This window comes from Podarcis pityusensis (genome assembly GCF_964106645.2).
Source record: "Podarcis pityusensis genome assembly, chromosome: W".
NCBI classification, from domain to species: Eukaryota; Metazoa; Chordata; class Lepidosauria; order Squamata; family Lacertidae; genus Podarcis; species Podarcis pityusensis.
Genome location: NC_138045.1, coordinates 13252544 through 13323516, shown reverse-complemented (window position 1 = coordinate 13323516; position 70973 = coordinate 13252544). Strand labels below are relative to the sequence as shown.

Below are 70973 nucleotides of genomic sequence, written 5' to 3'. Positions count from 1 at the left end.
TCTAGGTGTGAGGCTGCTCAGTCACCCAGCTCATCGGGCAGAGCCCACGGGTCCCTGCAGAATAAAGGAAGGATTCCAGCCAACTGGAGCAAAAAGCTGTAGACCAAAGTTTATTGCGCAACAGGTTCAAAGAGGAATTTTGAACCCCCAAGGATGGAGTGACAAAGACTTTTAAAACTTTCCCACCATATCCCAGAATACAGTTTGTGCAACGTCATTGCTACATCATTGCTACATCACTGACATGTCACAAAAGGGGAGGGGTAGACAGGGGTTCCACTAGTTTAACCTTGGCAAACATGTCCAGACAAGTCCTTGGTACAAGATTAGCATAAGCAGACATGGCAGGGCAAGACTCAGATCATAGAGAAAAATGTCTTAAGTGCCGTATTTTTCGCTCCATTGGACGCACCGGACCATAGGACGCACCGGACCATAGGAGGGGGAGAACAGGAAATTATTATTTTTTCTTGTTCTCCCCCTCTAAAACAAGGTGCGTTCAAGGTACATTCACCAGAGCTTGTGGGGCTGGCGGTGGGGGGAAGCGCTGCTTTCCCCCACCGCCAGCCTCAAAGATCCCTGAAGCCTTTGGAGCGCAGCGCCCCGCTGCCCTGCAGAGGTTTGCGCGCAGCCGTCCCCAAGCTAGAGCAGCGAGATGGAGCGCTCCGCAGTGCTCTGTCTTCCTGTTCTGGCTTTGGGCTTAGCGGCGCAGCCTGCATTCACTCTATAGGACACACACACATTTCCCCTTAATTTTTGGAGGGGAAAATGTGCGTCCTATAGAACGAAAAATACGGTACCCACCACCCAAAAGTACAATAGAACTTCCTTTGCATGTCTGGACCCCTTGGCAAGTCTGGTGATGGGATTAGGCTTTCCTTGGCCAACAATCAGCTCAGCAATTGTCACCTCTGGGAACTTCCTGGGGTCCTTTTTCAAGGGGAAAATAGCTTTGGAATGGAGGAAACTGGCAAAGGAGTTGATTTTATATTATTTTTAAAGCTAGGTAACTTCCCTGAGCTGTCAAGTTGAAAGGATACATTCAGGCATGATATTTGTAACATTTAACAACTTTAAAGATGTGCCCCCCCCCCGTAATTTCCGTAACAGGGGATAATTTACATATGTGTGTCTGAGCTGTGGACTATCTGCTGTCTGCTTATGGGATGGATCAGAGCACCAGAAATAGTAGCTGTATCTCACTACAATCTGGAGAGCATTCCTAACAAGCATTGTCTGCTCATGTGGAATTGCTGCAAGATGGGAACATCCCAGGGTGGCAAACCATTTGTTATCTGCCTCATTGAACAGCTGCTTTTTTTCCAAACCTGGGATCTGGTGGGGAGGGAAAAGGTTATGTGTGTGTTGAACAACCTGATCACAATGGAAACCCGAGAAGTGTGATGTTTAACTCTTGTTCTTCTTGGAAGACCTAAGGGCAGTGATTAAAGGGGCAGAGGGATATGTGAGTGTTGAATTTCAAAAAATATTGTATTCTGCATTTGTAAGTGCTCTGCATCTGTAAGTGTTGGGTGAGAAGGAAAGTCATTTTGATTTGTGCTTCCTTGAACAGGTACATGTTGGAGGAGGGAAGCTTCCTAGTGCTATAATCTCCTTAGCAGTGTAGTGTTTTGATTTAAGAGATTTTGCTGTTAACCATTGGATGTGTGCTGCAGTAAAGCTTGTTAGCCACTCGATTATTATTTTTTATCTTAAGGGTTTTGGTTCAAATCTATTTTTTACAGCTGCACATTGTCAGCTGAAATCCAAAGCCCTACTTAGACTTGCCCAACTGTTTCCTTAGACCCAGTAGGACTTTTCCCTTTTGAACAGCTGATGGGCTATGCCGCAAAACTGGTTTTGTAACTCCCCTGCAGTTTTGCTATTGAAGGGGGGGGTGCTTTAGGTGGTTTACACGTCCTGTATAAGATAAGCAAAATTTATGATGTTTATATGTGTGGGGCTTTTTTTAATTAAAAAAAACTTGTTCTGATTCTGCTGGTCCTGAGGAAGGAGTGAGATCTGGGCAGGACACTTTGTCCACTGAATATTTGATTTGGTTTTGGCCTGGTGCCAACATTGTCAGCTTTGGGGCGCTGAGCCTGTTTGCTCAGGCTTTTGGTTTTAATTTAGATCACACTTAGATCAATTTATAATCTGGGTTTTTTGTGTTCATCTGCTAGTGGGGTGGGGTAGGATTTGTTGTTTTTATTTTTGTTGGATGGAGACCTATAGGAAATTTTTGTTTACTGTATTCTTATTCTATGTATATAAGGTTGTATCCAATGTTTGTTTGGTCTATTGGAAAAAAGCAAATACATTTAATTCTTCTGAGGTTCTAGGTCCTTTGTTACACAAGGGCACTGTTTGTCCAGCAATCTAGCCAGCACTTGCTTGTATCCTCTGTGTCTATGTTAATTCTGCCCCCTATAACCTGAGCCATTTTGTTTTCTCTCTCCCAACTTGTTGAGGCAAGATATTTGCTATTCTCTCTCTCACACACACTCTCTGCCTTCTCTACTGGTCCTGTAAATCGTTCCTGCCAAGATAAACCTGCTTTTGCATTAATAAAACCTTTGAACGCCAGACATTGTGATTATTTCAATCCAATTCACTCAAGCTACAAGTCTCCAAGACCTACCAAGAGTTGTTTTTGGTATCTGTCTGTCTCGAGAGACAATTGAGTTCATCTCTGGGGGTAAAGTCAAACCGCTGTGTTAGCAGCACCAAAGTGACCTCCCCACGGTGTAAGCCCAGGTAGTGTATATGGAGATCCTGGGCTGCCTAGACAACAAGAATCACCTCTCAACCTTGCTGATGTTGTCCAAAGGAACGCAGAGTAATACGTTTGGCACCAGCTTGGCTGCAGGAGTTACCAGAAGGAGGCGTGCAGGGCACCATCTAGAGTAGACCAATTGAAATTAATGGAGATGCCTAACTTAGGTTTATTAATCTCAATGGGTATACCCAAATTAGTTGAGTGCAACCCATTGTTTTAAATGATTTATGAGCTGTTGGATATTTTTATATTTTTGTAAGTTCTTCCTGAGACATTTTTTTGTAGAAAGTAATGAATAAATGCAATTAATAAAATTTACCCCACACTCCCCCCCCCTTTGTTTGTGCACATGCAAAAATCATCCTACAAAATGGGGGGGGGGGGAGAGATATTAAGGCTGCAATCTTGTGCTTCCTAGGGCTTACTTTCCTGGGATTTGTGTTGTAGGCATTTACAAGTAGGCATAACAGTTTGAAGTTTCAAGCAGCAAGCTAGCTAGGGATCAATGTCCTTGAAATGTCTAATCATCACAAGAAAGTTAGTTTCCCTCCTAGGAACACTACTGGTTTTCCCTGAAGTAACACTATCCCAGAAGAAAGTGCAGGTTGTGAATCCCAGTATGTTCTAGATCTAGCCCCAAAATAATAGTGCACGTCTCAGGATGCTGAAAAAATATATATTTTTATTTTCAAAGCAACCCTGTGACTTTTGCCTTTCTTGCACTTCTTTTCTATTGTAGGTTAAAGCATAACCTAATTTATTTGAGAAAGATGGTGAAGACCACCTGAGTATTGTTTTCTGGAAAAGTGATACCTTACAATATTAGCACAGGGCTATCCAAAATGAGATTTTATAATTGTGAACTGCTTTGTATACCCAAAAATCCCAGTAGAAATACCATAACCCCGTCCCAAAAAGTCCACTATGTCATAGAATTGTAGAGTTGTCCCCCTTGTGTTTTGATCAATCCTGGAGCAAACAAAGAATTCAGCAACCAATGGAGCTGTGTGTCTGCCCCAAAGTCAGGTGTGGAGAACCTTTGGCCTGCCAGATGTTGCTGAACTACATCTCTCATCTCTGGCTGTTAGCTGTTAGCCATTCTCGTTGCCTGGGCTGATGGGAGTTGTATTTCAAGACATCTGGAGGGCCAAAGGTTCCCCCACACCTGCCCTAAGCCCGTCAGCAGTACAATGTAAGAAATCTTTCCCGGAAGGGTTACAGGGCTCTGTTGATGTCATTCGGGGCATACCTACCTTCCCCAAAAGGAACAAATGTGAAGAATGGCAAACCAATTATCTGTTTTAATGTCATGCAAGAGGCTACTTTCTTAGGTAGGAAGGAGGACTTGGAGGCTGCAATTGGGGATTAGTGGCCTATGTTGCATGCCACTACTCACTTGATGACCCTTAATATACAGATTCAAGAGCTGCTTTGTAGCAGACCACACAAATACAACTAGAGCTAATGAAGGATGTAACTCTTTTTTCCTGTGCTGATTAATACACAGCCAGTAGGGCCTCAGTGGGCTTATTCACAAGGAACAAGGAAGTCTGCAAGAAAAACATCTCATGAGGGACTAGGCCAGTTTTCCCTTCAATACAACAAATAATAGTTCAAGTTTGATGTAGAGAACCTTTGGCCCTCCAGATGTTGCTGAACTACAACTCCCATCATTCCCAGCTGTTGACCATGCTTGCTGAGGCTGATGAGAATTGTAGTTCAGGAACTTCTGGAAGGCCAAAGGTGTGGCTGGAAGTGCCAAACAGCATCAAACTGAAATAACTGGCACAGAAGCAGAATAGGACTTTAATCATCATTAGTTTGTCCTGCATTAAAAGGTATGTAGCAAACAGGCTCCTCCCACTACCTTGTAGGGGTGCAAATATCCAGAGTGTGGGGGTCAGGTGGGATTGCTATGAGGAATTATGAAATATGGAGCAAGCCATTTGTGTCCGCGATGAAAGCATCGCGTTGACTGGGGTTGATTCATTGACAATAATTTCTTTTTCTTTTTTTAATAACTTTTATTTTGCTTTAAACAGGTGCATATAAATATAGACAACCAAAATTACAAAGGAAAATTCCTTAATAGTAATGAAAAAAAAACCTTAAAAAACTACAAAAAATATCAAAGTACAGAACACAGAAAATAAGCAACTATGGAAAAGAAAAAAGAAAAGAAAAAAGAAACATAGAAAAAAATAAAAATAAAAAGGAAGATGAGCCAAAGCAGGAAGGCTCATCTATTGTACACTTCCGTCAAGCTCACAACAGATCATTATTCTTATCAATTATCTCTATCTGCATTCCAAAGGAATCCCTCATCTTGGTATCAGGGAACATTTCTCTATGCGGCATCATTCTAGACATAACCAGATCTTTCTTGCTGAGCCCTTGCCCCTAAATAATTATTTAAACATTCCCATTCTTCTTTCACCAATTTTTAAGGTTTATCTCTTATTGCATCTGTCAGCTCTGCAATCTCCAAGTACTCGCACAATTTGACTACCCATTCCTCTTTAGTGGGTGTATTTTTATCTTTCCAGTGTTTTGCCACTATAACCCTTGCTGCTGACGTTGCGTACATAAATAGCCTAGTTTTGTTTTTGGGAATATTATCTGAAACCATTCCTAGTAAAAATTCTTCCGGTTTCTTGCTAAATGTAGTTTTTATCAATCTCTTTATTCTTCATAAATCATGTTCCAAAATCTTTGTATCTCTAGACAGGACCACCACATATGGTAGTATGTTCCTATCTGTTCCTTACATCGCCAGCACTTGTTATTGTTTGATTTATTTATTTTTGCAAGTATTACAAGGGTCAGGTACCACCTATAGTACATTTTCATAAGATTTTCCCTTGTAAGGAAACAAGCCGTGAATTTTATATTTTTAGTCCATAATTCATTCCAAATATTGGGTTTGATCGTATGTCCCAGGTCCCTCTCCCATTTTACTGTAATTTCTTTGATATCTTCCTCCTTTCTTTGCCAATTCAAAAGTAGTTTGTACATCGTCAGGTCTTGACGGAATCACACTAATGTACTATAAGAACCTGGAAGAAGTAATCCTCCCTATATTACAAAGAATAATGAATAATATACTGGGAGGGAAAGATATACCACAATCATGGAAAGAAGCATTGATCACTCTAATCCCGAAACAGGGAGTGGAGTTGACAGACATGAAAAATTATAGACCAATCTCCCTGTTGAATACAGACTATAAAATCTATGCTGCGGTGATGGCTAATAGATTAAAAAAGACTCTAAACAAAATAATCAGCAGAGACCAGGCGGGCTTCTTACCGGATAGACATATAAAAGACAATACAAGAATAATAATTGACCTGTTGGAATATGTGGAAATGAAACCAAGTAAAAAGATGGCTATGTTATTGGTTGATACAGAAAAAGCTTTTGATAGAGTATCATGGAATTTCCTATTGGAAACTTTCAAAGGTCTGGACATAGGGGAGAAAATAATTAATGGAATTAGGGCGATATATGATAACCAAAAAGCAAAATTGCTAATAAATAACGAGATCACCGAAGAGTTCAGCATCGAAAGGGGGACCACTTTTAATAGCAATAAGAAAGGATAAAAATATAAGAGGAATTAACCTAGGAACTCGTTACTACAAAATTAAAGCCTTTTCCGATGATGTAATCGTAACCACTGAAAACCCAGTGGAAAGTATCCAAAAAACGCTTGCACAACTGGAAGAATTTGGGAAGGTCTCTGGGTTCAAACTGAATAAAGGAAAATCCAAATTATTAACAAAAAATTTGCGTAAGTTGGAACAAGAGGAACTGGAAAATACAACAGGTTTAAAGGTAGCCAATAAGGTAAATTATTTGGGGGTTTGGATCACGAATAAGAATATAAACTTATATAAGGACAACTATGAGAAGAAGTGGAAGGAAATAAAAAAAGAATTAGAGACTTGGGGGAAATTGAATTTGTCCCTGTGGGGGAGAATATCCACAGTTAAAATGATGGTATTGCCAAAGATGATTTTTATGTTCCAAACAATACCTATAATTAGAGACGTAAAGTGTTTTAAGGAATGGCAGAAAGACCTTGCCAGGTTTATTTGGCAAGGGATAAAACTACGCACAAAATTTAAGCTACTAACAGAGTTGAAGGAAAAAGGAGGCTTTGCGGTCCCTGACCTTAAACTGTACTTTGAGGCAGCGTGCTGGACATGGATTAAGGACTGGATATTAATTAAAAACATGGAAGTCCTAGATCTGGAGGGATGGGATATTGTGTACGGGTGGCATGGCTACATAGGCTATGACAAAGTTAAATCCCACAAAGGATTTTTAAATCATATTGTGAGAAGGGCATTATATGAAGTATGGGAGAGGAGTAAAAAAATCAGTAGTAACCAAAACACCATGGTGGCTGTCACCAATGGAATCTATGTCGGTTCACAGGATAAATATGAACAGCGATTGGCTAACATATAAGGATTTAGTAGAGGAAACAAGTAGTGATCCAAAAATAAAGGGCCTAAGCGAATTGAAACAGAAGGGAATAACCTGGCTGCAGTACTATCAGTTAAAAGCCGCCCTTGAAAAGGATAAAAGAACCAAAGGATTTGACCAAAAAATATCCTATCTGGAGAAGGATATTTTATATAATAATCAAAAGATACTTTCTAAAATGAACGTTGACAATAATTTCTGATCGAATCCCACAAGCCTCTCCACCTCTGCCATTTGCTTTCTCTACGCCTGACAGGCATGTATAAACATTCTAAATACACAGGCCAGTTGTTCATCAGGCATCCTGGGTCATAAAGATAAAAGGTAGCTTTGATGTAGTTTAATCTTTAGATAGATCTTAAGGGCCAGGAAGAGAGTTCATGAGAAGATAGTAAATACTGCCATCCTGCCTCTCCTGTTTACGACCTCCAGGGTTTTGCTGAATGCATTCCTCCTTTTATTCCTATTTTATTTACTCTGAACTACATATGCATGCTCAAGTAGGAAATAGTTTCTTTGTCGTTAAAAGAATTTCTTCTGATCTGACTTTGTCCCATGTGGGGGTTTGGTTCTTCCTAACACTGTAAAAAGTTATTTTGTGAATAAAACAACCTGGGCTGAGGGGTGGAGAGGAATTATTATTATTGGCACTCCTCTCAGAGTCTTGCTGGTCAAGCCTCGTGTGCATTTTATTAATCAGAGTCCAATCCTTCCTTGCTTTGGGAACGCTACAAGTGGTGCCCTGTGTGAGGCCCTAAAAGGAAACGGTGTGAGACTGCAAAAGGAAACCTCAGCAAAAGCAAACCCCCAGGTTTGGACTCCCCTCGGAGCTAGCAACCTGCTATCCCTTGGTTGCAGTTGATCATCTCCTGCAAAACGATCCCCGGACTTAGGATCTCATTTGCTCGGAACGAGCTCCAGAGACACGCATCTATTCTCCTTCAGGTGAGATCATGGGAAGCAAGCTTTCACATGTGCAGTAAAAGCATAGGAATAATTTATTGCTTTTGCTAGCTCAGGCAGGGCATGACAAGCATTTAGCACCCCTAGCAGAAAAATTGTTGTTAGAGATTGCTAGACTGTGCCCCTGGTTTCCGGGGGGGGGGGGGGGTACCTATGACATTAAGAAATGGAATGAGCTGGGTGATGCACTCCATAACCATCCTGAGGCATCTGTACACACCTGAGGCATCTTGCACACCTGGCATTTGTGTAGAGACGCAGTTGGAAAGCTCTCTAATCCTTTACTGCAGCCCCCCAACTGTCTCTGTGAATGCTCCCACACTGCTGCAACCCCTAGCTGCCTTAATAATGCCATAATATTGTTCCCTCCATCTCAGCCTCTAGATTTCCAGCCTCTCTCCTCTGAGGTCATGCCAAAGGTAATTCCATTGGCACCTTCCTTTGTCAAAAATTTGCCTGGGTCGAATATAAATTCCAAGTCACCTACTTATTTGGTGGACCAATGCCCGCAAGGGGCTCAGACCACAGTGCAAAATCAAAATATGGCAGAAGAAAGCAGTGAATTAAAAATAGCTGATACATTACCATTAATAATAATAATAATAATAAATTTTATTTATATCCCGCCCTCCCCAGCCGAAGCCGGGCTCAGGGCGGCTAACAACAATAAAACAGTACAAAAGTACAGCATAAACAACAGTCTAAAATCATTCATTATAAAATTAATTAATTCAAGCCTTGCAAGCATTGGGCCAGAGCTCCGCGAAGATTGCCAAGGGAGGGAGTCAGGCTGTGCCCTGGCCAAAGGCCTGGTGGAACAGTTCTGTCTTGCAGGCCCTGCGGAAAGATGTCAGGTCCCGCAGGGCCCTAGTCTCTTGTGACAGAGTGTTCCACCAGATCGGAGCCACAGCCGAAAAAGCCCTGGCTGTAGTTGAGGCCAGCCTAACTTCTCTGTGGCCTGGGACCTTCAAGATGTTTTTATTCGAAGACCGTAAGTTTCTCTGTGGGGCATACCAGGAGAGGCGGTCCCGTAGGTACGAGGGTCCTAGGCCGTATAGGGCTTTAAAGGTTAAAACCAGCACCTTAAACCTGATCCTGTACTCCACCGGGAGCCAGTGCAGCTGGTATAGCACCGGGTGAATGTGATCTCGCAGCGAAGACCTCGTAAGGAGTCTCGCTGCAGCATTCTGCACCCGCTGGAGTTTCTGGGTCAGTCTCAAGGGCAGCCCCACGTAGAGCGAGTTACAATAATCCAGTCTGGAGGTGACCGTCGCGTGGATCACAGTGGCTAGGTCAGGGCGAGAGAGGTAAGGAGCCAACTGCTTAGCTTGGCGGAGATGGAAAAATGCCGCCTTTGTTATAGCTGCAATCTGCGCCTCCATGGAAAGGGAGGTGTCGAAGATTACACCCAAACTCTTAACGGACGGTGCTGGCACTAATTGCGCCCCCGCAAGAGATGGGAGTTGCCCCCCAATCCCATATCGCCCCGTCCCAGCCACAGGACCTCTGTCTTCGAAGGATTTAGCTTCAACTGGCTCCCACGTAACCATCCAGCCACAGCTTCCAAACATCTGGTCATTATTAGCAGTCTGTCCTGTTGTTCAGAATGCACAGGGACAGAGAGCCCATGAATCATTGCCCTTCGCAGTTTTTAAAAAATTGAAGCGAAGTGTGACAGAAAATGACTTGCCTAGCATTCTTGATGCGCTAAGAGAAGCCAGTACTTTAATTCCAAACCTTGAAGCCTCTGAAGTTTTAATGAAACAATTGGCTTATGAAAATGAAAATGCTGGTTGCAAGACTGCTCTTACAGCGATTTATCAGAAGCCAGAAACAGATAGTGCTCAAATGATTAAGCCTTGCCAGAATATTGACACTGAGGCTCACAAATCTGCCCTCCTAGCAGCAGCTTTGTCTCCTTCAGTTCATTCTGCTAAAGACAGGCAATGCCAGACGGGTGGCCTTCCAGCCTGGGTTTAAATGGGAGAACAAAGACTGTTGTGCCAGCTGATTGTCAGTCTTCTACTGAAGCCACAGCAGCAAAGCCAATTGTTTTTAACACACTGTCTCCTGTGGCAGATCTGCGCCATGCCACTATGGTGTTTTATAAAATTAAGACATAGCATACACGTCCGATCCCACCTCAGACGGTGAGACTTATTCTTCATCAACTATTGCAGACTGTTTTTTCTCCTTTCCTTCCTGAACTTAAAATTCCTAATGATTTTACTTTACAGCAGTAGCAGAGTTTGGGGGTCACTTCATATGCGTGATACTCCTTAATACAATGTTTTCACCTACAGGACTCCTTTTTCCCCCAGACACTGCTGACAGAATAGTGATTTTAGAGTGGCTCCACTCTGATTTGCCTAACACTGGATTTGATATTGCTGTTTGTTATTTGCTTTTTTCTAAAACAGAAGCACGCGTCCTTAATGAGTTCTTCTCTTTCCTATCAGTTGTATTTACAGATTATATTTGGGATAGTTTATTTTAACCCTCCTAAAGATTCATGCCTAGTTTCAATTCAACAGGTGCCATGGGAATTAGTCTCTATTTAAAAAACAGGTTTCTATTTAAAACGTGCTTACACTTTTTAAAGGATGGAGGATGGAGCTCCTTCTACAGGTGTTTTAACATATAAGGATTCTGAAAATAACTGGCATATTTTCATAGCTGTCAACTTACAGATTTGAAAATAAGGGACCAGCAGCCTCGAAAATAAGGGATCAGCAGCCAAAATAAGGGATTTTAGACAACCAGCTGAAATATGAAGTTAAAAGGGACCAGATAATTTTGGAGAGCAGCGCCGGTTTTTAGCCCTTCGTTTCCAGAGGTTGCTGCTCAAGACACAAGCAGCAACCGCTTTTCACGCAAAACGAAGTCCAAGCTACGAAGATGCTGCTGCAGTTCTGTATCTTTTCTCTCGTGCTCCATCTGCAGCTCTCAGTTCCATCAGGCGGGGCAGGAGGAAAGGGGTGGGAATAGCGCCCGAAGTAAACCCGCAGATCAAACCATCTATGCTAGTCTGCCACTACAAATCTATGGGAGAAGCGCTCACGGTCCTTCCTCCGCTTTCCCCCTTTATGGTTAGCCCTTGGAACATCTGCCCGCGCCTCCGCCGCCTCCTCCTCTCTCTGAACTGCTTTCTCTATGGTTGCTCTCGCTCTCCTCTCAAGGCTCCTCAGCAATTCATAGGCCGTGCCAGGCTGCCCATCTCATCCGGGTCCTTCAGCGGCGCAGCCGCAGTACGGCCTAGTGGGGGCAGCGGGCAGAGGGGAGGCCCCAGGCAGAGACGCTCAATGGCCGCGAGGAGGATGGCGGCGGAAGGGCCCGAGGCTCCTGCCAGTCCCGGCGGGGAGGGGCTCCCAGGGGACGAGGCCGAGCTGGGCAGCCAAGCAACACAGTTGGAGCCTCCCTCCTCCCTGGCCAGCAGGGAGGGAGGGAGAGGAGCTGCTTCCTTTGAAACCCAGGAAATTTAAGGGACATCATCTTTTTTTTTTAAATAATTTTTTTATTCAAAGTTATAACAAAACATATTTTCCAAAAACATATCCTTATTCCCCCCCATTTTCCCTCCCTCCCCCCTCCCCCCCATAAAACCCATCCCCCCACCCCACCCCACCCGACTTCCCTCAGTTCCAGTCTTTGGTTTCTCCAATAATGCTATTTTCTGCATGTTACAGAGTTGTATAGATCCTCCAACTGTTTAGCTAATTATTATCAGTAAAAAAATTGTGAATGTTTATTCAAAACCTGCCAAGGAGTCCAGTTCGCTTTGTTGCGTCTTCAAATACTTTGTGAAAGGTTCCCATTCATCCTTAAAGTCACAGTTATCCTTATTTCGTAGTTTATATGTCAATTTTGCCAGTTCTGCATAGTCCATCAATTTTTCTTGCCATGATTATTTAGTTGGGATTTCTTCAGTCTTCCATCCTTGTGCTACCAGAACTCTCGCGGCCGTTGTCGCATACATGAAGATGTTTTTCAACTTTTTTGGCAGGTCTTTCCCTACAATCCCCAACAAAAATGCCTCGGGGTTTTTAACAAATGTTAAATGGAACATTTTCTTCAATTCATTGTATATCATTTCCCAAAATTTTTTAATTACTTTACAATCCCACCACATATGATAAAATGTTCCCTCCTTTTCCTTACACTTCCAACATATATATGAACTAGTTTTGTACATTTTCCCTAACTGTGCTGGTGTTGTGTACCATCTGTACATCATCTTCATGTAATTCTCCTTCAATAGGGAACAATCTGTAAATTTTAAGTCAGTTTTCCATAATTTAACCCAATCTTCCATCATAATGTTGTGACCTACATCTTGTGCCCATTTAATCATAACTGATTTTACCTCTTCATCTTTCGTCTCCCATTCTAATAGTATGCTATATGCGGCCTTCAGTAGTTTCACTTTCCCTTCAATCACTTCTGTTTGAAACCTAGATCTAGTATAACTAAATCCTTTCTTACAGTCTTCTTTATATGTTTCATGTAGTTGTCGATAATGCAACCAACTCTGAAAGTGGTCTTTGATCTCATCATAATCTCTTAATTTCCATTTTCCATCATGTTCCTTTAATAAATCAGCATATGTGAGCCATTTTCCTTTCTTTCCAAGTGGTTTGAGCAGTAATGCTTCATGTGGTGAAAGCCACCACGGAGTCTTTTGTTCCAATAAGTCTTTATATCTCTCCCATACTCTCATTAATGATTTCCTGATTATATGGTTGTAGAAGCTTCTATGAATCTTCCCTTTCCCGTACCATAAGTATGCATGCCAACCAAATCTGTTGTCATGTCCTTCTACTTCTAATGCCTCTTGCTTGTCCAATCTCATCCAGTCCCTGATCCATACCAAACAAGCAGATTTGTAATACAATTTAAGGTCTGGGAGGGCAAACCCGCCTCTATCTTTTGCATCTGTAAGTATTTTATGCTTTATCCTAGGCCTCTTGCCCCCCCCAGATAAATCTTAAAATCTCTTTCTGCCATTTTTTAAAGCATTCATCTTTCAGGATGACTGGTATTGATTGAAAAAGAAATAGCATTTTTGGCAACACATTCATTTTAATCGCTGATATTTTTCCTAACATTGAGAGATTCATTCTGCTCCACATTTTTAGATTTCTTTTTGCCTCAAGCCAAATTTTTTCATAGTTATTTTTAAATAGGTTTATATTTCTTGATGTTAACCAAATCCCTAAATATTTAACCTTTTTATGGACTTCAATCTCAGTGTTTTGTTCTAATTCGGTTCTTTCTTCTTCCTTCATGTTTTTAACTAATTATTTAGTTTTATTCCTATTTAGCTTAAATCCTGCCACTTCCCCAAAATTCTGAATTTTTTCTATTACTTTAGGGAGTGAAGTTTTAGGTTCTTCCACTGTTATCACTAGGTCATCTGCATACGCTTTTAACTTGAATTCACTTTTCCCAGTTTTTACACCTGTAATCTCTTTATTTGCTCTTATGTTTTTGGCAAGTACTTCCAAGACCAGAATAAACAATAATGGTGATAATGGGCATCCTTGTCTTGTTCCTTTTTGGATCTTACAGTCATCCGTTATCACCTGATTTATAATTAGTTTAGCTTTCTGTTCTGAATAGATTGCTGCTATTGCTTTTAAAAACTTGGGACCACTTCTGATTTGTTCTAACAGCTTTATCATGAACTTCCAAGAAACATTATCGAAGGCTTTTTCAGCGTCTATAAACATCATTGCCACTTTCTTTTCATTTTTAGCCATCATCAATCTGGGACAGCAGCGGGACACGGCGCTGGGATAAGGGAGTTTCCTGCCAAATAAGGGATGGTTGACAGCTATGCATATTTTTTGCAGCTAATCAGAAAACTGACAGAGACCAGCCTACACTTCCACTTCATTTTGTGATTTTTGTATGAAGTGGGATATCTTTTCATCACATTTGGCTAATTCCTATCTTTCTCCTATGCTAGATTTTAATCTACTCTCTCTGTGTTATTTTCTAATGCAACTGACAGTCATGCATTTTTTTCACCAGGGAACTAAGCAGCTGCATGATCGATTTTCCATTCCTCTGACACAAGCTAAGGATATTATTGGTGGGTGTCCTTCATTAACTGTTTCCTTTCCTAATAAATTTTCTCCTATGGAACGCCATTGTAGGAAAGAGGTACCTCTGGAACGCCCTCTAGTGATGTACCAGCTACTCCCCAACCCGCAGTGAGAGGGACCTATTCCTTTGATTACCTGGGGGCAGGGATGCCCTACTGTTCTTACTTCCTCAGGTCCTTTGTGGATTCCAGGTCGCTGTATCCATCCCTATCAGCCAAGACATGCGCTGGCACCAAGGCCTCCAGAATCCCCTTTCGGACTTTGCAAGGACCATGACCCTGCCTCTGCCTCTACAGGCTCAGCAGCCCCGTGGAAAAGTCCATCGTGCCCGTCCTCATCCTCGAAAGGCTGAGGGATGCCCAAAGGTGACATGGGGAATGCTGAAGACCTTGGCCTCTGATGCCAGGACACAACTTCAGCATCATGATGTTCCAGAAGCATCAGGGACTTTTTTAGTAGCCTTGATTACTCAGCTAAGTATGAACTCTATGCTGATTTTAACATGTGTATTATTTGTTTTCTTGATACCAAGTACTCAATGTATCTATCTTCCCCCTAGCACTTCTTCTAGTCATAACTATAATTTGTGGATGTGTTTAGCTAAAGTGGCTAACGTCTCTCATTTTTGTCTGAGTGAAGCATATGATATGCACACTACCTTAGGAAATTGTATACTCCCTGTTTGTACACAACCCTTTCATATGACACATGCCACACACATGGGAAAGTGGTTTTCTAAATGGATTCCTGAAGGTATCATTGGTTATACCAATCTCCATGACTGGGAAAAGGTGACACAAAAGTTACCTCTGGATGCGATAGCATTATACACACCTAGAGTTGCACCACCACCAGACACCTCTTGTGTTCAGATTGTGAATTGCAGTAAGAAAGCAACTTGCTGTCTGGACGCAGGATGGCCAACTTGGAATTGTGCACGTGTTCAGCAGATTATTTTTACCGGTAATTATGCTCATGTTAGCTTGCCAGATGATTGGTTATTCATGTGTAATCAAAGAAGTTATAACTACATTCCCGCCAATTTATCTGATGTTCAGTGCTGCCGCAGCAGACTGACTTTGGTCCTGCCTAGTCGCTCAATTTTAGAAAAGAATAGGCAGAGGTTGTCGAGCTCTCCTTCAGGAATGTCTGCTAGACATCGTTATGTGATACAAGAACACATACATGAACATGAAGAGAACACAGTACATCTATTACCTTAACCTCTACTATCTTAAGCTCTTCTTACAAAAAACAAAAACAAATAAAAAATTTAAAAATAAAAAGCGGTGAGATGTAGGGGTGCAAATATCCAGAGTGTGGGGGTCAGGTGGGATTGCTATGAGGAATTATGAAATATGGAGCAAGCCATTTGTGTCTGCGATGAAAGCATCGCGTTGACTGGAGTTGATTCATTGACAATAATTTCTGATCGAATCCCACAAGCCTCTCCACCTCTGCCATTTGCTTTCTCTATGCCTGACAGGCACGTATAAACATTCTAAATACACAGGCCAGTTGTTCATCAGGCATCCTGGGTCATAAAGATAGAAGGTAGCTTTGATGTAGTTTAATTTTTAGATAGATCTTAAGGGCCAGGAAGAGAGTTCACGAGAAGATAGTAAATACTGCCATCCTGCCTCTCCTGTTTACGATCTCCAGGGTTTTGCTGAATGCATTCCTCCTTTTATTCCTATTTTATTTACTCTGAACTACATATGCATGCTCAAGTAGGAAATAGTTTCTTTGTCGTTAAAAGAATTTCTTCTGATCTGACTTTGTCCCACGTTGGGGTTTTGAAATGCTCAGAGAAAATCTGATTGGTTCTTATGAACACTGTGTAAAAAGTTCTTTTGTGAATCAAACGACCTGGGCCAAGGGGTGGAGAGGAATTATTATTATTGGCACTCCTCCCAGAGTTTTGCTGTTCAAGCCTCATGTGTATTTTGGCTAGGGCTGATGGGAGTTGGGAGTTCACAACATCCGGAGAGGGTCTCCAATTGGCTACCCCCATCTACAGTAGCCCTTTGAGCAAGTTTATTGGAAGCTAAAAATGAAAGCAGTGTATCATTTAACTGTTGGTCATTTAATATGTTGTTATGTTGCTTAGCATATAATAAGAGAGGCTTTTTAAAAATAATTTGCCTCAGCTCTTCCCTGCAACCGCATTCATTGAGTCCTAATTGAAATAAAACACTTAAGACTGAAGGTCTATACCTCCATTACCAGCAATGGAAATATTCTGGATTGATTTCTTTGGCATAATTTCTTTAGAAGGCATGTGCAACCCTTCTTGAGCAGGCTTGGCTTTCAGTCCCTGCATATAAAAATCATACCCACTTTTCTGCTTTAGACTTCTGCAAAAATTGACTTTGGAGGCAACAAAAGAGTAGAATTTAGATAGCCATTTCCTTCAAGTTGTCTTTTTTTTTGTAAATTGCTTTGAGTGTGAGTGATTCTTTTCATCCAAGATCACTACGTGCCCCAAATGAATAATACTGTGTAAGTAAAGTTAGTAACTTTATAAAGTGAGATGCAAGGTTATTACAGAATTTCTGCATGCAGTCTGTCTTTAACATGAAGCAAACAAACTGTGTCCTAGTTTAAATGTCACAGTCAAATGGCTTCCCCAGGTCTATGTTGTTGTGTTTTATGTGTTTTTAACATTTCACTATACACTAAGTCACTCGAAAAGGTGAAAGTCTATAGTAGATGGCAGGTAACTGAGCTAGGTGCAAGCAGCTTCCAACCTCTGAAACATCCTGTGCTGGTCCCGGGGGGAAGGTTACCGTTGGCGTAGTCAAAGTCCGGTCCTGGGTCACTGGTCTGGAAACAGTTCTCAAGGAGCGAGGTGAGGTCTGAAGCAGGAAGCCGGGCGGGGACAGGAACACTGGGGGAACAGGACTGGATGCTGGCCGAAACAGCTCATCAACGACGACGTTGCTCCCGCAACCTGGGACCGGGCTGACTGGCCTTTATCTTCTCTGAGGCCAGGGGCGGTCCCGGCCCCCAGGAGACCCGCCTCTCCTGGCCTTAAGGCGAGCACTCCTCCTGGAAGAAACCAGTTCCCTTCGCCTCTCTGCCCTGAGCCTCTGCAGTTCAGGAGAGGCTGAAGGGTTACTGGGCCCAGGGGGAGACTCACCTGTAGGCACTGAGTCCTCAACCACCTCTGGAGCCAGAATGGATTCACCTGGTGCCTGCTCCTGAGGATCCGGCACAGGTGTAGGTGCCTCAGAATCAAGGCCCTGCCCCAGTTCAGCCGGCCCTGGAGGCGGGGACTCCTGTGCAGGCTGGGATTCCTCCGGTTCAGCCTCTGAATCGGAATCCCAGGCCATCACACATCCCTTTACAGGCAAGATGCTCATACTAGAGTACAGGGATGGGGAACCTTTGGGCCCACCAGGTACTGCTGCACAAAAGTTCCCATCATTTCTGACCAAGGGCCGTGCTGCTTAGGGCTGATGGGAGCTGGAGTCCCAACATCTGCAAGGCCACAGATTTCCCCACCTCTGCCCTAACTAGTATCGGTGTGCTCTCAGCTTTAGGAGACTTAAACTTTCATTTTATATAGATGGGAGGAAACCAGTCTCTTCTCGTGTGGCTAATCTTGGCTTATATCTTATGTATAACCGGAAGCAAAACAAAACAGGCAATTTGCATCTTATGTGCATTTAACATGTGTTTTCAGCAATACATGCTTGACAGCAGCCACATTCCAGCCTTTTTCTTCTGCCTGCTTCTGTTTCTCTGCTTGCTTCCCTCCCATCGGTCCACAAACCCATGTTTGCCCAGGCAAGTACTGCTTGGCATGTTCTGTGAGTGGGGTGCCTTTGGTGAAAGTGTGGTACCTCTTGAGAGTGAAGATCCGCAATGTTCTCATGAGAAGTTGCAATAAAGGTCTGGGTGTACTTGAGGCCTCCAGCTTCCTCCCACCTCTGAGCCTTCAATTTGCCGGTTGCCCCCTTTGAACAGTCATGGCTTCTCAAAGAATCCTGTGAACCTCAGTTAAGGGTACTGAGAATTGCTAGGAAACTCCCTTTTCCCCTCACAGAGTTACAATTCCCAAAGTTCCCATGGTAAAAAGATTGACTGTTAAACCACTCAGGGAATTGTAGCTATCAGAGGACTAGGGGTTTCCTAACAACTGCAGCACCCATAACAAATTGAAGTTCCCAAAATTCTTTGGGGAAATCATGACTGCTTAAAGCAATGCGATATTGCTTTAAACATATGGTGCAGTTGGGGCCTCATTTTACTTGCTAAAGAATTGTGTTGCTGGTGCTGTATACCCCACTGTGCCCAATAAACAATGGTGCCTTTCAATATATTTTCAGACTTGTCTCTCTCTTCTAGCAAAATATTCTATGGCAGATGTACATTAAATCCAGTTTGAGATTGTTCGTCTGTACTTATATAATGTTATCAGATGCGCAGTCTGTGTATGTAACTAATAAAGCAGAATGTATTTTATAGAAATTGTGGGTGTGTGTGAAATGTTTCAAAGCACCCTGCATGGCACCTAGCAGTACCATGAAGCTAGTGTCTTCTTCTTTTTTTTTTAGGCCAGCATCTTTCATGCATTTCGGTGTCAAAACATTTTTCAGAACCACATGCAGGAGACAGATTTTGATGCTGCCTCCTTATATACAGGTGAAACTCGGAAATTAGAATATCGTGGGAAAGTTCATTTATTTCAGTAATTCAACTTAAAAGGTGAAACTAATATATGAGATAGACTCATGACATGCAAAGCGAGATATGTCAAGCCTTTATTTGTTATAATTGTGATGATCATGGCGTACAGCTGATGAAAACCCCAAATTAACAATCTCAGGAAATTAGAATATTAAATAAAATCAGCAAAACAAGGACTGCAAATAGAGCAATTTTGGACCTCTGAGAAGTAGAAGCATGCATATGTACTTAGTACTTGGTTTGGGCCCCTTTTGCATCCATTACTGCCTCAATGCAGCGTGGCATGGATGCTATCAGCCTGTGGCACTGCTGAGGTGTTATGAAAGACCAGGATGCTTCAATAGCAGCCTTCAGCTCTTCTGCATTGCTCTGTCTCATGTCTCTCATCTGTCTCTTGGCAGTGCCCCATAGATTCTCTATGGGGTTCAGGTCAGGCGAATTTGCTGGCCAATCAACAACAACAACAACAAATTTATTAAATTTGTGAGGTCCATGCCTTTACACAAAATACCATAAAACATTATTAAAAGATAAACAAAAAGATTATAAAAGTAAGCTAAAATTCATGCCATGCTGTCCCAGCAAGGAAACTACCCAATAAACCCCACCATTCAGGGAAGAAGATACAACAACAGGTTAGGAGAGCAATGGGAGGGACCTCACCGTTTCATCCAGGAACCATACCCTAGTTTTCATAGCCTTCACCACAAAGACCGCTACCACGTGAGAAATCCGTGGATCAGCGTCCACCAGTAAAAACTTTACTTGGTCCTCAGAGTTGACTATTGATTTGGGAATAGTTTGTAACATCGCATCCCTGAAGGCCGAATAGATGGGACAATACAACATGTAATGTATGAGATCCTCTTTGGTTCTCATATAACAAGGACATATCCGCTGCTCTACTGGGATTTTTGCATATCTGCCTGACAGATAGGCCGTAGGAATGGTTTGAAAACGGGCCATAGTAAAGGCTCTCCGAAGAGTGGGATTGGTGATATTCGCCAAGTAATTGGCGCAGATTTTGACTGCTTTCAGTCGGGGAAGCCAGTGGGAGGACCCTGGGATCTGTATTTTTGTGGTATCTAACAGAGCGTCTCTCTCCAGGATCCATTTCCGGACTTTGTCCGGGCTCCACCGTTTGAGGATATTAAACTCCGGTAGGGTGTATCTAACCAGGATCTCAGATAAGTTTTGGCGCCAAGTGGTGTTCTTTTGGAAAGATACAAAGGCTTGTTTGGCCAATAAGGTGTTTGAAGTGTTTGCAAGGTTGATGTAAAATCGTAGGAATCTTAAGTGGGCCCTGGCAGACACAGAGGGTAAACCAACCTCCACCCTCAAGAAGGCTGCTGGGGTTCCTTGAGGAAGGCCTAGAATCCTCTTGAGATAGTAGTTTTGCAAAATTTCAAGCCGTTCCAACAGCCTCTGGTTCCACCCCCAGAGTTCTATCCCATATAACATCTGGGGAATAGCTTTCCCAACAAAAGCTCTTAATGCCGGGATCACCAATTGTCCTCCCCTGGTATGGAAGAAACTAAGCAAAACACCAATTGTTCTTCGTGTTAGGATGGTTACAGCCTTAAAGTGGGCTAGCCAGCTAGATGTAGCCTGGAATGTAACACCCAGATATTTAAAAAAAGGGCACTGTTCAATCACATGTTCATCTAAAGACCATCTAAAGGTGTGGCGAGCTCTAGTGAACACCACAATTTTTGTTTTGTCATGGTTTATCTTTAGTGAATTATGGGAACAGTAGGCTGCGATCCCCTCCAGCATGCTGCGTAAGCCTCTTCGGGTGAGTGCCATTAAAACCATGTCATCGGCATATAGCAAAATATTCAGGCGTTTACCTTCAAGGGCTGGAGCCGATGACTTGTACTTTGCCATGTACTGAACAATGTCGTTTATATAAAAGTTAAAAAGAAATGGGGCTAGCAGGCATCCCTGTTTGACCCCTTTCCCCAATGGCAGTGGGTCCGTAAGAGTTCCCGATGACCCAGTTCTGATTTTGACTGTAATGTCTGTATGTAACTCTCTGAGAATTTTTAAAAGTCGTCTGTCAATGTCCGTTTCATATAATTTTTTCCATAGTCTATCTCTACAGATTGAGTCGAAGGCAGATGTCAAGTCAACGAAGGCCACAAAGAGTCTGCTCTTATACGCTTTTGCATATTTAGCTACCAGGGTCTGTAGTACCATGCAGTGACCTATCGTATTGTGGCCCTTTCTAAATCCTGCCTGTTCCTGGTTGAACAGGTTAGAATGGTCCGCCCAATCTACCAGCTTGTTTAATAAGTACCGGGTATAAAGTTTGTATGCGATGTCCAGAAGGCTTATAGGGCGGTAGTTTGCTGGATCTTGAATGTCTCCCTTCTTATAGATAGGGACTACCACACTTAGTTTCCAGTTTGCTGGGATTTTACATGTGTTGTTTATTGCCGTAAAAAGTTTGGCCAAAAAGATGGCCCACCATTGGGCATTTGATTTAAAAACCTCAGGGGGGATCATGTCCTCACCAGGAGCTTTGCCATTTTTTAAAGTTTTAATTAGCTGTAGGCACTCTGATTCCGTAACAGGATCCCAACTAGCTAGATGCTCATTCTTCAATGGGAGGAACGGACTCAAATTAGCAGTATTTGAGAGTGTGTATAGCTTGAGAAAGTGTTGATACCACACATCGGATGGAATACTGCTGTTTACAATTTTTCCTTTGGATGAGACTCCCTGTGCTACTATTGCCCAGAATTTTCTATCGTCTCGCGATTTAATCGCCTTATCAAGTGCCTCCCATTGTTCCTTCCTGTAAAGGGATTTCTTGAGTTTTAAGGTGTTTTTATAGTGAGAGCGCCATCTGTGGAAATTTACCATAGATGACAAAGTCCTCTCCTGTTTTACCTTATTTTGTTGTTTCCTAAGCAGGGATCTTAGCTTCCGGCAGTCTTTGTCAAACCAGACCCCCGATTTGTTATGTTGTTTGGGAGGCCTGGTGTTTATAAGAAATGGGAAAAGGGACTCTGAGACCCGCTGATATAGTGAAAAAGGATCAAAGTTAGGTAAAGGACACTGGTCTCTCAGAACCAATAAATCTGGAGAGTGCAGGTGTTGATTGATTTTAAGCTCCAGCTCGCTGTTCCATTTACGCCTGCGTGGGGCCGGTGCTTGAGGAGGGGCTGCACAATGTAGATGTTGTAATCCCCCTGATTCGAGGGGAGTTAGTGAGATTGCTCTAGGAAGATGGTCGCTCTCAGTTCTGTTAAAAGTGCTGAGACCCTGTGCCCTCTCCAAAATTGTTGGAGAGACCAGGATATGGTCAATCACACTTGCACCACGAGGGCCGATAAAAGAGAAGAAACCTCCTGACCTATCCATGTAAGTACCATGCAGGTTGTACAAATTATGCTTAAAAGCAATCTCCAGTAATGTAATACCTGCCTTATTCAAGACCTTTTCATCAGAACTCCAAGGGATAAACCAGTCTGCCTCTGGTAAAAACTGGGTTTTGGAGCCATACGAATTGATGTCGCTGCCTATCCTGGCATTAAAGTCACCTGCCAGCAGGATGTTCCAGTCAGGGAATTCTATTTTGGCCTTCTCCAAGCATGACTCCAAATCTTCCCAGATTTGTACTGTCTGAGAGGAAGTACACACGGGGGGAATATAAACGTTGAAACATAGAAGATCTCCTCCTGTGTTATTGGAGATAAGTAAAATCTGAAAATTGTTGTTCTTCATCCACTGCAGTTGTCGCACCCTGTACCCTTGCTCTATAGGAATAAAAGTGACCAAACCGCCGCTAGGTCGGCCACGGTTATTTAGTTTTTTCGCAGGGGTAGCAAAAGCCGCATAACCCTGTAAGTAAGGGGGATGAGAGTCTAGGCACCAGGTCTCTTGTAGACAAATAATCTGGAATTTTGAGAGAAAATCCAGAAAATCAGCATCGCCCTGCTTAGACAGCCAGCCCGCCACATTCCACGATAAGATGCGAAAATATGGTGGTGAGGGGAACAAAGGTAGACTCCTCCGTTTGTTCTTTAGGATGATGGAATGAATGTTTTTGTAGAGGTGGAGTGAGCTGTTGAGATCATTTGTGGTAGGTACTAACCTAGTGAGTTTTGTTTCCCTGGCGTGGTGTCCCCTCGCTGTATCTGTCTTTCAATCCTCCACCTGAATGCCATCTAAGGATCCTGAGGCATCCACAAAGATTGAACCGTTCCTACTCATCGGCATGGCAAGGTCTACCTGGTGTATTGTTGTTTGAGGTATTAAGGGTGTGGGAGAACCCACTTCTTCGGGGGACAGGAACCGGCACTGCGTCCAGTCTTCGTTGGATAAGGGCTTTGTTGTGTTAGTAGCAAAATTAAATTCCAAAGGAGCAGAAAAACCTTGGCGGAGTAAGGATTTTTTAATGGTTTGTAACCTAGCTATTAACGCATCCTGGGACTGTTGAATCTGCTCAAGGGAGGCTAAAAAGAGCATCTCCTTTTCATTTAAGATATCTTTTTTGGGTTCATTGGAAGGGAGTAAAGTTTTTTGGAGCTTAGCCTTCTGTTTGGAAATTTTGACTGCCTCCGGTTGACCTTGTTTGCAGTTTTCAGAAGCCATTTCCAATTCTGTGCGCAGACTAGTAGGCTTGCATGTTCCTAAGAGGGATGGTGGAACGCCGGACTCTTCAAAAAGGCGGGTCACCAACAGGGCTGGCCAATCAAGCACAGTAATCCCATGGGCATTGAACCAGGTTTTGGTATTTTTGGCAGTGTGGGCAGGTGCCAAGTCCGGCTGGAAAATAAGTCAGCATCCCCATGAAGCTCGTCTGCGGAAGGAAGAATGAAGTGCTCCAAAATCTCCTGGTAGACGGCTGCGTTGACCCTGGACTTAATGAAGCACAGTGGACCAACACCAGCTGATGGCATGGCTCCCCAAATCAACACAGACTGTGGAAACTTCACACTGGACTTCAAGCATCTGGCATTGTGTGCCTCCCCGTTCTTCCTCCAGACTCTGGGTCCTTGGTTTCCAAATGAGATGCAAAAGCTGTTCTTATCAGAAAAGAGATTTGCTCTATTTGCAGTCCTTATTTTGCTGATTTCATTTAATATTCTAATCATCACAATGATAACTAATAAAGGCTTGACATATCTCGCTTTGCATGTCATGAGTCTATCTCATATATTGTTGTTGTTTAGTCGTTTAGTCATGTCCGGCTCTTCGTGACCCCCTGGACCAGAGCACGCCAGGCATTCCTATCTTCCACTGCCTCCCGCAGTTTGGTCAAACTCATGCTGGTAGCTTCAACAACACTGTCCAACCATCTTGTCCTCTGTCGTCCCCTTCTCCTTGTGCCCTCCATCTTTCCCAACATCAGGGTCTTTTCCAGGGAGTCTTCTCTTCTCATGAGGTGGCCAAAGTACTGGAGCCTCAGCTTCAGGATCTGTCCTTCCAGTGAGCACTCAGGGCTGATTTCCTTAAGAATGGAGAGGTTTGATCTTCTTGCAGTCCATGGGACTCTCAAGAGTCTCCTCCAGCACCAGAATTCAAAAGCATCCATTCTTCGGCGATCAGCCTTCTTTATGGTCCAGCTCTCACCTTTTAAGCTGAATTCCTGAAATAAATGAACTTTTCCACGATATTCTAATTTTCCGAGTTTCACCTGTATACTGGCCACATTCACAAAACACATTTAAAACACTATTGTTTTAAATAGTCATGGCTTCCCTCAAAGAATCCTGGGAACTGATTTGCTAAGAGGGCTGAGAACCCCTTTTCTGCTCCCAGAGCAGTTTATCAATCCCTCTTCATAGGGAACTCTGGGAATTGTAGCTCTGTGAAGAGACTAGTGGGTCTTCTAACAACTCTCAGCACCCTTTGGTGGGAGCAGTGGTTGAGGCGAGAGAGCAGGCAGAGCTGCAGGCAACATGACCACCAGTCAGAAGTATCAGGACTTCATGGCTGAGCCCATGGGGGACAAGTCTCTTGGTACTTTAGCTGGCATTGGAGATGTACTTGGCAGGAAGCTGGAAGACAAAGGCTTTGACAAGGCGTACGTGGTTCTGGGACAGTTCTTAGTGCTGAAGGACCTCTTCCGCGAGTGGCTGAAGGACACATGCGGTGCCAACGCCAAGCAATCCAGAGACTGTTATGGCTGCCTGAAGGAATGGTGTGATGCTTTCTTGTGATTGTTGGCCAAAGCCTGGTGGATGCTGTGAGGGCTTTTGTAGTTGAATAGAGATTGTTCCTCCCCATCTCTCTCAGCACCTACTTCTTATAAACCTTCCAACATCTACACAAGCTGCTGAGGGCTGTTGCTCCCAACACTGGGGTGGGGTGGGGTGGGGGGAAGCCATGGCTGCCTTTTAATGTAACTGAATCTTTTTTCCTCCAGGGAGAGGATTGAGAAACAACAAATGTTCTAAACATCAAGTAGGTTGTTGTTTTTTACGTGGCTTTAATAGCACCCCCCCCTCACTGTTAGGCCACCCAACTCCAGAACCAGACCTGCCTGCTAACAATAATGGATGTTCCCCTACTACCTTTGTTTGAGCTCCAATTAGACTGAGATTTACCCGTCAATTCTGAGGACAAAAGATGTTATTAGGATTATTATTTTTGTGATTTCTCTCCAGAATTTGATCCCCGCTATAATTTTTATGCTACTCAGTTTATTGGCAAGAACCAAAAATCAGCTGTGTTAACTAAAACAACTCCTCTCAGCACCCTTAACAAACGGCAGCTCCCAGAATTCTTTGCAGAAAACCATTACCAGCTAACGCTTGTTCTAATCAGTAAACCCAAATAAACTAATGGACCCAAGTTAGTCTCGTTCATTAATTTCAGTGTATCTACTCTGAGTAGGACTAGCATTGGCTACAGCCCATTGCTTATGAATGGATCACACAGAATTCAAGCACAAAAGGCAGGGCAGATGTTTTATTGCAACCCATGGACTTATAAGGCAGCCTCTTGTGGCATACTGTTTTGCAGGAAGATTAATTTGTCAGTATGCAGCAGCTTTAGATAGAATGCCTTCTTCCCAAGACAAAAGGGGAGGGGGAATCCTCAAACACTAAGTAACATCTCCTGCACATTTGGAGCATCTCTGTAACAAGTAGATCTTGGTACCTTGTTTCACCCCGAAAATAAAACCATATTGATCATAACCGTGGTCAACTCCATCTTCGTGTGAGAAAGATGAGGAATATAGTGTGGTTGCCCCCCAAATCCATTTTGCTTCGAAGTCAGACTTTTCGTCCACTTAACTCAGTACAGTCCACTCTAAAGTAGGCGAAATTCTGCCACTGTCCACCAGACAATGGTGAACTCCTAATTCCTATCAATCTCAGCCACCCTATTTCAGTGGTCAGGGAGGATGAGAGCTATGATTCAGCACTGTCTGGAGGGCCACAGCTTCCGCACTCCTTGTCTACTCCAGGGATACAGGCAGCAAATGGTCATTTTCCAGGCTGGCAACTCAGAAGCATTTTTAACTGGCGATGTCAGCAGTTCAGCCTGGGACCTTCTGCATATCCAGTCTCTGTTCTTCCACTAATAATCTAGGGCCTCTCAGTTGTAAATAAACCCACTCTACAACCACCTCAAAGTAAATAAAAAATGCTCAATTTCACTTCTGTTGCTGCACCCGTCAGCAAGGCTCAAGGTCTCTTTCACAAGTAAAAATGTCCATCTATGTTTATACAATGAAGCATGCAAAGTTAAAAACAAATATTTTATTAAGCACGGCAGCCTAGCAAGGTTGCACAAAAGAAGTAAGGAAGATCCCATCTTTGTAGGGAAAGCAAGACTTGCTCTGCTTGGAGGAGGAACTCCATTTAAAACCTAGAGGAGAGAAGCTCAGTCTCTTCTGCTATTTCTAAACAGAGTTTGTTGGGCTCTTGAAACAAATTCCTGCTTTCTTCCAAAGCTCACAGGTACCAGGCACTGCCACTGTCCACCCTTTGGGCTCTAGAACTCAAAGTTCCCAAACTGAGATGAACGGTTGTTTGGTTTGGGCTGGGGTTTATAGCCAATCCGGTCATGTATCATCTGCTCCCGGCTCTTATGATCAGTGCTGAGTCCCAGTGCACACTCAGCATCGCTGGCTCCCACCATGTCCACCTCCTCGCGCTTCCTACGACTCTGTGGAAACAAATGGGAAGCATAATTAAAGAAACCTTCTCCAGGACAATCACATATGTGCCTCCTCCGCCCATGACATGTTTTCTTTTTCAAATATAGCTGTAATGAATCCGATTCTTTGCTTTCAGATTTAAGACATTGCAAGCTGTCAAAAGGTTCTGCCACAGAAAGGGGCCAAACACCTTTACTCGTGAGTGCACGGGGCTAACATGGAGGCAACCTCAAGCATAATTTGGCATTTAGATCTGCTACTGTGTACGCACAAACACACCTTCTTGCACAGGAATACAAGTAGCCATTTTATACCAAATTGGACCATTGTTTCATCTTGTTCAGTATTGTCTACTCTAACAACAATATTGCAGGATTTCAGGCAGGGAGTCTCCCAGCCCTACCTGGGAGACTGAACTTGGGAGCTTCTGCATGCAAAGGAAATGCTTTACAGCTGAGCTTATGGTCATCGAACAAAACACAGGAAGCTGCCTTTTACAGAGTCAGACCATTGGATCCACTTAGCTCAGTATTGTCCACCCTGTTTGGCAGCACTTCTCCACGGTTTCAGGCAGGAAGCCTCTTCCAGACTTACTTGGGGATACTCACAATTGAACCTGGGACCTTCTCAATGCAAAGAACACTTTGACACTGAGCTGCGACCTTTCCCCAGCCAACAACCTTTTATTAAAACAAGCAAATGGCAGCCCTGAGGAGCCAGTGTTCTTTCTCCATACTGTGCATAATTTTATAAGCTTGTTTGTGCATGTTCCACCCAAGTAAGAACGGGGGGGGGGGGGGGGCTGCGCCCAACTCCAGCGGGTGGCTCTACCTCACCGCCTGTTTACTATACTCGGTACCCTCCTGAGTGGGAGAGAGAAGACCGGGCCGGGCAGCTCAATAACAAACAGGATGGCTACTCCCCTTGTGAGGAGAAACAGGTTTTTTAAAAAGAAAAGAGAAAGCAAGGTGCATGTGCAGAGTGCGCAAACAACAACAACACCACCGAAGAAAGGTGGGCAAGGAGCGCCTTGCCGTCCCGCAGCCAACCACCCACTCACCCACCTCGAGTTCCTTGCGGGCGCCGTCGAACTCCTCGATGTCGTCCAGCTTCAATTCAAGCCGCGTCGGTTTCCGCCGCAGCATTTTGCAAGCAGACCTTTCCCCACACCGCGGCTCTCTCGCGCGTGCGCAGCAGCTCCCCGCTCTTTTCTTCACCTGCACCTCTCGTTCAGACGCCAACGCCAGAGGCTCGATCCCACCACGCCCCACGTCGCCAGCCAGCAACCTGGAAGGTCTCGCTCCGCATAACCATGGAGCTCCAGGGAAGCTAGAGCGGCCCACTCTCCGGGATGGAATGGAAAGGCATCATTGGCTGTGGCGCTCCGCAAGGGCGGGGGAAGCCGCTGTGCCGGAAGTGTTTGTGGGGAGCCCGTTGCGTGTGATTCCCCCACTACAGAGCCCCGGTCTGAGAGCAGGGGTCGGGAAAGCGCCATGGCTGCGTCGCGGATCGCCGCGGTGAATAAGGCAGGGGGCTTGAAACTGGGATAGAATGTGGTTTCTTAGTTTAAAAAACGTGTATCTTTTCATAGAAATGATAAAATGAAAAAACTGTTTGAAAGACACCAGTGTCTACTTGTTTACTGCAGTGACTAACGTAACCTCACGTCGGTAGTAAAAGTTTTTAGAGCGTAACAGATTGTATCCAACTAAAGCTCAATTCAAGGTTGGACTCATTTGAATTAATGAATATGACTCGCTTGCGGCTGTTAATTTCAGTGGCTCTCCTCTTTCAGTTGAGCTGAGTTGGGTGCAACTCAACGCTTCAGCTTCTGCCACAAAAGGCAAAATGTTATGCTTTAAGAGTTCTAATATTTCTGCTGCATTGAAACAACAAGGCATTCTTTGCCACCTTAAAGACTAACAAACGTTGTTGTTTCAGAACCACCTATTAGAGTGGACTTGTAGTCCATGAAAGTTTATGCCAGAGAAAATATATATATATATATATATATATATATATATATATATATATATATTAGGATTGTATCCAGTGCTATCTCTACACAGAGCAGACCCACTGAAATGAATAAACATACCAATTCAAGCCCATTAGTTTTATTGGGCCTACTCAGAGCAAGACATGGATTTCCTTTGCTTTTAAAGTACAGTGGTACCTCGGGTTAAGAACTTAATTCGTTCTGGAGGTCCGTTCTTAACCTGAAACTGTTCTTAACCTGAGGTACCACTTTAGCTAATGGGGCCTCCTCCTGCCGCCGTGTGATTTCTGTTCTCATCCTGAAGCAAAGTTCTTAACCCGAGGTACTAGTTCTGGGTTAGCGGAGTCTGTAACCTGAAGCGTCTGTAACCTGAGGTACCACTGTACCATGATACTCATGGACTAACATGACTGTTCCTGTGGAATATTTTATGTTAGTCACTGTAATAAATATATTACCAAACAGTATAATCCTTAACAATGTCAACTCACAAGAAAGTCCTATTGTGTTCAGTAGTGCTGACTCCCACAGAGGTGGGCTTAGGGTTTTAGCCTTAATGATTAACAGTATGCTGGGATTCAAAACAAAATTGTCTCATGTACTGTTTGATGGGGTGGGGGCTGTCAGATGTGGGCAGATGTCATGAGTCAGGAGTATAGGGGGAGGGGAGCTGGTTACTGCCTTTTGGCTCCATTCCTCTCCAGCCTCCTCTTCTGCCTCAGTCTGGACTGCTCTCTGCCCCATGTCGCTTCCTGCTCACTAAAGCCTGTTGCCTCTTCTCCCTCTGACCATGCATCGCTGCCCCCCTGGCTCTGAGCCTTCTTCCCCAGTTCTCTGCATCAAGCCAGCCCATGACAGCAGGTGGGGGGAAATCCAAATTTGCTCTCTTCCTTCTCCATGTAGGCTACTGCTGAGTTTCCTTCTTGCAGGGTTCAAAAACAAAGGCCTCAGATGAAGGGGATGCTCCTCCAGCCAAGAAAGCCCCGATTTTCTATGGGAGCTTGGAGGAGAAAGAGCGAGAGCGTCTCCTCAAAGGGGAGTCTGGGTTGATGGGCAAGGATGCAGTCAAAGCAGCTATTGAGGCTGGCAACATCAATATCACCAGTGGTAAGAGATGGTAGTGAGCTGACTGGGAGATGGAAGGAAAAGGATGGAGGGAAGAACTGCTTAGTGGGGCTGATAATTTGTTTAGAATGCTTGTAAGCAGGCCATTTTCAGCAAATGCTCTCAGAGAAGCTCACAGTTCAATACTAAAATTACAATTAAATCAGGAAGTCCTTTAAAACAAATCACACTAAAGCATTACACAGCATAATGAGATTAAACAAGATGCTGACATAAAACCACATGCAAGCAAATAAGGCATTCACTTGGTGCTGACAGAATGCCACAACTAAGAAGCCTGTGTCATTGTCCACCATACTTCCAAGGGTGGTAGGACCTAGAATATATCTTAATGTTTGGGTGGGTTCATGTGGGAACAGGTAATCTTTCAACTAGCCTGGCCCCAACCCATTTGGGGCTTTGTAGGTCAAAATCTGCACTTTGGCTTGAGCTTGGCAATGAACTTTAATCCAGTGTATCTCTTTAGGACAGGCAAAATAGGTTCCATATGACCAGTCCCATTTATTTGCTTTAACTGTAGTTTCCAAGCAATCTTCAAAGACAGCCCCAAGTACAGCGCGTTATAGTAATCAGTCCATGGATAAATGTGACCAGGCTATCTTTATCCCAGGGATGCTATCAGTTATACATACAGTAGTACCTCCAGTTACAAACCTAACCTGTTCCGGAGGTCCGTTAGTAACCGGAAACCGCTCGTAACATGAAGCGCGCTTCCGCTAATATCACCTCCCGCTGCTGCCGCACCGCCAGAGCGTGGTTTCTGCTCGCATCCCGGGGCAAAGTTCACAACGAGGGGCATCTGCTTTCGGGTTAGTGGAGCGCGTAACCCGAAGAATTCGTAAGGGGGACGGTTCGCAACATGAGGTACCACTGTAGTTCTTTACAGGAGAAAGCAAGCAAGAGACAAATCCCTGCCCTGAGGTCTTTATAATTTAAATCTAGATAGGGGTAGCAAGAAGCAAAAAACTAGATGAGAAGGAGTGTCACAGGTGGCAGCAGATCAATGTGGGTACACTCTGCTTAGGTTTCGTTTCAGGGGAACAAATGGTTGTTGGCTAGCTCCTGCGCATCTGCAGATCCTATTTGTTCCCTCTGGATATAAAAATGTGTACTGCCAGTGGCCATAAGAGATTGTGCTCTCTTACCCCCCCCCCTCCCAGCAATACATTAATTACATTGTGCCTTTGTATGAATTTTGATTTTAAGCCATTTGGGGAGCCAGTTTTGGCTGAAAAGAGGGATGTAGATCAAAGTCTTAAGCCACAGGCCTCACTGATAACATAAGCTTTGACCTGGACACTCAAGGAGCAGAGAGCATATACCACATATTGTTGCTCTTTGAATGTGGCTTCATTGGAATGAAGTGAGGCTTTGTAGGGTCCTGTTGGGGTTGTATTTCCTATAACCTTTGGCTTTCTACTATGATCAGGTGAAGTTTTTGACTTGGAAGAGCACATCAGCGAGCGCCAGGCAGAGGTCCTGGCAGAGTTTGAGCGCCGGAAGCGTGCCAGGCAAATCAATGTTTCCACAGATGACTCTGAGGTCAAGGGCTGCTTACGAGCCCTCGGGGAGCCCATCACACTTTTTGGAGAGGGCCCTGCAGAAAGGAGGGAGAGGTGAGAGAGGATGAAATTGACTTGCTCTCACTTCCTTTTCCAGTTCATTGATGTGACTCATATAAACAAAGGCAAGTTAATCTTCACTTTATTTCTCAACAGGCTACGTAACATTCTGTCTGTGGTTGGCACAGACGCATTGAAGAAGACCAAAAAAGATGATGAGAAGTCCAAGAAATCAAAAGAGGAGGTAATAAGTGACAGCAGCTCTGGGGTTTCAAATGGGAGTCTTCACAAACCCTGGGAGCTCACACTTTCCCACTGAGCTCCGACCTTTCCCCTTAGCTATAAATGTGTGCCCACTATACTACCCAAGTCTCACAAGAGATACCCACCCCTTTAATGTTTCATTTCTCTTAGTATCAGCAAACCTGGTACCACGAAGGACCAAATACCTTGAAGACGGCCAGACTGTGGATCGCCAACTACTCCCTCCCTCGGTAAGGGGCTGGGATTGAGAAATGCTAACGCAAACATTGATGAGGCCTTGTATATCTATTGTCCCTAACTAGAGTGGTGGTGATGGTTGAGAAATGGGGGATTTCAAACCCACCTCAAAAGACAGATGGCACGTGGCAGAAGAATTGTCACCATTACAACTTGTAGGCCTCTGCAAGGGTTGAATATGGGCAAGACCTGGTTGCATTAATTTTTGTTCCCTTCACAGGGCAATGAATCGATTGGAGGAAGCCTGGCTGCTCAAGGAGGTCCCTGAGGCCACACGGACTTCCCAGAAACAGGAGCTGCACAAATCTCTAAGGGTAAGTGGGACCCGTCTCTGCTATGACTTAAAAGTTCTGGGCACTGGGCTGCTGCAGCCCAGAAGGCCCCCGAGATGTGGAGGTTCAAATGAGCTTGCAGAAGGCTTCTGTGCCTCTGCTCCTCCTCAGCATAATTCAGTGGTAGATCAAATGCTTTGCATGTGGATGATCCCAGGTTTACTCCCTGGCATCTCCATCTCCAAAGACACCTGGACAAGGAAAGATCTCTGCTGGTTGCTTGGAATTCAGCTGCCAGTTCAGAGCACGTAACATTGCACTAAATGGGTCCAACAATTCAGCTCAGTAGAAAACACTACTGGGGGTGAGGTGGGGGAGCAGCCTGGGCAGGAAACGTCATCTCTTTTCTTTACCATCTCAGCGCCATCTCATTTTAGTGAGCCCTTCAGTTCCTCTGGTGGCAAAATATTATCTTTTGTTTTTTGTTTTTCTTTCAGTCTTTGAATAATTTCTGCAGCCAAATTGGAGACGACCGCCCTATCTCCTATTGCAACTTCAGCCCCAACTCCAAGCTCCTGGCTACAGCTTGCTGGTAAACTTTGTTCTGCTTTTCATTATGTCCCTCCCAATCCTGCTAAGTTCTCCTATAGTGCACAGGAGAGGCTGCCTGAGCTGTTGGGGGCAGTCATAGAATCATAAAATTGTAGAGCTGGAAAGGATCCCGAAAGTCATCTTGTCCAACGCCCTGCAATTAGCAAGCTCTGGAAGGCTATTGTGGGAGTAGTTTTTAGAATGTGATAGTTCTGTGGGTGCATTTTATCATTTTGTTGAAGGTTGTTTTTAGACTTGCTATCTTCTGTTTTGTTTTTAGACTTGTTATCTTGCAACTGAATTTTGCTTGGTTTTTATATGTGTTTGGGGTTTTTTTACTCTCTTAGCTTCCTTGATTGCTTTTGTTTGATTGGTTTTGTTTGTAAAACAGAAAGACAAGGGATAGAAAACATTTTAAGATAAAATAAAATGCCAGTCAGTTTTCCTTCTGCCTTTCCTCTCCCAGGAGTGGCCTCTGTAAACTGTGGTCAGTGCCAGATTGTAATCTCATCCACACTTTGCGAGGTATAGTATCTGACTCCCACCGCACCCATTGCCAAAGCAGCCTGCTTTTCTCTTATCTTCCCTCAAATGACTGGAGCAATTACAGTATATGGCTGATTAGGAGCATAAGGCTACATGGGTGGGAGGCTATGAATTTTGAGAGTGGTGCTGTGCAAACTTCTTCCTTTATTTGTTTGTCCACCTTGGGCTTGGGTGAGATGGCATTCCTTTCTGGAAGACAGCCTGGACTCTAATAATCAGTGTTGGGAGTCATATCCTATAGGTCCACTGCTTAGCTGCTGACTAATTCAGAGCATGGGAACGTCAGACCCGTGGGCCACATGTGGCCCTCACAGCCTCTCTGGCCCTTGGGGCTCTCTTCAAACTGCACCAACCCTGCTTGTCACCCTCCTTTAGTGTTTTTACTTGGGTGGAATGTGGCCTTGAATTCTGATCAGGCCTGGAAGGAGACTAGAAATGGGAGTGTGAAGGCAGGTAGCCTACTATACAAAGGGAAAAGCTGCATTTGTTGCTCCACCTTCTTTTGCTTTTGGCCCCTCCCACTATTGGCATGCAGCCATCCTCCATTCAGGCCAGCCAAAGTCATTTTCAGAATTCAAGGATGCAATCCGGGCTGGCAGAAGACACTCAAGAAGGGCGTGAAGCAGGGACAGTGAAGTGTGTGGCCTGAGGGGAAAGAGTGAATTAGTGTGGGGAGAGTGCCAAGGACCAAAGTGGAAGGCCTTGAGAGCCACATTTGGCTTACAGGGCCAAGGTTCCCCACCCCGGCTTTAGCACAAAAACTAAATTTGGAGTGATTCCCAGTCAAAGAGTCTCTTCGGAGCAATAGGAAGAGGCCCAGACTCAGACAGAGGAAGTAAGCTTAAAATTGGCTGGCTCTCAAACTGTCTGTCTGTCTCGTCTGTTCCCAAGGGCACAACACCAACATTGGAGCCATTGTCTTTCACCCCAAGGCAACCATCTTCCTGGACAAGAAGGACGTCAACCTGGCTTCATGCGCAGCAGATGGCTCTGTCAAACTTTGGAGTCTTGAAAGGTATGCCTGGGCCCAGGAAAATCAGTTGCCTTCCCTTCCTTATTTTATTGGCTGCTGCGGGTGGTAGAGAAAAATATTAAAGAATGGCTTCCTGTTTAACCTCCTTCTGCAACAAACAAAAAGCTAACACAAGTGATTGAGGCAGGGGCATGACCACACCATACTTTTAAAGCACATGGCTCCCCCCAAAGAATCCTGGGAGCTGTAGTTTGTTAAAAGTGCTGGGAATTATAGTCCTGTGAGGGTGAACTATAGTTCCCAGAGTTATTTTGCTGTGGGTGCTTTTGGGGGCCTGATCCAGCAGTGCTCCTCTCTCCTTATAATGAGGCTTCTTTTCTGTGTTACTGTTTCTAAAGCTTTATAGAGACACGAGTTTGCTTGGCTTATTGGTTGTGCCCCCCTGGCCCAAACTGTGAGGTGGGGGGTTCCCACTTCTCCCCCATGTCATACTTGTATTACTTTTTACACCTCTTGTCTTGCTATGTCCCCAGATAGGCTTCATTTGTTCCAACAGTCAAGGCACTGTGACTCTTGGGGAAGGCAGTTGATTCTGTCAGTGCGTTATCCAAGGAAACAGAGAGAGAGCAGATTCTTTAATTGGGCCTCAGGGAAGAGGTTTATTTCTGTCAGATACTGTTGCTGTGGGCCAAAGCATCAGTGGTGGTAAATTCTCACTCCTTCTCTCAGTCTTGGGTGCCTGTGAGGTCATAGAATCATAGAATTGTCAAGTTGGAAGGGACCACAAGGGTCATTGAATCCAACCCCCTGCAATGCAGGAATCTTTTGCTCAAACTCATATTTAGTGATAGATTTTTTCCCACCTGTTGAACTCGAGACCCTCTTTTGCAACAGTAAGGGACCTGTGGCCCATGGGCCTGACTGGGCCTGGCAGGGAACCCGATATGGCCCATGGGGCCATTTTTGCCAAGCCACACCTGCCCCACCCCTGACATCTTGTATAACATGGGGCAGGTAAAGACACGGCCGCAAAAGGAACAAGTAGAAGAGCTTTAAAACATGTTCTGGGGCCATTCTGTGGCTTGTTATATTGATGTCAAATTCAAACCCCACTGGGCTAGGCTTCCTTCTGGAGTTCCCTGAGTTCCTTCACCTTTTGTTTAAGAAAGTCAGGGTTGCGTGTACAGGACTGGATCATTCCAGCAACAAGGGGGCTCAATCAAACTGAAGAGAGCAGCTACAGTAAGTGGAGCTGGTCTAGTAACTCTTATACTTGAGGAAGTATTAGGACTTCCTCCTGCCAATGAGGTTACTGGTTCACTATCCAGTCGCTTTCTTTTGGAACACAGGGTTGTAGACCCATTGAAATGCATGGACATGCATTAATTTCACGGGGTCTACTCTGAAATGAACTGAATTGAATACAACCCCATAGGAAGCTGCTTTATAGCAAGCCAGACTAATTGCCTCTCAAGGCCACTGTTGCCTGCTCTAACAGGCAGTGGCTCTCCACAGTTTCAGGTGGGATGATTTCCCAGCCGTACTTGGAGACACCAGGGATTGAATCTGGGATTCTTTTGCCTGCAGAGTGTGTCTACCACTGAGCCACAACTGCTCTGCTTGGGCAGGCAGGGTTTTCCCTTCTGTTCCGAACGCCCTTGGATTACTTTAATATTTGTACTTTGCAGCCCTGGGAACAATGGTGAGTAGCCTACATGAAGCATCCCAAGCTGCCTGTGTATTCTTGCAGCCAGTCAGAGACAGCATTGTTTGTTTCCTTGTGAACTAGTTTTGCAAAGACCCATCACAACATATTTTAGGCTTGAAAGGCAGCAAGCAGTGTACAAATCTTATACAGTAGTGTACTATGACTAAGCTGTTAATAAAGTCATTGGATAAAGCCAAGCTAGTCTGTGAATCTTTCAATAACAACTGAAACATTTTTCTCTTCTGGGCACCCTTCAGGGGGGTCACTTACCAGTGGTGGGTGGAGTAACTACTGTAAATTTTACCTTCACACAGCAGATTAGTTTCTGTACACACACACCCCTCTGTCCTCCAGCCAGCCAGCTGGATCCACCCATCGCACCTTCCTTTCTCCTATTCTGTATTGCTGCCTCTTTATTTTAGTCTCTCTTATGGGACAGTCAGCATCATCAAGAATTTGCCGTGAGATGTTGTGTTTCTTTCAGTGATGAACCAGTGGCTGACATCGAGGGACACACAGCGAGAGTAGCCCGGGTGGCATGGCATCCCTCTGGCAGGTTTCTGGGCACCACCTGGTAAGTCAGAGGAGGGGGTGCAGCCCAAAGGGCCACACATGGCACCTGGTCTAATTTCTTGTGGGTAGCAAGGAGGTGAATAAATAGGGAAATGATGTAATGGAGAAAGAGGAAGAGCAGAGAGCGGCAGAAAGAAAAGGAAGAAAAGAGAGTTCCTTCCATTGTTAGTAGTCTCACCACCACTGGCAATGCCACCACCATGGGTTACCTTCGAAATAATTCTGCCCTCGATAGAAAAACAGCTGTTGTCATCCCCTTGTGATATGTTACTTCTTTCCACTCAGCCCAGCACTCATTACACAAGACTGGAAAGTGAGAGGTCGGAATGGGAGGAAGCTGCAGTTGAAGATCCCAATACTGAGCAGAGAATTGAATTATGTGTCCTAAATGCTACACATATCCCTGTATCAGTTGGCTGATCGTCTAAGTTTGTGGGGGCCAGGGGCAGATTAGATTAATTCCATGGTCTTAGCTTGTAGTGGAGATCAGGATAGACAATCCAGCCACCTGCTTGAACTTCGGGGGGGGGGGCGGGGACCTGTTGGGGCTGTCAGCATCGCCCTAGAGCCAGTGCACCAACTGGACTCTTGCACCTCAACCCCGACTGGGCTAGGCGAGCTGGGTAGCACCGCCAGAGACCTCCTTCTCACAGGAAACGGTCACAGTGCTGTGGACTCACAGCTCAGAGCTGAGAGCACCGGATTCACTGTCTCAATAATACAGTCGTTGCGCAGCAGAGTTTTGCAGAGTCTTGCAGAGTATAAACCACTCGGAGAGCAGCTCTGTAGAATATCTTCCTTTTATTCTGTAACTACAACTATGATACAAAACTATATACAGAGCTGAATATTCTAAGCATAAATCAATGCTACACTGAGAGTCTGCAGCTGCTCTTAGCAGCAACCTAATCTCTAGGATCTCCAACACTCTCACTTTCTCCGATACACTGACTGACTGACTCTCTCTCTCACACACACACACTGATATGTTGCTGGGCAGAATAAGTAGATAGGCAGGACACGCCTCCTCCTCTCTGGAGAGTCAGCAAAGACCATCAGGAGATGATCAGGAGATTCTTGGGTATGGGAGGGGTGAAATCTCCTCAGGGGCCTTGTGAGATATTCACATGAGTCTTTGTCTCTTCTCCACCTCCCCCCCTGCAGCTATGACCACTCTTGGCGCCTGTGGGACCTGGAGGCTCAGGAGGAAATCTTGCACCAGGAGGGGCACAGCAAAGGAGTTTACGACATCACCTTCCATGTTGACGGCTCCCTTTCTGCCACTGGGTAAATCTACATGCATGTGCAAGTCCTAACCCTCCCTGGGGGTGTCACTGAGCAAGTATCAGCCAGTCAGTAATGATGCTCATTCTTACTAGTTCTAAAATGCCAGAAAAGAGAGAGAACTGGTTGGGATTCTACCTTCAGAAGATCCCACTCAAGTCTTCACTCCTGGAGCTAAAAAGTCACAGGGTGGAAATTCTAATGAGGGAGGGGCCATAGCTTCGATAAGAGCGTCTGCTCTGCGTGGAGAAAGTCACAGCTTCAATCCCCAATGGTTATCTTCCTATCTATAATCCTGGAGAGCAGCTGCCAGTCAGTGTAGACACTACTGAATTAGATGGACCAATGTTCTGACTCATTTCTAGGAAACTTCCTTTGTTCCTAATAGCTTGACTGTATTCCTGAGTTTATACTACTCATTAAAATAAAAGTTTCAACTTTTTAGGGCAGTATTAAGATTTGCCCCATCATTGTTCTTAATCTGCAAATTCTGATCTGGGGAGCTCTTGCTTTAGCTTGTTTGTAATTGAGTCGATCCTTCATTGTCACGTAACTATGCTTTGGAACTCCCTGCCTATTGACATTAAGCAAGCTATATATTTGTATGCACCTGCTGAATCCTTTTTTTTTTTGGCTTGACAAGCCTACCCAGGTGCATAATTTAGTTACTTTGTTTTTAAAGTTCTACTTATTTTTATGCGTGTTTATAATGCCAATGGCTTTTATGTATATTTGCTTTTTAATTGTTCTGTAGATTTTAGCTATGTTTCACGTTCAGTTTTTGTACTCCTCTTAGATAACTTTTTGATTTAAGTGCATTATAAATATTCTAAATCTATGCAAACAAAGTGTGCTAATTAGACTTTGCTACATGTGATTTGCCAGGTAGGTCAGATCTGGGTCCCGCTTGCAAAACCTTGGATCTGCAGACAGGAGGTGGTAGTAACATGGGAGGCAATCCGAGCTGCATTGCAGCAAGGCTTTGCTCCAATTTAACAACTATGGGTCACAGAAGCTCCTTTGGCTCCTGTTTAGTGATGTTAAGAGGTATCCAGCCTAGGTGACAACTAAAGAGGAAAGAAGATCCAAAGATGGCTTTAAGTGATGCCTCTTATTCAGAGTGGAAGCATGGGAAGGGGTTTGTGTGAGAAAGAGATTGTTTGACATTTTTCTCTTCCTTTCAGTGGCCTTGATGCATTTGGCCGCGTGTGGGATCTGCGCACAGGGCGTTGTATCATGTTTTTGGAGGGTCATCTCAAGGAGATCTATGGGATCAACTTTTCCCCTAACGGGTAAGAACCAATTTGCCATCCCCTCTTGGGGTGCAGGTCTTAATATTGACACACAGACAACTAACTTCTGCTCGGAGTAGATTAATTGAAATTAATGGAACTAATTTAGTCTGCATGCACACTATACATTCAGAGCACATTTCCCACCCCAAATCATCCTGGGAACTTTAGTTTCCCCCTCACAGAGCTTATAATTCCCTATGCCCTTAGTAAACTACAGTTCCCAGGATTCTTTGGCAGAAGCTGTGTGCTTTAAATGTATGATGGGTACATAGCTGTCAGAGTTGCTTCCAGATCCTAGCTCACAGAGGATCACGCTAGCCAGCGATCATTAAATAAAAGTCTTTATTGAGTTACAGTTTCCATTCTCAAGCTGCTGCGTGCAACCCTACGTCTAATGGTTAGATCGGCGAAGCTCCGTCTGAGTCTCCGCCCCTTGTACACCAACTTAATATCCTAGCCCTGCTCCACCTTTTCCGCCTGACTGTTCTTCTCTGGGTCCCTCTGCCCCCCGGGGTCTCTTCCTTCCGGGATTCCTCTGACGCTGACGCTGACCCCCCTGACTCTTCTCCCTCCTTTCGGCGGGCTTTAGGACCTGGCTCCCTTTCCGGGCTGCCTACTGCGCCACCTTCCTGTGCATTTGAACTTGGCGCGCGCGCCCAACCTTCCACCTTCCGTCTGACCGTTTCTTCGCTCCCCGATGGAGGTGTGGCCACTCCTGACTCGTGCCCTCCCCCCTGTTGTGAGCTGCCAGCGCTTGATCCCTGGCGCCCTTCCTCTTCCCTGCTCTCTGGCGGTGACGCTGGTCCCGATTTCCAACTGCTCCCCTCTGAGTCCCCTCTGGCTCTATCTTCCTGGGGTGTCCCCCTAGGCTCCCCCCTTGCCCTGGCCACTGGTGCTCCTTTCTGTGAATCTTCTGATTCACTGGAAAGACTCGGAGATCTCGGGTCGTCGTCATCACTCATCTTTTCTTCTGCCTCCTCCCCCTCGCTCTCTGTTTCCTCCCTTGCCCTTGCCTCTGCTCCTGAACCCCTGACAATAGCCTTCCCCCCTCCTCCAATATATTTTATTAAAGCTTTTTCATAATCATGTAGGATTATGAATAGGGCTGAAATTGGGAACAACCCCCTTGCACGCAAACCCGAATTCCTCCTCTTCCGTACTTCTCATAGGTACCACATTGCCACTGGAAGTGGCGACAACACCTGTAAAGTGTGGGATCTCCGCCAGAGAAAGTGCATCTACACCATCCCTGCCCATCAGAACCTGGTGACCGGAGTGAAGTTTGAACGTAAGTCTCTGTAGCTGCTAAGGCCTTTTCCCAGAAACTGAGGATATATAATGGGTTGAAAAGTACCTTGTCTGTGGTTTCCATGTGCAACATAGATTCCCAAGACTTGGATATATACCGCTCCCCACCCTCCCCAAATATACTGGCTCTTGAGAATAGCCTGTATGCTCTGTCACTCACCCTCCCTCTTCCTGCATCCCCCGTTCCCTGCTTATGGTTGGCTTTTGGGTAAGGTTTTGGGGAAACTGGTAGCACTCTGGAAGTTGTTGGACTCCCAACTCCCATCAGCCCCAGCCAGCATAGCTAATGGTCATGGATGATGGGAGTTGTAGTTCCTCACCCCTGCTGTAAGTGGTGAATCTCTATATTGCCTCCTTAGTCCTCCTCCCCACTTCCTGTTATTTTTCTCTTTCCGCCACCCAGCAAATCATGGCAACTTTCTGCTTACTGGATCTTACGACAGCACAGCCAAGGTCTGGACGCACCCAGGCTCATCCCCGCTGAAAACCTTGGCAGGACACGAGGGCAAAGTCATGGGCTTGGACATCTCCCTGGACGGGCAGCTGATCGCCACGTGCTCTTATGACAGGACTTTCAAGCTTTGGATGGCAGAGTAGGGGGAAGGAGCATTTCTGCCGGATTGGCCCTGCCCAGCTCCCGCAGCCAAGGAAGGCAGCCTGCTGTGACTCCCTGGGCCTCCGCCACAGATCAGGGCATGGTTTGATGCGCTTCTGGGATACTGCCTCCTCCTAACACATGCACACACCCTCTGGTCAGGCCAAGCTGAGTTTGAGAACGCCTTTCCTATTGCATTTTGCTTTAGTTGTGTACTCTCCCCTCCCTTCCCTGTGGAATGGGCTTGCATTGATCCAGCACTACCAACCTTTAGGAATACCCAGGGTGCTAACAGAGCTGGTAGAGTGGGTTGTTCTGGTTGTTATTTGGGAGTGGGGTCACAGCTTCTTCTCACTCGGACAGAGACTTTTCTTGAAAAACGACACCCTAACATTAAAGCAGAGTGGCTGCTTGAAAATGGTGAAGCCTGTGTGGGATGCGTTTTTGACACATTATTTCTTGAGCCAAACAGCCTCTGGTGATGGGGTGCCTCCCCTGCCCCACCCCTCAGTGCTCAGCTTTCCTATTATCACTCCTGCGTTCATAGAATCATAAAGTTGGTAGGGACCTTAAGGATCATTAGCCCAGGAATGGTGAAACCACAGGCCCCCTAAGCCAGATGTGGCCCTCCAGGCTTCCCTGCCTGGCCCTCAGGACTCTCCCCTGGCCACAACCCTCCACAAACCATGTTTCACATCCTCCCTGAGAGTTTTTGCCTGGCAGGAATGTGTTCTTTCACTCTGATAATACTTCTTGCTTGCCTAGATGAAGGATATGGAAGGGCGTGTGTGGATATGGAAACTGGCCTGCTGCACAGAGGTAACATTTACATTAGCTGCCCTACTCATTTTTGCCTCACCCCACCTACCACCGTCATGTGGAGCTCAGAAGGTTGCCCAGAATAATTTATATGAAGCCGTGGACAGAGATAATCTGGGGGTTGGGGCTGGGTGTTCATCAGTATGAGGATACCCAGCTCTACCTCTCATATAAATCAGAACCAGTGAAGGTGGTGAACGTCCTGTGTGGGTGTCTGGAGACAATTGGGCGATGGATGGCAGTCAATATATTGAGGTGGAATCCCGACAAGACAGAAGTATTGGGGGACGGAGGAGGGCCGGTGTGGGAAATTCCCTGGTCCTGAATGGAGTAACTGTGCCTCTGAAGGACCAGGTGCACAATCTGAGGGTCATTTTAGATGCACAGCTATTCATGGAGATGCAGGTCAATTTTGTATCCAGAGCAGTTGTCTACTAGTTCCTGTGAGCCCCCACAGGGGGGCGAAGAGACTGTTGCTGTTGTTGTTGCAGAGCAAAGTGAAGTTGAGAAGCGTGTGCTTGCTTTTTTGGCAGAAAGTGTGGATGCTCATCTGGTGCCTGTTGTCCTGGGTGCAAGAAAGCCAGAGGCCGCTTGGCTAGCACTCCGAGAAGCTTGTGGAGCTGGAGTGGGAAGCAAGGGCCGAGAGGTGGCTGCATCCGAAAGGGAGAGGCAAGATGGCGCCGGCCACATTCTTGAGAGCCGATACACAGCTGGGAGGAGCTGGGAGCCCCCACAGGGGGGCGAAGGGACTGTTGCTGTTGTCCTTCACAAAACTAGTCTCCATGGCAACTGAGAGAGTTGCATCTACAGAAGCTGTGAAGGCTTCTGTAGAGTTCCATTTGGTGCACCAGCTGCAACCCTACCTTCCTGTGCACTGTCTTGCCAGAGTGGTACATGTTCTGGTTATCTCCCACTTGGACTACTGCAACATGCTGTTCATGGAGCTAACTTTGTAGGTGACTTGGAAACCACAACTAATCCAGAATGAGGCAGCTACACTGGTGACTGGGAGCGGCCACTGCAACCATATAACACGGGTTCCGGAGGATCTGCACTGGCTCCCAGTACGTTTCTGAGCACAATTCAAAGTGTTGGTGTTGACATGTAAAGCCCTAAATGGCCTCAACCCAGTACACTTGAAGGAGCATCTCCACCCCCGTTGTTTAGCCTGGACACAGGATCCGGCTCTGAGAACCTTCTCTGCAAGAAGTGAGGTTACAGGGAACCAGGCAGAGGGCCTTCTCGGTAATGGCACCCTCCCTGGGAACGCCCTCCTGTCATATGTCAAAACATTTGAAGGCAGTCCTGTATAGGGAAGCTTTTTAATGTTTGGTGTTTGATTATGTTTTTATATTTCTCGGGAGCAACCCAGAGGGGTTAAGGCAACTCATTCAGATGAGTGGGGTACAAATATAATAATAACAACTACAGTTGTTGTTGTTGTTGTTGTTGTTGAAGAAGCTTAAACAAGAGGGCAAGGCTTATTTTCATTTTCTTTAACTCAGAAGTAAATAACCCAGTTTATTTTTCCATGGGACTAGCAGCAGTTTCCAAGAGAGCCCCAGCTGAGGGCAGCAGCAGTTCAAATGGCAGGGCCGGGCAGCAACTGGGGGGGGGGGGTCCTGGGGAGGCAAGGCCGAAAGGGCTTCCTGCTCTTATGAGGACCCTGGTATGGCTTGGGTGTCAGGGTCTTGTGGGCAGGCAGAGACAGCCCAAAGAAAGAGGAAGGAAGGGGAAAGGGACTCCCAGCAAGAAGCTTGGAGCTGGCTCGGACTGCGTCTCCCTCAACCACCTACCAGCCTGGTGCCTGCACTTAAAACAAGAAGCTCATGAGGAAAGTTCCCAGGTAGGCTGCATTCTTCAGCACCTGCTCTTGTGATTCGCTGCTGAAGGCAGAGGAGAGTTGAGGCGGCAAAGCAACAGGGGCAACAGGAATGAGGAGAGGAGCAATGACCGAACTCATGGTTTTTCCCACATTGTGATTTTTGCATAGCACATGCACGCATTGTGATTCATGATATATCACCACATCAAATACTATGAAACCATTACCACGAGGTGGACTTCAGACTAGTTTTGGACAATATTGATACATTGCCAAGCCATACTTCATTCAAACACTGCGCACTCCAGTGGCTGCAAGAAAGCAGGGGACAGGAGGACAGGAACCTCTTTTCTTAATGCCTGCTTTCCAGATGGTTCTCTGCCTTTTCATGTCTGAATTCTGCCACAGGCAGGACTTGGTGGTGGCAGGTCCGCTGGAGAATCCGCACCCTATCCCTCTTGAGAGAGGAATCTGCCTTTCTTGCTCCTCTGAACACACCAGTAGTTCCATGCACGTGGTCAGTGTCCCCCCCCCCCCCCAAACAAGATAATGACCTTCCTCTAGCTTATGACACATGTGCCTCTCAACAGCTCAATCACATGTCTAGGGGCGTAAAGTACCAGTTAACTGAAAGCACATTTAAAAAAACAACAACCCCAGAAACAGAAAAAGCACAGGCTCCTCCTGCCTCCACCAAGCAAACTGTAAGGGCAGTCAGGTAAGCTGGCACATTGTCAACATGGCCATCAATGAACTCAGGCTACAGGGCAGTCGAAGAGCAAGGTCTCAGCAAAAAGATACTTACCCAGTGGCCATTAGCAAAGCTGCTGATGTACTCAAAATGAGGGCATGTTTTAAAAGGCAGCTAAGTAATCTTATGACTGGAAGGAGGAAGAGGAAATCAAGAGCAGCATCAGAGAGGAGACCCTGACCGAAGACAAAACTTTTATCTTCCCTCCAAGGCACTTTGGAAGAGTTATGAAGATTTTTGCAGGATGTGTTTAATTTATTACGTATTTATTTCATAAGATTTATACACCACTTGATTGTAAAAAAAACCCCTCAAAGCCATTTACAAAAAAAGTAAAATCAAGAAAAAACCACAACCAAACCTTAAAAAGTATACAGAAGTTAAAATACTAAAACAGATTAAAATTACTTCTACTTTGTAAGCATCCGGGTAGGCTTGGCAAGCACGAAAAAGAGTACAGTGAAGGCTCCTGCTTGAATTCAATAGGCCAGGAGTTCCACAGTGTTGGCATTGCCACACTAAGCGATTGAAAGACGGGTGTGGTTTGGCACCTGTAGCAGCACCAATTCCACTGTACAAAGCGAGTGGGCACAGGTGGGGTAAGGAAATCTCATGAGTAAACGGGTCCAAGCTGTTTTGCTACCCAAGTTTTTCTTCTGTTTTACAGGGCATGATTTGCAGATTTTGTATGCTTTTTATTGTAATATATGGATCCCCCCCAAAAAACACATACTTTTATGCTATGCTTTATGCTTTTTAAAAGTTTTGTAAGTTGCTTGGAGACGCTTTACATGGCAATCAGTTAACAGGCTGAACATTTAATAAACGTTACCTTACAGGGCTTTTGTAAGGATTATCATTGGGAGGTAGCTACATACTATTATACACTATGTATTACACAACTGCCTACCAAAGTCCTCAAAGGTTCTTCACAGGCTTTTCCACATTAATTCTTACAAACAGCCCTGTAAGGTAGGTCAGCACTATTATTATACCTGGGGCCAAGAACATGAGGGGGAATGGCTTGCCTGATGCTGAGATTTGTAGTGGGATTCAGAAATCATGGTGAACAAACTCCATGAAGAAGGTGGTGTTGAATAATTGCCCCCAGGTGGACCAGAAGGAAAGCTCAGCTAGCTATTCATTCTGTCCTTTTAATAAGCCTGAAATTGACTTAAAATATTCATAGTACAGCTTCCTTTTCTGTCAAAATGATGAACACTAGGGGTAGAAAATCAGCCTCAACTCCAACTCCCGTCAGCCCCAGCCAGCATTGCTAAATGTTCGGTAGATTTATTGCTTTATTCGGCGCCCAGCCACGCTTCCCCTGCGAGCCTCTGTAGCTTCTGTTTACGCAGTGTGGCTTTCGAGCGGTCGTAAACCAGTTAGCAGAATTACACAGCGGTGTGTGTTGAAAGAGCAGTAATCAAGTCCCAGACGTTTCTTCTGTCCTAATATCCCTTTATTTGCTCTAAAGTAGCATATTTACAATCAATAACAGCCATCTGATTCAAGCTGCATCTTCTCCCTCTGTTTGCAGCTACGCAGCAAAACTGCTTTCACTTTTCACTCAGCTCACAGCATTCCAAGCTGCTTTCGTCACGTCCTGGCTTACTTCCCTTGTAAGCGCCTCCTCTCAGCCTCGAGACACAGAAGGTTAACCCTTCACTACACCCAACACTAAAGATGCTGGGAGTTGTAGTCTGACAACAGCTGGGAGATCAGTTTCCCCAGAGAACTGCCTCCTCCCACATGGATGCCAAGATCATCCTAAATTTGCCATTTTTGCCATCTTAAAAATTAAATGGTAATGGACTGGATGTGAGCCAACAAACTGAAGCTTTATCCACGTAAGACTGCCTTGGTCACGCTGGTTGATGATCTCCGGCGGGCTAGGGACAAGGGTAAAAGCTGTTTCCTTGTTCTGCTGGATCTCTCAGCGGCTTTTGATACCATCGACCATGACATCTTTCTGGACCGTCTGGAGGGGTTGGGAGCTGGGGGCAGTGTTTTGCAGTGGTTCCGCTCCTTCCTCCAGGGCCATGCCCAGAAAGTGGTGTTGGGGGATAAGCGTTAAGACCCCATGGCTCTCACTTGTGTGGGGTGCTTCAGGGTTTTGTCCTCTTCCCCCATGCTTTTTAACATCTACATGAAGCCGCTGAGAGAGATCATCAGGGGGTTTGGGCTGGGTGTTCTTCAGTATGCGGATGATACCCAGCTCCACCTCTCTTTCAAATCAGAATCAGTGAAGGCGGTGAAGGTCCTGTGTGTCTGGAGGCGGTTGGTGGATGGATGGATGGCAGCTAACAGATTGAGGTTGAATCCTGATAAGACAGAAGTACTGTTTTGGGGGGACAGAGGGCGGGCTGGTGTGGAGGACTCCAGGAGAGGCGGGGTAACCGTGCCCCTGAAGGACCAGGTGCTCAGCCTGGGAGTCATTTTGGACTCACAGCTGTCCATGGAGGTGCAGGTCAATTCTGTGTCCAGGGCAACTGTCTACCAGACTCATCTGGTACGCAGGCTGAGACCCTACCTGCCCACGGACTGTCTTGCAAGAGTGGTGCATGCCCTGGTTATCTCCCACTTGGACTACTAAAGTGCACTCTACGTGGGGCTACCTTGGAAGGTGACCCGGAAACTACAACTAATCCAGAATGTGGCAGCTAGGCTGGTGACTGGGAGTGGCCGCCAGGACCATATAACACTGGTCCTGAGAGATCTGCATTGGCTCCCAGTACGTTTCCGAGCACAATTCAAAGTGTTGGTGCTGACCTTTAAAGCCCTAATGTGATGGCCTGGGAATCCGATTCAGAGGCTGAACCGGAGGAATCCCAGTCTGCACAGGAGTCCCCGCCTCCAGGGCCGGCTGAGCTGGGGCAGGGCCTTGATTCTGAAGCGCCTGCACCTGTGCCGGATCCTCAGGAGCAGGCACCAGGTGAATCCACTCTGGCTCCGGAGGTGATTGAGGATGCATTGCCTACAGGTGCGCCTCTCCCAGCCCTGTCAGGGGAAAATGAGTCTCCCCCTGGGTCCAGTAACCCACCGGCCTCTCCTGAGCTGCAGAGGCTCAGGGCAGAGAGGCGGAGGGAACTGGTTTCTCCCAGGAGGAGTGCTCGCCTTAAGGCCAGGAGAGGCGGGTCTCCTGGGGGCCGGGACCGCCCCTGGCCTCAGAGAAGATAAAGGCCAGTCAGCCCGGTCCCAGGTTGCGGGAGCAACGTCATTGAAGAGCTGTTTCGGCCAGCACCCAGTCCTGTTCCTGTCCTTGCCCGGCTCCTCGCTGTGGACCCCACTTCGCTCGTGGAGGACTGTCTGCCAACCCTCGACTCAGGTCCTGGACCTCGCCCCACGGTAACCTCCCCCCTGGACCAGCACACCCAATCTGCCTCAGCCCAGTAGACCTGAAGGAGTGTCTCCATGCCCGTCATCCAGCCTGGACACTGAGGCCCAGTGCCGAGGGCTTTTTGGCAGTTTCCTCCCTGCGAAAAGTGGGGTTACGGGGAAACAGGCAGAGGGCTTTCTTGGTAATGGCACCCGCCCTGTGGAACACCCTCCCATCAGATGTCAAGGAAATAAACAGCTATCTGACTTTTAGAAAACGCCTGAAGGCAGCCCTGTTTAGGGAATGTTTCACGTTTTATTGTGTTTTTAATACCCTGTTGGAAGCCACCCAGAGGGGCTGGGGAGGCCCGGCGAGATGTGTGGGGTATAAATAATAACTTATTATTATTACTGGTTTTCTGTGGAGTGTGGCCCACTAAGCGTGTGTACCTTAAAATTATTACAACAATTTATTTGATATTAATTTGCATGAATTAAAGCAAATTCAAGTAGACACACACACACACCCTCTTTTGTGCTTCACTACCCCAGTCTCCAAAGGGTGTGGGACTCCAGGGGTTTCAGGCACTTACCCATGTTCGGTTTCCTTGGAATGATGGACAGCAGCAATTGTTATGTCTTTAGGAGAGATGGTTTATATACATATATACAACCTGAGCCTACAATGGAGGTGCTCACAGCATCAGCACCCCGAAAGGGTCTTGCTTCTCCCACGACCACAGCCTTGGATTCCAAGCAGGAATCGGGTACAGCTCTGACGCCCTGGCTTCTGCCAGCCGCCTGCTTCTAGCCCAGCTCTCTCACACAACGCTGGCTATTGCCCTTCTCACTAGCAGCCAGGTGAGGGAGGGGGCCCAGGGCCCACCCATTTGTCCTCTGGCGCAAAGCCACTTCCTTTGTTATACCATGACCAGGCCCACTGACTCACCCAAAAGCTGGCCTGGCTACTTTAACCACTGAATCCCCCAAACTAACCACATTATATATGTTCAAGTAAGATGTAATTATGCTACCTGGATGAAGGGCCTTGGCAGTTTCACTCCAGCGCCTTGCAGGGCTGGTCCCAACACAACTTGTTCTTCCCTCCATTTTTCAACACCACAATGTTGAAAAGTTGACATTGCCCAACCCTGCACAGCCGTGAGGCATGTCTCTATGCACTCAAAGTCTCTCTGGTCAGCTGCATCTCAAATTCTAAATTCCCAGGCAAAAATGTTCCTCTTCAACCAGGCCTTTTTGGCTGAGTAAGCATGTGTTTGAGGGAGCGAGTATTAGTTTGTAGATTTCTTTTCTTGTTTTTATTAAGTATTTTATGTTCTTATATTGTATATTTATGTTTTGAACAGCCTTGAGATCTATGGATGAAGGGTGGTATACAAATTTAATAAAGAACAACAACAACTTTTCTGAAAGACTAGAAGTACTTTATCAGTCACTGCCTACCTTGGAGGGAAAAGGGACGCGGGTGGCGCTGTGGTCTAAACCACTGAGCCTCTTGGGCTTGCCAATCAGAAGGTCGGCGGTTCAAATCCCTGCAACAGAGTGAGCTCCTGTTGCTCTGTCCCAACTCCTGCCAACCTAGCAGTTCGAAAGCACGCCAGTGCAAGTAGATAAATAGGTACTGCTGTGGCAGGAAGTAAATGGTGTTTCCATGCGCCAGAAGCAGTTTAGTCTTGCTGGCCACATGACCCGGAAAGCTGTCTGTGGACAAACACCGGCTCCCTCGGCCTGAAAGCGAGATGAGCGCCGCAACCCCATAGTTGCCTTTGACTGGACCTAACTGTCAGGGGTCTTTTACCTTTACCTTTTTAACTAGGGTATATCAATTTCAGTGATTTATCAGGCACTGCAGCCAGGTATGAAAAATGGGTACAAAGATCTCAGGTCCCAAGCACTCATTATGTATTTATTATTATTTATTCAATTTATATCCTGCTCCTTCTGAAGGAGCCCCAGGTGGCAACCAGGTCATTAATAATTTTCAAGACTTTTTTAAGACTTCTAAAAACAGTTAAAAACATTAGCTTTCACTCAACTAAGTTTTCTTGACAGCAGACACACTGAAATTCATATACCCTAGTTAAAAAGGTAAAGGTAAAGGACCCCTGACAGTTCAGTCGCAGACAACTCTGGGGTTGTGGCGCTCATCTCGCTTTACAGGCTGAGGGAGCCAGTGTTTGTCTGCAGACAGTTTTTCTGGGTCATGTGGCCAGCATGACTAAGCCGCTTCTGGCGCAATGGAACACCGAAACCAGAGCAGTGCACAGAAACACTGTTTACCTTCCCGCTGGAGCAATACCTACTTGCACTTTTTGGTGTGCTTTTGAAGTACTAGGTTGGCAGGAGCTGGGACCAAGCAACGGGAGCTCACCCCATCACGGGGATTCGAACCGCCGACCTTCTGATCGGCAAGCCCAAGAGGCTCAGTGGTTTAGACCACAGCACCACCCGCGTCCCTATACCCTAGTTAGTCATATTTATTGAGTAGGGTCAATATAACGACTATTGAGTAGTTACCATGAATATCCCAGCAGGGAGTGACTGTTAGTTTCTGTCTGCCACTGAGCAGCTGCTTAGAGTCACAAGGCTCTGTTTACATTCCAGAGACAGTCCAGGCTATTGGAAGTCTCACGGGAGAAGGGAGACGGATGTGATGTTTACTGGTTTCCTGTTTCCTTTGTTCCTTTGTTTCAGTTGCTCTCTGCTTTCATAGAGAGAGGATGTATATTTCTTTGCTGTCTGTGTAGTAAGAAATAAAGCATAGTGATGTAGCCATAAATCTCATCACTTCTGTCCATATTCCAGATATATTCATGTGTTCAATCTCAAGCAGAAATCAGAAGCGTTTCCTAGGTTCAAGGAATTCTGTGCTTGGTTGAAAAATGTGCATGATAAACAGGTGAAATGTTTATTTACAGATCGAGGGGGAGAATTCATTTCTCAGCAGTTTGAAGCTTTTCTGACTGAGAAAGGAATTCAACATGACCTTTCAAGCCCACGGTCTCCTTGGATGAATGGACTTTGTGAAAGGGCAAGCCAAACATTGCTTCAAGGCTTGAAAACCTTGCTGCATGATGCCAATCTTCCAGAGAGTTATTGGGCAGAAGCGCTCGGCTGTTTCGTTTACACCTATAATCGCAGATTATCATCACCGATTGGTTGTACCCCCTATGAAAAGATGTTTGGCAAGAAACCATATATCAAGCACATGAGAATTTTTGTTTCTGACAAATCAATCAAGAAAGGTACTAAAGGACTCGAATGCAGAGCATGCGACGGAGCAGCCCATAGGCATTGCCTTATTGATGAAATACGCCCCCTCAAATCTAAACCCCAACCAACGGAAATCTGCTGGATGCACAGGCAGGAGGCAGAATGCAAACTCGATGTCGCATTTCGCTAGGAGCGCTCCTCGGCCAAATCTACGAATAATTTTGACTGCTTGGTCAAAAGAGGCGTATTTTACCGTGCACAGTTCCTGAGGTATTGCATCATTCACGGAACCTCCCCTTGGGTAAGAGAGGTTGTGGATCATGTGAAATTCCCCCAGAGCTTTTTTCGGTACTATGCCCAGAGGGGATAGGTGAAGCCCCTCCAGAGGGGGCTCGGGAAAAGGGCCTGCAACCCTGCCTGCCGTGATCTCCTTCTGTATATTTTTCCTAACTATCTCTGGCCTTTCCCGCACGGACTTCTGGTTTTGGGGGTCCCCGGTGTTTGGGGGGGGGAATGCTACTGGGATTCTAAATCCCGTGGAGAACCCGTCCCAAAGGTATTTTGCGGCTATTCTATCAGGGTATTGGTCTAGGAGGGTTTTGAGGGGCTGGAGGCAGATGGGGGGAAAGGCAAGACCGAGATACAAGTTACTGGCGGTTACTGGGTCCTTGATGAGAGGATCCGGGGGCACCCCTGGTATTGTTGTTGAAGTACCCCCTGCCCCCCCGAAAGGGCTGTTGCTTATTCTTAAAGCACGCAGAGGCGGGGTGGTTTCCCAGGCACCGCTCACATTCGTGAAGATACTTACAGGAAGGTCGCGAACACACACCCCTGTTGTACTCCCAGCACTGGCGGCACCGCTTTGCCTCTGTCTTACCCGACTTGGCCAATTCCTGGTTTTTCTTTTCGATATAGGGGTTAACGTCCTCGCCCCAGTAATTGGGGTCCCTTAGGTCCCACCGGGTGGAGGGCAGGAGAGAAGCGTTTCTACAAAAATTCTCATAGGTTAATGCCGCAGTCTCACCCGCCAGCATGTGAGCCCGCCTCACGTGAGCCAAATAAGCAACCAGGTCCATTGAACGTTTAGGATAAGCCACACAGATAACTCCCATGAAGACCTGGTACGCATCCAACCAGTTCTCAAAGGTGCATTCGGCCCTAGGCGTCCTATACCTCCGCTTACCAAAAGAGCTCTTCTTTCCCCCTTTCCCAGTTAGCTTGGTAGGAGAGAGAAGGGTAAACATATCTACATAGTCGCCATTGAGGATCTTATTCCTCTTCCTCTGGGACAAATGGTTCCCCAATATAAAATCAGTCGACTGATTGGTGGAAACCTTTACATCTTCCACCAACGCCCCGTCCTTCCATTCCAATGTTCCATTGAACATCTTACGGTGCGAATTAGCCCTCCTCTCATGTGCCCAAAGCGGGATCCCATGATTATGTTCCCCGAAACCCCAGTAACCATCCATAGGGCCCTCGCTATCAGAATCCGAGGATGACGTACCTGACTCATCCTCTGTCTCGGACTGCTTACTTCTTTTCTTCTTAGCCGACGTATGCTAGAGTGACTAGTGGGGTGCCACAGGGTTCTGTCTTGGGCCCGGTCTTATTCAACATCTTTATCAACGACTTGGATGATGGACTCAAGGGCATCCTGATCAAATTTGCAGATGACACCAAACTGGGAGGGGTGGCTAACACCCCAGAGGACAGGATCACACTTCAAAATGACCTTGACAGATTAGAGAACTGGGCCAAAACAAACAAGATGAATTTTAACAGGGAGAAATGTAAAGTATTGCACTTGGGCAAAAAAAATGAGAGGCACAAATACAAGATGGGTGACACCCGGCTTGAGAGCAGTACATGTGAAAAGGAACCAAGAGTCTTGGTTGACCACAAGCTTGACATGAGCCAACAGTGTGACGCGGCAGCTAAAAAAGCCAATGCAATTCTGGGCTGCATCAATAGGAGTATAGCATCTAGATCAAGGGAAGTAATAGTGCCACTGTATTCTGCTCTGGTCAGACCTCACCTGGAGTACTGTGTCCAGTTCTGGGCACCACAGTTCAAGAAGGACACTGACAAACTGGAACGTGTCCAGAGGAGGGCAACCAAAATGGTCAAAGGCCTGGAAACGATGCCTTATGAGGAACGGCTAAGGGAGCTGGGCATGTTTAGCCTGGAGAAGAGGAGGTTAAGGGGTGATATGATAGCCATGTTCAAATATATAAAAGGATGTCACATAGAGGAGGGAGAAAGGTTGTTTTCTGCTGCTCCAGAGAAGCGGACACGGAGCAATGGATCCAAACTACAAGAAAGAAGATTCCACCTAAACATTAGGAAGAACTTCCTGACAGTAAGAGCTGTTCGACAGTGGAATTTGCTGCCAAGGAGTGTGGTGGAGTCTCCTTCTTTGGAGGTCTTTAAGCAGAGGCTTGACAACCATATGTCAGGAGTGCTCTGATGGTGTTTCCTGCTTGGCAGGGGGTTGGACTCGATGGCCCTTGTGGTCTCTTCCAACTCTATGATTCTATGATTCTATGATTCTAAGATTCTAAAACTTCTAATTATTTGCAAACTCCTAGTTCAGTATTGTCACCAAGATCCGGTGTTTGTCAAATTTATTTTATTTTATTTTATTTTATTTTTATTATTATTATTTTATTTTTATTATTATTAGTATTTATTTATTCAATTATTTAATTAATTATTTATTTGTTATAATTATCTATATATATATTAAAAATTTTATTTATTTATTTGTATTTTATATTTTATTTATTTATTTATTTATTAGTTAACTAAGTATTTATTTAATTAATGTTTTAATTCATCTGTGTTATTCTATTAATAAACTCTTATCATGTATTGTTATCACTTAATAGCAAAATTAACTTAGTTCAGAATTGCCTACACCGACAGCAGAATGAAGCTGGAGCCGCCCAGCACAGCTCAGCAAGAACCGCCAGACACCAAGACGCAAAGGTTATATAAGCAGCTTATAAACAATACCTACTGCTGCAAATGTGAATTGATTTATCTGATAACAATATCGTGATTATGCACTGCAATGTTGCCAAATTATTCTTAGTTGTTAGCCTGATGCCTTGAAATCGGAAGGATAGAATCCAATAGATGCCGCAGGTACTTTAATTATTTTAAAAATTACTGTCTAGCCTCCACCGTGCCTGTAAGCGCACTGCCCTTTTCTCCCTTGGAGCGGGAACGCAAAAACAAAACCCGAAAAGTTGTCTGCTGTAACTCCCTGGAATGCACGATGCCTCTTTCCCCAGAACTTGCTCGGTGCTCTGACTCAATCTAATACAACGCCACAAGGACAGCTACTTCGTAATCACCCCCGGCTTTGAACCGCAAATGAATTAAACTTGATGCGACTTTGAAGCAAGGAAAAAAGTGGCTGCGACAACTACTCAGCGGTGTGAATTGCAACAAAGAAACCCCCGTGCCTCACCTAAAATGGCGGCTCCGAGAGACCACGTGGTCACCCTACAAGATGGCAGAAGAAGAGCATCGTTGCCATGGTGACTAAGCCCAACCACACTCTGAGGTTGCTACACTGTAGAGCGACCGACAATATAAGCGCAATGGGGGGATACCCCTGTATGCGTGGACTGAGTTTGCCGGCACTCCTGTGATCCTGCTTATTAGAACAGGATTATTGACTGTACATTAAGAAAGGTTAAGAGAAAACACTTTTTCCTCCCTCCGTCTGGACGGGCGAATCCGACACCCTGCTGCTGGACCCAACCCAGAAAGGAGAACCCCAGCAACCCCTTAGCGACTGCTGAGAGCCCTCACTGGCCGGGTTACCCCCACCTCAAGCGGCTGCTGAAGTCAACCGTGTGTCCAGAGTTCGCCGATTTGCGCGGCAACAATGAATCGACGGAATCGGGGATCCACATGGCAGAGTTGCGGCGATGGTCGCTCTCAGTGGGATCTGGGCGCTGGCAATGCATCGGGAGCAATGGATGCAAAATTCCACGTGCAAGCGGTGAGCGCGAAAACAAAAGGTAGGAACGAAAAGGTATGAAGAGGGGCTCCGCTACGCTACGGTGCTCCGATCGATCGGACGGTGAGTTCCGAGCGACCGGTCCCGTTTCGGCGCCCTTGCCGTAAACAAGAAGCACGACTTGCGACTGACGATCTCCCAAAGATGTTAAAAAGAAACAAAGTAACGCTCTAAATTGATATAGAAAACAAAGCAATGAAACAACAAAACAACCTGGCTCCACGTGCAAGCTGGGACCTGAAAAAATGAAGCAGCTGGTCGGAGCAAAAAACCGGGCAGCTGGAACGGGGAAAAGAGGGCGGTCCCCGGGCGCGCTGGCCTTAAATGGGCTAGGCCATGCCTCCCCTGCCCGCTGATTGGCGGGCCGGGTCACGGACACGCCCGGGGATTCACTCTTCTCGTTGGGGCTAAAGCAGCCCCCGCGTGTGTGGGAGGGGGTGGCCCGCAACCCCCCTCCTCTCGAGTTCAGAAGTGGCTTTCCGACATGTGGATTCACACACCACAAAGCTCCAAGTTAGGCAAATGTGGTTTGCATGGTATCTTTCTAAGATATCAGAAAGGCTCTTACAGAGTAATGATGACTGGCACTAATACAGTTAGACTCACTAGACGTGTTGAGTACAATGCCAAGTGGGGGGAGAATGTGGGAATTTTCCAATGTTATCCTGATGACAGTGAAGAGTCTGAGGATAAACAGCAGCAAAACCCCACACCCACTGATGAAGGTTCTGATTCTGAATCTGAAACTGTATCAGATGATTCAGAGGATTTCAAGAGTGCTAAAGCCTCTCTGTGACCCTCTGAAGGCTCTGATCGAGAATTGGAGGAAGCACTGTTCACTATAGGCCACTTTTCTCCTAAGAAAGAAGAGGAGAGCGTTGAAGACTTAAGTCTAATTCGCAGGTCTGAAAGTGCCACAAAGGGTAGACCTCCAAAGAGATTTGCTGATGAATTTGCTATTGTTAATAGCTCCAAGAAGGTATTTGAACCTTCAAGCTTCCAAGCGATCCAGGCTTTGAACTCAAAGGATGCTGAGCCATGGTTAACTGCCATGAAGGCTGAGCTTGATTCCTTAGAGAGGAACAAAACATGGGAGCTAGTTCCGACAGTTCCAGGGATGAAACTGCTTGACAGAAAATGGGTATTCAAAGCAAAGACAGATCAGAATGGCAAGGTAGTCAGACAAAAAGCCAGATTGGTAGCCAGAGGTTTCTCATCACGATGTGAATACAGCATTTTTGTACGGAACCTTAGGTGAATCACTTTATATGCTTCCACCTGATGGTGTACAGGTAAAACAGGGATTTGTTTGTTCTCTGAAGAAGTCCCTATACCAGGGGTCTGCAACCTTTAAGACAAAAAGAGCCACTTGGACCCGTTTCCGAAGAAAAAACAACTGGGAGCCGCGACATTTAAAACAAATATAACACTGCATATATTGTTTCTTACCTTAATGTCCGATCTGACAGCGGGCGGGAAGGTGACGTCGGGACGGTGCGTGACTAACGCACGCACCGCCCCCATGCGACGTCACAGCCAGTACAGCGCACGCCACAGTGGGGAGTATCGGGGCGCACAATGCGCCTCCTCCCCTCGCTAGTATCCGCCCCGGAGCCGCAGCAAAGGTGTAAAAGAGCCACATGCGGTTCCGGAGCCGCGGGTTGCAGACCCCTGCCCTATACAGTCTCAAACAAAGTGCATGATGCTGGCACTCTAAACTGACTGAAGTGTTGTTTTCTCTGGGTTTTCAGCAGGGTAAAGCTGATCCATGTTTATTTGTCAAAGAGGAAGGGCAAAAGAAGCTGTATTGCTGGTTTTATGTTGATGATGTTCTTTTCTTTTGGAAGGATGTTAAAATGTACAATAGCGCCCTAGCTCAACTGAAGGAGCACTTTGACATGAAAGATCTTGGTGAGGTAACCAACTACCTATCTCTGGAAATAGAGAGAGACCAAGATGGTAATATTTTAGTACACCAGTCACAGAAAATTGCTGATGTCTTAACCAAACTAAACCTGATGGATGCTAACCCTGTAGACACACCGATGACAACAGGTTATCAGGTAGATGACACTGAAGGAGCATTTTCTTACACTACACTGTACAGAAGTGTGCTAGGCAAACTAAACCTCATTGCCAGATGTTCAAGAGCGGACATTGCAGTTAGCTGTAATTTGCTAAGCAGACAAGTCAACGATCCTACTGTTAAGGATTGGAAAGCCCTGAAACGCATAGCACACTATTTGAAAGGCACTATGCACTACAGACTGAGATTTAATAATCAGAAGTCTGGCGGTCTTGAGATATTTGCTGATGCGAGTTTTGGAAGTGACACTACAGACAGGAAAAGCACGTCTGGAGTTTGCTACATGTACAACCAGGGTCTATTTGATTGGTCGTGCAAGAAGCAAACAACAGTAAGCTTAAGTTCTTGTGAAGCTGAACTGAATGCACTGTCTTATTCACTTGTGGATTGTGAATGGTTGTTACAATTGTGTAAAGACATGAGAATTCCTGTAAAGTGTCAAATCCAGGTTTATCAGGACAACAAAGCATGTTTGGCTTTGCTGATTCTGAAGGGTGTAAGCAAAGCACGAAGCACTTGCCATTGAAGCTGCAACATGCTAGAGAATGTGTTCAGAAAGGACTTGTGACGGTGTCCTATATGCCAGGTAATGAAATTCCTGCTGATTTATTGTCCAAGGTTGTTCCAAGGGATCAACACTGTACCTATGTACAGAAATTGGGTTTGTACTGAGATTGTACTGACACGCTGCCCAGTGGTGTTCACAGAAAGGGGGAGGATGTTAGTTTCTGTTTGCCACTGAGCAGCTGCTTAGAGTCACAAGGCTCTGTTTACATTCCAGAGACAGTCCAAGCTATTGGAAGTCTCACAGGAGAAGGAAGACGGATGTGATGTTTACTGGTTTCCTGTTTCCTTTGTTCCTGTTTGTCAGGGAAGGGGAGGCAGCCAGAGAAAAGGGGGGGGGGCATGGAAGCACTTACCGAGAGCCTAAACAGCCCTTTTCCAGCCAGTCCTCTGAATCAGAGACAGAATTAGGGAGTGGCCAGTCTGTTCCAGGAACTAGCTATTTTCAGAAGAGGCGAAATAAGAGGCGTTCCCTGCCTCGCTGGGCATGCTGGTCTAGAAAGAAACGTCACGAAAATTCAGAAGCGTCAACTGACTGAGCAACACGGACGCATTGTTTGGAGCTCCGGTGTTGGCTTGGAATTTGCTGTAATAAATCTACTGGACAGAAGTGGCTCGGTGCCTGGAATTTTATCTCCAAACTAGCTTGGCAGCAAACACATCCCTCACAGCTTGACGCTTCTCAAAACACTGCTGCGGGAAGCTAGTGACAGAAGGCAGACGGCCCCACTATGGAAAAGGAATTGGCAGACTTGAGGAAAGAAAATGCGGCTCTTCAGGCTCGTGCTTCGGACTTGCAGGCTCGGCTTATGGAATCCAGAGCAGCACAGCAAAGAACCGCAGGTGGGCCAGTGGCAGGGGGCAGGTCTGCATGGGTGGAAAAATTTTGTGGAGACCCTGGGACTTATTTTGATTTCAAAACTGAGATGCATTATTTTTTGGAACTGCACAGCGCTCAGTTTGAGGATGACGCGCAGAAAGTTTCTCACGTAATTAGTCACCTGTCGGGCTCTGCCAAGAGCTGGGTGAGGCCGTTAATTGCCTCGGGGAATGAAGCGCTCAAGAATCTGTCCAAATTCTGGCAGGCTATGGACTTTATCTACTCAGATGAAAGTTTAATTGACAAGATACAGGAGGAGTTGTTAGCTTTGAAGCAGGGCAAATCCACGGTGCGTGATTATTGGTCCAAGTTCGCCATGCTTATACACAAACTGGGCTGGGAATTGGAGTCACAGCCAGTACAAGCTCTATTTAAGGGAGGTTTGAACTCGGAAGTTAAGGACGAACTGGCCAGGGGTCCACGCCCTAAGGACATGGATGGGTTAACGAAGGCTGTGCTTGCGGTGGGTTTGAGACAAGAAGCCAGACAGCGGAAAAAGAGACAAGGCAAGGAAAGGAGTTACCATGGTAACCGCATTCCTGAAATGCCGGCAGCTGCCTCAGAGGGTCAGCAAATGCCAGAGCCGATGGAGATAGACGCTGGCTGTGCGCGGGAAGGTTTGAAAACGCAACGGCCGGGCGGGAAGGAGAAAAAAGACTGGCAAGCGGCCAAGAAATGTTTTGTCTGTCAGAAAGCAGGGCACTTTGCCAGAGTGTGTCCTGAGCGTCGTAACTGGCAGGGAATGGTTGGTGCTGCTCAACAGACTGAGGCAGAGGCTCCTAAGATGTCGGGAAACGAGGAGGCCTGGCTGGTGATGAACCGGGGCAACAGCCAGGCGCAAGCGACAGCGAAAGTCCCCGGCTTGGACACCCCAAAGCAAGCATAATGTTGAAGGTGATTCTAGAGCTTCCCAATGGCCAGACGGTGGAGGAATTCGCTTTAGTGGACTCAGGTGCTTCTGCATCTTTTTTTAGCAAGGAGTTTGCAGCCCGGCACCAACTGAACCTGAGGCCTTTGGATTTTCCGTTGCAAGTTACTACCATTGATGGGAGAGAACTGTTGGGTGGTGAAGTCACACACCGAACACCTCCCATGAGGATGCGGGTGTCTACCCACTCCGAGGTCATCGCCTTTCACGTGGCCACCTTGGCGGGTCCGCTGATCATATTGGGCATGAGTTGGTTGGCTTTGCACGACCTGGTGGTTTCATGGCACCAATGGTCCCTCACTTTTGGTTCGACGCACTGCATGGAGAACTGCCTGGGCCTAGAGCAACACCGGCTGACGGAGGCCAGGATGGCAGCAGCATGCGGAGCAGGAACTACCAAAATACCTTCATGCTACAGGGACCTACAGGAGGTGTTCAGTGAAAAGGAGGCTGACGCGTTGCCACCTCATCGGCCATATGATTGTCAGATCAACTTGAAGCCGGGGGCCACGCTGCCTGTGGGAAGGACCTACGCCATGTCGGAAGGAGAAATCGAGAACCTAAAGGACTTTATTGAGAAAAATCTGAGGAGGGGATTCATCAGAGAATCCAAGGCAGCTGGTGGGAGCCCTGTGTTCTTCGTGGACAAGAAGTCGACTAACGAACGCCGCTTGGTCGTTGATTTCAGAATCCTGAACAGCCTGACGGAACCGGTGGCCTTCCCAATGCCCAGGATTGACGACGTTCTAGCCAGGGTGCGAAAGGGGAAGATTTTCACCAAGTTGGACCTCCGGGGTGCGTACAATCTCATCAGAGTGTGAGAGAGCGATGAGTGGAAAACCACCATGTTCACCCCGCTGGGGGCGTTTGAGTATCTCGTTATGCCTTTCGGATTACAGTGCGGAAGTCCCTGTTTCCAAGCCTTCATGCACCACGTGCTAGGGCCTTTGCTGTACCGGAACTGCGTTTGTTTCCTGGACGATGTGCTTGTGTACTCGGACAACGAGAAACAGCACGTCAAGGACGTACGGGAGGTCCTGAGCAAACTTAAGGAGCATCGACTGTGGGTGAAGCTGGAGAAGTGTCAGTTCCACGCGAAAGAGGTCGAGTTCCTGGGTTACAGGCTGTCAGACAAGGGTTTGGCCATGGATCCGGAGAAGGTGAAGGCGGTGGTGGAATGGGAGAGCCCTAAGACCAGGAAGGATGTTCAGCGTTTCCTGGGCTTCAGCAATTTCTACAGGAAATTCATCAAAGGCTTCGCGAAACTGACGGCGCCCATAAAGGACTGTCTTAGTGCTAAGAAGAAGTTTCACTGGACGGAGGCGGCACAAGAAGGATTTGAGCAGCTAAAGAGGGTCTTTGCATCAGAGGAGCAACTGCTCCACGTCAACCCCGATCAACCACTATGAGTTGAGACAGATGCCTCTGATCGGGCGATTGGGGCAGTTTTACTGCAGCCAGATCAAAAGGGGGAGTGGCGTCCGTGTGCCTTCTTTTCACGAAAACTAAGTAAGTCGGAGCAGAACTACACTATCTACAATAAGGAATTGCTTGCGATCGTCGCTGCGTTCAAACAATGGTGCCATTTTCTGATTGGAGCGAGGCACCAAATCTTGGTGTGCACCGACCACAAGAATTTGGAGTACTGGTGAACGGCGAGGGTGTTGTGCCAGAGGCAGATAAGGTGGGTGGAGTTCTTTGCCAACTTTAACTTTCAGATCCAGTATGTGCCGGGAGAACAGAACGCGAGGGCGGATGCACTGTCACAGAAACCGGAGTATATGGCGGAAGAAGGGGCCCCGGTGGCTAGACTGATGTTCCCGGAGAGCAAGTGGATGTGTGGGGGGGCATTGGTCAAGGACGATGAACTGATGGGGCTGCTCAGAGAGGATGACTTTGCCAGGCAAAAGATGGGGGAGTTAAGGCAAAGGGGAGGTGCCGAGGGAGGTTTCGAGGTAAAGGGAGGGCTCCTGTACTATAGGGGGGCTTTGTATGTCCCGGGGGAAAACCTTAGGAACAGAGTGCTCAAACAGCTCCACGATAGCTGCATGGCGGGGCACTTTGGGCAGCACAAAACCATGTTGCTGGTCGGTGGACTTCCGGGGAGGCGCCTCCGGCAATGGCTGAATTCCTCTGATCGGGAGTGTCAGGGGTTCAGGAGCAGAGGCAAGGGCAAGGGAGGAAACAGAGAGCGAGGGGGAGGAGGCAGAAGAAAAGATGAGTGATGACGACGACCCGAGATCTCCGAGTCTTTCCAGTGAATCAGAAGATTCACAGAAAGGAGCACCAGTGGCCAGGGCAAGGGGGGAGCCTAGGGGGACACCCCAGGAAGATAGAGCCAGAGGGGACTCAGAGGGGAGCAGTTGGAAATCGGGACCAGCGTCACCGCCAGAGAGCAGGGAAGAGGAAGGGCGCCAGGGATCAAGCGCTGGCAGCTCACAACAGGGGGGAGGGCACGAGTCAGGAGTGGCCACACCTCCATCGGGGAGCGAAGAAACGGTCAGACGGAAGGTGGAAGGTTGGGCACGCGCGACAAGTTCAAATGCACAGGAAGGTGGCGCAGTAGGCAGCCCGGAAAGGGAGCCAGGTCCTAAAGCCCGCCGAAAGGAGGGAGAAGAGTCAGGGGGGTCAGCGTCAGCGTCAGAGGAATCCCGGAAGGAAGAGACCCCGGGGGGCAGAGGGACCCAGAGAAGAACAGTCAGGCGGAAAAGGTGGAGCAAGGCTAGGATATTAAGTTGGTGTACAAGGGGCGGAGACTCAGATGGAGCTTCGCCGATCTAACCATTAGACGTAGGGTTGCACGCAGCAGCTTGAGAATGGAAACTGTAACTCAATAAAGACTTTTATTTAATGATCGCTGGCTAGCGTGATCCTCTGTGAGCTAGGATCTGGAAGCAACTCTGACAGGGAGGAAGCCGGTCCGTGGAAATTAGGGTCTGGCCGCCACGGCGAAGGCGGAGACCCACTAAAAACCACAGGCGGGAGAAGCTTGTGGACGTGGGATTCGGCTGGCACCTTTCGCACCTCCCCCACTCGCGGGGAAACCCGGTTTCGGGGATCCGGAGTGACATGGGGTGAGTGGCACGGTGCTTTGAATTGACTGCTTCTTTCACGGAGTGAAGCCGCATTGCTGTTGCCGGAGAGCACTGACTTTTTCCTGTGGACAATTTGATCTTAAAACAACTACCCGTGAGTAGAACGGAAAATTGGATTTTTAAATGTCTTAATTTGGCACCGAAACGGGGAGGTTTCAAACAGGAAGTCCGCCTCCCCCTTTTGTAAATAGATTGAAGCAAAGAGGCTGCAAGCTAAAGCCTTGGAAAGTCTCTTATAAAGGATTAAACTTTCATCGGTTAAACCATCAAACCCCCCTTGGAAGCAGGAGAAGAGGGGGGAAATTTAAGATCGCGTAAGCCTGCAGGAGAGAGTGAAGAAAGTTAAATTACCACCACTCTGAACCTGGAAACGGGCTGCTAATAAGATTGAAGTTTTGGATATGCTCATTGACTGTGAATGGATCGTCTGCTGACAGTAAGTTAAAGAAGAGAAATACATTGTTTCCACTGTCTCCTTCTGCATTTAAAAAGGAGTAAAAGTAACTGAAAATTGAAACTAATTTTATTGTTTGAACTGTGCTTAAAAGGATTGATACAAATAGAAATTGTTTCCCCCTAGAGGAAGCCTTTGAAATTGTTACAAGAGCTGAGCTGGGGGAATTTTCCATCTGCAAGATAAGACTGTGAGAATCTGGGATTGACCTTGAATTGTTGGGAATGTTGACAGAAGAAGCCTTAGTGGTTGCATTTTGTAAGATTAATGATGCACCGGAACAGCTTTGTAGGAAGACGGATGCGAGGACTATAAAAATTGATAACTTGGAACAAAAAGTGACTAATTTGGCACAAAAAGTCAACATTAATACAGAAATTATTCAGGAATCGATACAGGGATCTATTTTGACATGGCAAATTGAGCAGAAGGCGGGGGAGAAAGTTTTTGCTGTGGAATCTAAAGTGGCACAAGTGGTGATGGAGAGAGCTCCAGCTTTACAGTTGCAATTTGATGATTATAAGTTGATGCCTTCCAAGACTGAATCTAGAGAAAGTCAGACTTTTAGGATTGGAGCCCCGCTTGGACTGGAGAAAGAAAGTTGGATAGATCCCCTCATGCAGGGGTTTATTGACCTTTGGGACCTGGACTTGGGTCAGGAGGAGACTGGAGGTGTGGGGACTGCCAGACTTTGAGGAACTTTGAAACACGACTGGAAATATCTTTTGAATTTCAGTTCTAATTATGGAGATTTGGCTGACTTGTTGAGAAGGAATAAAAACATTGCTAGATGGGAATTTCCCGGAGATTTACTTTTCAGCATCAAAGGAAGGAAAATAAGAACAAGATCAGGAAAAGACAAAGTAAAGTGCATGTATAAACATGAAGAAGACTTGCAGAAGGGACCTGGAAGAGAGTTAAGAGCCTCGGACAGAAGATCACCAGGTTGATGGGCTATATGGAATTGACGGAAATGACTGGCAGAACCCGAGACCAGGGAGTAGAGACGGTGGAAGAATATTGGAAAAAGATTAAAATCTATATATGGAAATAATGTAAAATTAATGAGTGTTAGAAAAATGTTGGAAGGGAATTATACGGCTTTAGTAGAAATATTTTAAGGAATTAAGTATAAATAAGTATTATAGTATTAATAGAAAATAAGGTTAAAATATGTTAAGAGAATTACATGACAGAAAACAGCGAAAGATGGAAAGGATTTGCTGAAACAATTAATAGAAATGGAATACAAAAAGGGAGGTGAGAGGAGGTCGATGAAACAAAGGAATGAAAGAGAGGATATTGGGATGGTATGATGTGTGTTTTTTTGAATTGTTTTTGCTTTTGTTTTGTTTACTGTGTTAGATATTGTATTGTATTGTTTTCTTTTTTGCCTTTATTCTTCTTTTCTTTTCTGCTTTTCGTAAGGTTTAAAAGTAATAAATATTATTTTTTTAAAAAAACCATGTTGCTGGTCACCAGGGAATTTTGGTGGCCCAAGGTGAGGGAAGATGTTAAGGAGTACGTGAGAGGATGTGACACCTGCTAGAGGGCCAAAGGGGAAAGGGCGGCGCCCGCTGGTTTGCTGGAAACTTTGCCCACACCGGGCAGGCCATGGGAGGTGGTGGCAGTGGACTTCATCACTGATCTGCCCAGGTCCAGGGGAAAGACAGCGATCATGGTGGTGGTGGACCTTCTAACAAAAATGTGCCATTTTGTGGCCTGCTCGCATGCCGTGACGGCAGAAGAAACAGCCAAGCTGTTCGTTGAGCACGTGTTTAGGTTACACGGGTACCCACGCGGGTGGTCTCAGATAGGGGGACTCAGTTCACATCGCGTTTCTGGCGCAGACTCATGAGTCTGTTGCAGGTGGAGGTGAGTTTTACCACAGCCAGGCACCCGGAGACCAATGGGCAGGCAGAGAGAGCAAATGCTGTTTTGCAACAGTATCTGCGGTGTTATGTTAGTCAGAGACCCAGTGAGTGGGTGGACAAACTTGCTCTGGCTGAGTTTGCCTACAACAATGCGGAGAATGTTTCCATGGGGATGACTCCGTTTTTTGCTAACCACGATTGTCACCCAAGGGCCTTCCCGGGGAGGGGGGAGGAGTCGTGGAGTGTGCCCGCAGCGGAACGCTTTGCGGAGGAAATGGAGGCGATCCACCTGCAGCTGCAGTTGAACTTGGAAAGGGCTAAGGAGGTTTACAAGAGGCAGGCCGACAAGCATCGGCGGCCGGGGGAAGTGATCCGGGTTGGGGATAAGGTGTGGTTGTCCACGCAAGGGTTGCCCTGGAAAGGAGGTTGCAAGAAGCTCAAACCCAGGAGGGTGGGACCATTTGTGGTAATCCAACAAATCAACCCGGTGGCCTTTAAGCTGCGGTTGCCAGAGAGCATGAGAATCCATCCAGTGTTTCACCGGTCATTGCTCTCCCCCTACAGGGAGGGGGGTAGGAGGCAGGGGGGTGGGGGTGGGGAACCCCCACCACTTGAAATGGAGGAACGGGAGCAGTGCAACGGGGTGACGGAAATACTGGATTCTCGCTGGCATGGGGGGCAGTTACAGTACCTGGTGGCGTGGGAAGGGGCCCCAAGCTCAGAGAACACCTGGGTTCCGGAAAGCTGTATCACAGAAGAGGACCTAGTGGAGGAGTTTCACAATTTTTTCCCTGACAAGCCCAAACCCCGGGGTAGGTCGTTGCAACAGGTGTTCGAGACAATGGACGATGAAGAGGAGTTCAAGGGTTTCCCACCATCGGAGGAGGAGGAAGAAGAAGGAGAAGAAGATGAAGTAGTATATTGGGGAACACGAGGAATGGGGGACTTGAGGGAGGTTTTTGATGTGACGGATGAGGAGGAGGGTAGTTTTACAGGTTTTCCATCCGCCACCCCGGATGGAGAAGAAATGGAGACAGTCGAGACTCCCGGAGGGGAGGGGGCCTTTGAGGAGGGGGCGGATGTCAGGGAAGGGGAGGCAGCCAGAGAAAGGGGGGGGGCATGGAAGCACTTACCGAGAGCCTAAACAGCCCTTTTCCAGCCAGTCCTCTGAATCAGAGACAGAATTAGGGAGTGGCCAGTCTGTTCCAGGAACTAGCTATTTTCAGAAGAGGTGAAATAAGAGGCGTTCCCTGCCTCGCTGGGCATGCTGGTCTAGAAAGAAACGTCACGAAAATTCAGAAGCGTCAACTGACTGAGCAACACGGACGCATTGTTTGGAGCTCTGGTGTTGGCTTGGAATTTGCTGTAATAAATCTACCGGACAGAAGTGGCTTGGTGCCTGGAATGTTATCTCCTAACTAGCTTGGCAGCAAACACATCCCTCACACTGTTGCTCTCTGCTTTCATAGAGAGAGGATGTATATTTCTTTGCTGTCTGCGTAGTAAGAAATCAAGCATAGCGATGTAGCCAAAAATCTCATCACTTCTGCTGCTTTGGAAACTCTACTGAATGGGGGAATGTGCCTTGGAGCCTTATCAAAGGCTCAGGTCGTTAATTATTCATCAGAGGGCGATTCCGAAGGACTCGGCCGGAAGATGAGCTTTATCAGCTTGGCCGAGTGGAGATTCAATACGATATATCTTTATTGTCATTGTCCCATGCAGGATAATGAAATTATAAAACTACATAAAAACTACATAAAACTACTACAAAACTACATAAAACATTCAAAAACCCCTAAAAACTCTAAAACCCCATTTTAAAATACACTATACTATAGAAACCCCTTATGCTGCGTTTAGAACCAGAATTGCATTTGCATGGAAAGTGTTTCTCAGGCGGCTAGTCCTGGCCTTTATAACCCTATACCTTCTTCCAGAAGGCATAAGCTGAAAGAGTTCATTTCCGGGGAGCGTACTATCCTGTGCTATCTCTGCCGCTTTCTTATGGCACCTGGCAGCATAGATTTGATCTAAGGTGGGAAGAGTGCACCCAGTTATTCTCTCTGCAGTCTTTACAACCCTGGATAGCATTGGTTTTCCCCTGGCCGTACAGCTCCCAAACCACACACACAGACCATAAGTTAGTACGCTCTCCACAGTGCAATGGTAAAATGCCATCAACAGGTCCTTTGAGAGAGTGTTTTTCCGGAGGATTCTCAGAAAATATAACCTCTGCTGTGCTCTCTTCACCAGGTCTTTGCTGTTCTCTCACCAGGTTAGGTCGTCTCTCAACTCCATTACCAGAAATCGAAACACTGAGACCTGTTCCACGCACTTCCCCTCAATAATAAGTGGCTGAATATTCAATTTACATTTCCTAAAGTCCACAATGATCTCTTTTGTTTTCTTTAAGTTAAGGAGTAAGTTGTTTTTCCTGCACCACTCCCGCAACTGCTCAACTTCCTTCCTATAGGCCGCCTCCCCCTCTGCAGCCGTGATTAAACCAACCACTGTTGTATCATCTGCAAACTTAATGATCCTATTACTGGGGTATTTGGGGGCACAGTCAGCTGTACAGAGCGTATATAAAAGCGGGCTCAACACGCACCCCTGTGGCGTCCCCGTATTCGTGATGAGATCCGCAGAGACGTGGGAACCCAACCTGACCCTTTGGGAACGGTTTGATAGAAAGTCTAATATCCACCTGCACAAACATGGTGGAAGTCCCAGATCTAATAATTTGGGCACCAATCTATGTGGAAGAATAGTATTAAATGCAGAACTAAAGTCTACAAATAACAGTCTCGCATAGTTCCCTTGCGTCTCCAAATGAGTCAGGACAGCATGTAAAGCCATTGCCACAGCATCCTCCGTGGATCTCTTTGCCTTGTACGCAAACTGGTAAGGGTCAAGTCACACTGGCAGACAAGATAAGATGCGCTTCCTCACCAGTTTTTCGAAACATTTCATTATAATGGGTGTCAACGCCACAGGGCGAAAATCATTCAGACTGTCTATCTTTGATGTTTTTGGCAGGGGTATAATGGTAGCGGATTTCAGACAGGGTGGAACAGTGGCTTGGGCCAGAGACTGGTTAAAAATCTTCGTAAAAATTCCTGCCAGTTGGTCCGAACAATCTCTTAGCACCCTGCCAGCCACCCCATCCGGGCCCATAGCCTTCCTCGTGTTTACCTCCTTTAATATTCGCCTCACTTCTCCCTCTTCCACCCTGGCAGCATTTCCTGTAGGTAGTGACGCCAATAGCTCTGGCATCCCTGTTGGAGTCACTGTTGGTGTCACCTCAAATCGGGCAAAGAAGGTATTCAACTCTCCCAACAAGGAAGCAGTACTCTCTACCACTGATGAATTCCTTGATTTATAACCAGTCAGATGTTGGACTCCCTGCCACATTTGTCTAGTATCATGATTTCTCAGATGGTCCTCAATTTTTCCTCTGTACTCCGCTTTTGCTTTCCTGATACCCCTCTTCAAGTTCGCTCTTTCTATACCATACAATACCCGGTCCCCAGTTCTAAAAGCAGAGTTTCTGGCCTTCAATAATCTCCTAACCTCTCCCGTCATCCAGGGCTTCCTATTCGGATACAACTTAACATACTTTTCCCTGGTGACATTTGCTGTGCAGAATCTAATATAATCCAGGACCATTGATGTATAAGTTTCTAGATCTTGATGGTCAAACATATTCCAGTTGGTCTCCTGGAAACAGTCCTGCAGTTGCTGAGAGGCTCCCTCAGGCCACACCATAACCATCTGTGTTTGTATCTGGCCTTGTTTCCTGAGGGGTGTGTATACTGGTGTCAGAAGCAGGGACACATGATCTGAACCACCGAGGTGCGCCAAGGTCTTGACCTTGTCAGTGACATGCTTGTAAAGGCAAGTTGATAAAGATGCCTCAGGTGGCAATAGGCCAGGAGGAGGCTATGTGCTAAAAGCACTTTTGCTTCTAGTTCTGGCCACATTCATCACTTTCCCACTTCTCCTCCACCTCACCCAACTCACATGCAGGGCCATGAGATGATGCACTGACTATACTGCTTAAGGCTGCACATTTGGAAAAATACTCATCTATGTTAAAAAGAAACAGAAAATAGTTGCCCAGAAGCAGACAGGAAAGGTAGGATATAAATGTAGTAAATTAAAATAGAAATCGGTATAGAACGGGCCAGGCTAGATGCTCTCTTACTGATGTGTGTAGTTTCTATCTGCGGGGAGATTTATACTGATTTGTACTCATAGCCCTACTGAGAGCAGAGCCATTGAAATTAATGGATGACTCAGATCCATCAATTTCAATAGGTCTACTCTCAGTAAAAATTACCTAGCTAGTATCTCTTATTCATTGTAATAACAGTAGCAACTATAAGAGGTGAAACACCTCTGTAAACACAGAGTGTGGGAGATAATAATATATAACAAATATATACAGTATATAAAACAAAGAAGTAGAATAGAAGCATAACCAACCCAACCCAACCCAGTCACCATTCCCCCTCCCCTCTTTCTTTCTTTCTTTCTTTTCTTTCTTTCTTCTTGTTTAAACCAGTGATGGCTAAACTTGGCCCTCCAGCTGTTTTGGGACTACAACTCCCATCATCCCTAGCTAACAGGACCGATGGTCAGGGATGATGGGAACTGTAGTCCCCAAACAGCTGGAGGGCCAAGTTTGGCCACCACTGGTTTAAACCAATTCACGAACCAAGAACCTGTACATGGACCACTAATAATGAAACATATGTTGTAGATACTTTTCCACATTTATTATGCTATTTTTGTGATATACAAATGGCATGAGAAAACTTGGTGTACTTGTTTGCATAACATTTTTCTTGTTTATAAAACACTTAAAAAAAAAAAAAAAGTCTACATCATGATAGCTGTTTCATAACATTCGACCTGGAGATATATTGCTAATCATGTGGGGGAACCATGAAACTGATTGTCGCTTTGCTCACAATTCCCACAAATTGTATGGCTTTGCTGGCTTAGCTCTCTCCTGCCTCCTACAGGGGGCAGCAAACCACAAGAGCAGGCGCTCATAAATGCAGGCAGAATGACTGGGAACGGTCCTCAAAGCAGACACCATATTTTTTGTTTTAGAGCTAGGCTAGGGGCACCAGGCTGGTAGGTTATGTTGTTTAAGCCTCTTTCCTTCCCTCCTTTCTCTGTGTGTGAGAATGCATGCACCTGTCTGTGGCACCCTTGTCAGAGCTGGCTTCCTCTCCCTATTAACATACCTCTCCCTTGGTAATTGTCAGGAAAGAATCATCCGCTGTGAGCTGCTCTGATCAAATCAATTAGGAAATCCCTTTCACCCTCATTCCACCTTCCCACCCTGCCTCCGACAACTTTGTGAAGGGAGTGGAGAAGCCGGTTAGGCTTAAAAACAAATAAAAAAACCACAGATCTGCTGCCAGCTCCTGCTTCACAAACCAGGTTGCATGGCGAATGTTTGCCTAAGTAAGATACAGAGCCGCTCCCACCAGAACTACCCACCTAAGCTTAGGCAGCCGCTTGTGAGGTGGTGGTGGTGGTTTTGGAAGAAAAAGTGGGGGGGGGGGGTATGTGAGGTGGGGGGTGTCGTGGGGGGCTGTGG

At 46.1% G+C, this 70973-nt stretch overlaps 2 protein-coding genes and 1 pseudogene across 5 annotated transcripts; 2 read left to right on the top strand and 1 right to left on the bottom strand.

The window, feature by feature from the left end:
- Positions 1–24726: 24726 nt before the first annotated feature.
- On the top strand, positions 24727–26607 carry LOC308467701 (barrier-to-autointegration factor pseudogene; annotated as a pseudogene). Its single transcript has one exon. The product of its transcript is annotated as a barrier-to-autointegration factor pseudogene (transcript).
- A 137-nt stretch (positions 26608–26744) lies between these two features.
- LOC308467702 (anaphase-promoting complex subunit CDC26-like) lies at positions 26745–28467 on the bottom strand. Its single transcript, XM_080989408.1, has 2 exons — positions 28225–28467; positions 26745–27168 (listed from the first exon to the last, which is right to left on the bottom strand). Exons 1-2 carry the CDS (start codon positions 28303–28305, stop codon positions 26995–26997), a joined length of 255 nt encoding a protein of 84 aa, XP_080845534.1. The 5' UTR covers positions 28306–28467; the 3' UTR covers positions 26745–26994.
- Positions 28468–28629: 162 nt separating this feature from the next.
- LOC308467744 (U4/U6 small nuclear ribonucleoprotein Prp4) lies at positions 28630–41917 on the top strand. Of its 3 annotated transcripts, none has more exons than XM_080989446.1 (14): positions 28630–28686; positions 30089–30266; positions 31714–31900; positions 32003–32090; positions 32261–32340; positions 32568–32661; positions 33117–33211; positions 33677–33735; positions 34648–34771; positions 36922–37011; positions 38175–38297; positions 39479–39586; positions 40759–40877; positions 41301–41917. In XM_080989446.1, the coding sequence occupies exons 1-14, from the start codon at positions 28654–28656 to the stop codon at positions 41492–41494; spliced, it is 1572 nt and encodes a 523-aa protein (XP_080845572.1). In that variant the 5' UTR covers positions 28630–28653; the 3' UTR covers positions 41495–41917. The 3 variants fall into 3 exon arrangements, with proteins under 3 accessions (XP_080845572.1, XP_080845573.1, XP_080845574.1); XM_080989447.1 differs by having other exon boundaries at positions 28631–28677; XM_080989448.1 differs by lacking the exon at positions 28630–28686 and adding an exon at positions 28719–28885.
- Positions 41918–70973: the final 29056 nt, after the last annotated feature.

What these genes read in the sequence shown, in the direction of transcription:
- LOC308467702 (XM_080989408.1), bottom strand. Translation starts at nt 28,305, where the DNA reads ATGCTGCGGCGGAAACCGACGCGGCTTGAATTGAAGCTGGACGACATC. An exon ending in GCGCCCGCAAGGAACTCGAG is followed by an intron (nt 27,169 to 28,224) that starts GTGGGTGAGTGG and finishes TTGTTTCCACAG; the next exon opens with AGTCGTAGGAAGCGCGAGGA.
- LOC308467744 (XM_080989446.1), top strand. Translation starts at nt 28,654, where the DNA reads ATGGCTGCGTCGCGGATCGCCGCGGTGAATAAG. An exon ending in GCCAACTACTCCCTCCCTCG is followed by an intron (nt 32,341 to 32,567) that starts GTAAGGGGCTGG and finishes TTCCCTTCACAG; the next exon opens with GGCAATGAATCGATTGGAGG. An exon ending in GACCGGAGTGAAGTTTGAAC is followed by an intron (nt 40,878 to 41,300) that starts GTAAGTCTCTGT and finishes TCCGCCACCCAG; the next exon opens with CAAATCATGGCAACTTTCTG.